Raw genomic sequence first — 67689 nt, forward strand, 5'->3', positions numbered from 1 at the left:
TCACGGCATGTGAGGCGCTCACGTACTACGGCGGAGACTTTAGAGGAGCGTGAAGGCGGCGATAATGCAAAGAGTGAATCCGTTTATACTTCAACTTAAACACTGAAAACTGAATTATGACAGGATTAACACAAGTTTATCGGCTGTTGTAGTTATCATACAAGGTATTGGATCACTCAAAATCGGCTTACTGCGCTCACAGTTCAAGCTAAAGTGAATTTAATGTTGCGTGGTGCGATTTTAGGAGCGTCTGTGCTTTTATTTTGAAAAAAGCGCACAGGAATTCGTGCGCCAGTCATTCACTTGACTCTATTCCACGTTCACAGGAAGTAAAGAAATGTCTAAAGGCGAGCGAGGAAACTTCGCTACATGAACTGACAGATAAACCTTCATACAGTCCCTACACACACTTTCTCTGCTTTTCCTGACCTGGTTCATCAAGAGACTCGGCCGCGAGCGACTGTTCACACGGTTATCGGGAGATTTAGTAAGTCTTTTCACTGACACCCTCAATCATTCAATACGACGTGGTCTTATTTTGACAGTTTGTCAAAGAAGTTGCTCACAGGGTCAGGCTTTGGTTTTGTCTTGATTAGAAACTGGCAAAGATGCAGTGAGTACACGATGAAAATCCTATTTAAAAACTGGAGTTTCTGATCAAGACCCTTATTAATTAGTTTGTCTTTGCTGTATAGTGTTGTGTCAAAAGCCAAGAATACAAGATACACATACATAAAAAAGTGTAAAAGGGGAAATTAGAGGAGTATTAAGGATGTAGCCTGAATGAGTGTATGCTTTAGCAAACTATATTCCCATACAGCATTCAATAGTGACATGCACTGGTTCAGGGTAATAATTTTGAATGGAAATGAGTCATAAAACTTTTATAATGCAATGTACTGGTAGGTCTCAGCTTGTTTAGAATCTTTAAAGACTCAAGTACACACCCTCAAGATATATTGATAGCTCACAACAATGGACAGTAGTTACAGACCTTTAGTCTTGCATACACTATAATTGTTCCCTGTGGTTAGACAGGTTAAGGCTTGTGCCTGCAGACGTGGGACAAAAATGGGCAGGTCTCATATCTGTCAAGTGGGCCGACGAGTTCAGGTGTGCTCATAGGTGGTCAGACAAAAGGATCCTGTTTCTCAAGGATGTGTTCTCAGGTTATAATGAAGAATAACAGTATGCCAACTGAGATAATATAAGAAAGGTGGGTTGATTGTATGTACTACACTGTGTGTTGTGTTTGACAGGTCCAAGAATGGCAGAGAAGGTGCTGGTCACAGGTGGAGGGGGCTACATTGGGAGTCACTGTGTGGTGGAGCTCATTGAAGCAGGTTACCAGCCCGTTGTGGTCGATAACTTCAGTAATGCTGTAAGAGGTAAGTTCCCTGACTGGAAACGCAGGCTAATGAATAACTTGATACGTCATCATAAACTTGGCTGTTCCAAGTGTTTGTTTAGTGTTGATCCTCAGATTTTGTGTGTGTGTCTGTGTGTGTGTGTGCTACTTCCTGTGGTGAATGGAGGAGAAGGGGACGTGCCGGAGAGCATACGCAGGATAGAGAAGCTGCTGGACACCAGCATTGAGTTTCACGAACTCGATCTTATGGACAAACCTGGCTTGGAAAAACTCTTCAAAAAGGTCAGAGAGTTAGAACAGTTGATTTACTAAAATTAATGGTATTGAAATAAATGCAAGTAGACTTTGTCTTTGGTAGATGAAACAATCAGTCTGATTGAAACAACATTTTTGGCAATAACATAATTCCACACTTAGATTTTAGAGACTGTGTTTGTTTGTTTCTTTTTAAACAAAGAGTGTCCCTGCTGGCTACCATACATTCTCAGATTGCATTGAAAATAGGTAATGCTGTCAGACTGTATCGAAAGTCTTTCCACATGGGTCATACCCATCACACATGACTTACCTATCTGTGTTTCAGCATTCTTTCTGTGCAGTGATGCACTTTGCTGGCCTAAAGGCTGTTGGGGAGTCAGTGGAGCAGCCGTTACGCTACTACAGAGTCAACCTCACTGCCTCCTTGAACCTGCTTGAGGTCAGTTTATCATCTGCCAATTAAATCTGCACTTTTCTAGTCATCCCTCTGAACTGATCGTTGTTTGCACTTTGCACTAATTTGGTGAGTGTGTGACCCTGTGTGTTCATTTAATTCTAACACTGCACACCTTGTAACTTTTATTGTGTGGAGCTCACCGTGTCTGCAGCATTTATGCTAACTCCTCAGACTTGTGTGTGTGCGCGCGCTTTAGACCGCTATCTCACCGGCTGCTGACCGTATGCGTGTGCCGTGTATGTTTGCATCTGCATGTGTCCCAGGTGATGCAGGCTCACAGGGTGCACAATCTGGTCTTCAGCAGTTCAGCCACGGTGTACGGAGACCCTCAGCGCCTTCCTATCGACGAGCAGCACCCCGTGGGCGGCTGCACCAACCCCTATGGCAAAACCAAGTTTTTTATTGAGGAGATGATTAAGGACCACTGTAAAGCAGAGAAGGTATTGATGAAAAGGTGGAAAGGCATTCACAGATGCAAACAAACATATACAGTTTATATATATATGTGATGTTTCATTATTGTCTCTGTGTGAGCAGGACTGGAATGCAGTGCTGCTGCGTTATTTCAACCCAATCGGAGCTCATTGCTCTGGCCTGATAGGAGAGGACCCTCAGGGTATCCCCAACAACCTTCTGCCATATGTCGCCCAGGTACATGAACTGTCTGCCAAAAACATGGTTTGACAAGAGCATGCGATGCATATTCCACTATCTGTTACTTGCTTTGGTTAATTAATCTCCGTCATAGGTTGCCGTTGGGAGAAGAAAGTGCCTCAGTGTCTTTGGGAATGACTATGACACACTTGACGGGACAGGTAATGGATAAGACCTTGCAATGCTGTGCACAAATTGAATTATTTTGGGGAACAGTGCTCTTAACAACAAGTAAACCATCATATAACGTCTTTATTAATGTTCAGAATCTTGTAAACAGGGCTTTCTTTGTCTTGCTAGGTGTGCGAGATTATATCCATGTTGTAGATCTGGCAAAAGGACACATAGCAGCTCTGAAGAAGCTGAAGGATGACTGCGGCTGCAAGGTACGGTTGAGCAATCAAAAGCACATTTTTAGTCATTTTCTATTTCACTCAATGTTCACATGATTGAGGTATTTATGGGAGTTCTGGCATGTGCATTACTGTGTCTGTTGTCATAGGTTTACAACCTTGGAACAGGGACTGGCTACTCTGTGCTCCAGATGGTGAAAGCCATGGAGAAGGCATCAGGGAGAGAGGTGAGTGACAGAGGTGGTCTTTCCTCTCCAAAGTAAATTGTCATTGTATTGTGTCCACCTAAGTGACTTCAGGTAAACATATTACATTATGTTATTTTGTGAGTTTAAGGATGCCCAAGCTGACAACGACTATGAAGGTGGCCGGCATCTGAGCCACTGAAGCTCTCACTTAATTAAGGCTAATCCACCTTCCATTTTGTTTATTCATCGTATGAATAATTTGTCCTCTCCACAGATTGCATACAAAGTCGCCCCACGCAGGGAAGGAGACATAGCATCATGTTACGCTGACCCCCGTCTAGCAGCGGCTGAACTGGCCTGGAAGGCCGAATTTGACCTGGAAAGAATGTGTAAGGACAGCCAAGCTGCAAAGATTCAAGATTAAAAAACATTATTGTCCATTTTTGCTGACAATCATGGAAATGTGTCTTTCGTTGGTGCGTGGCTCATATAAAAAAAAAATGTACAGTACATATAAGACATCAGATGCACATAAACAGACAACGCAATACATATAGTAAAATCAACATCATTTGATTGTCCTCCACAAAATGAATATATAATAATTAAATAAATCGTGTGTGTGTGTGTGTGTGTGTGTGTGTGTGCGCGCATGTGCATGTGCACAATATCCCTGATATTTATTTTATTCCTGTACAGGTGCGGATCTGTGGCGCTGGCAGTCCATGAACCCCACCGGATTTTCCAATGGCACAGCCTCTTGATGCCGCCTCACGTTGTTCCTCTTCTAAATCACTGGGCCAAAGCAAACCATCAACTTCCTCATTTTTGCATATCACATAAACAAATGAATGAGACCTTCAGGGGAGCTGAATGTTTTATGTTTTGTCAATTTAATTTTCTATGTTGTTCTATACTAACGGTTCTATTTTTTCTCAGATTACCGTTTACATTAGAAGAAAAATGTAAAAATGTCTTTTGGGGTTTCTGTGTGTGTTGTTATTTCAACAATGGATATTTTCTCTATTAATGTATTGATCTGTGAGCCATAACAATGGAAGAATAAATAACTTTTCTTACTGAGAAAACTGAAACCTTCATTTCCTCTCCATTATGAAACTGTCTTGTTTCAAATAATTGTGCAATTTGTTTTAATGATTGTTACGATGTTTGCCATATTATGAGATTAAATGCTTTATTGAAACGAACCAATAAGAATATTGAAGTCAAAGATACTATAAATGTGATGAGCTTGCAGTAAAGGAGCATTACAAATGCCTTCAGGAATAACAAAGTAATGCCATGGCATACATGCTAGTATGATACAGTCAAGCTTAAAATCCCTACAGAATTATTATACAAATATTGCTGTGTTATTAGGGTTGTGGTTCAATATTAACATTCTGTCCATACAGCCCATTTAAACGGGACACTAGGGCTTTAAATGGCTCCTTGAACCCTCGGGCACCCAGTTAATAAACACCCACGTCAGCACAGTGCTCCAGTCGCTTTAACCGGGTTTCGGTCTTTAGGGCTGAGCAGGAAGTGCCTGACTGTGGACCCTGGACGAGAAAAAATAAACAGAGCAAAGAAAAAAAGGCAAAATAAATTAAAAATGGATATGGTGGCGGACTTGGGGGCGAATAGACTCTATCGGGCGCCGGGTGAATCGAGTCACCAGTGAGTATCGATGGATTTTGTCAGTGGTATCACGGCGTGGGGCGTAAGCGGGTCCTGCCGACACCTCACGCCTGGGAAAGAGTCGCTGGGTTTGGGCAGCAGGCAAATCCTCCCCGCTGCTCGCTCGCGCTCCGGACCTCCGGCGAGAAGTGGGGGTGGTCTTGAAGATGAAAACGGGCGTGTTAGCGCGTCTTCTCCCCAGCGTGATACACTGTGTGAATATGTCTATTTATCAGCTCGCGGCGTGCTCAGTTGCTGGAGGTTTGTGTCTATTTTTCCATTGTGTGCTGGCTGGAGCCTGAAGTGGGCGTCGCTCCAGGACAGACTGGGCTGCTCTGGTGCGCCGCTGCCCGCTTTCCTCTCGCAGGACTGCAGCACTCTCGTGTCGTTTTTGTAGGTCGTGTGATGTCTGAATTAACGCAGAATAGCTCGGGCAAGATATTACACTTGGTTTCTCGTGACATGAGGAGCACTGAAGAGTCTTGCGGGCGGGGGTTATCGGGCGCTGTGGAGCCGGTCAGCAAGCATCACGTAATTAAAAATGACTGCGTGTAATTCAGTCTACATGAGGATGGTAAATAGGGTACTATAGAAGGAGGAGAACTATTCTGCAAAGGAGGTTGCGGCAATTTCTTTTCCTCTTTGGATGACATGTCCGGGTACAGTGTTTTATTTCCTCTTCCCATCATTCTGGTGTGTTTATAACATCAGGCATTTCATGCGTGCTTAAGCTTCCCTCAGGGATGATTACAGGGTTTTGTCACCCGATGCTCTCTGACTGGAGTCGGGTGTAGCCCATTAGAAGCAGATTTTGATTGAAGGCTCGTTCAGCCAATCACAGTGCAGAATGAAGTCCGGAGGGGGTGGGCCGTCTGCGGAGCTGGAGATGGTCCAGTGCAGAAACAAAGACGGGGGGGATAGCTGACAGCTACATCGATGGGGTGTCACTGCTGTGTTTGTTGTGTGACCTGCAGTTAGTATTTGGGATCTGAAGCATAATCATCTATTAAGATAATCATGATAATCATGAGGTCAGGTGTCCTATTAATCACACTGGAAAGATGCACGTTTCTTTCTTGAATATGTAGAATTCACATAACACATAATTTATACATACAGGCTTGTATATTGTTAATGGAGGATCATGATGATAGTAGTGTCTCAATGTCAGTACTGCATGTAGACAATGTCTTTAAAGCATCTATGATAGTCATGATCTTTCATGTTGTCTCCTGCAGGCAGCCTCAGAGGTGGTTCAACGCTGCTGACATCACAGTGGCTCACCAAAGCAACCTCCTGAAGCAGCTCAACCAGCAGCGCCGCCAGGAGCTCTTCTGTGACTGCAGCGTGTTGGTGGAGGGCCAGCTCTTCAGGGCCCATCGCAACGTTTTGTTTGCCAGCAGCGGCTACTTCCGCATGCTGCTGTCCCAGGGGCCAGACGGGCTGTCCGACTCTGTCAGTGCCACCTTCGACGTCTTCAGCCCCGAGACCTTCACCGTCATTCTGGATTTCATCTACTCCGGCCAGCTGGACCTCTCCAGTCACAATGTGATCGAGGTGATGTCTGCAGCCAGCTACTTGCAGATGAACAATGTCATCAACTACTGCAAGAACTTCATCAAATCCTCCTTGGACATCAGCGTGAAAGATGAAGACAGCGAGCGCTGCATCAGCTTGTCTGAGACTTGCAGTTTCACCAGTGTAGCAGGAGATGAGACCTCAGAGCAGCAGCAGCAAGGCCCCAGCTCTGTGAGCCCACCACCAGCGCTTTGGACCCGGGACAACTCCAGATCCCAGTCTGGATTTATAGGGAAGGACTCTGAGCAGGAGGCATCTGCCTCAGCCCTGAAGACTAACCCAAGTAGCCCTAGTGATCTCAACGCAGAGGCGGAGGACCTGCAGGACCCTCATGACCCACTGTATACCCTCCCTGGATCGGAGCGCCGGAGAAGTAAAGGGGGGACCAAGAGGAAAGCACCCAACAGCGCTCGCTCCAACCAGCATGAAGACCTGGACATCCAGGAGGCGAGGACACAGAAGGCTGAAAAGGCAGAGGAGCTGTATGCTACTCTCCCACCTATTGTGGGTGTTATTGGACACTTTAATAAAGGTGAGTTGGATTGCATGCGAGAAAATGGGAAATCAATAGTTCTTTTACCTTTAGAGAAGTGAGAAAATAAATAACGTACTAAATCACGAGCAGACTGGCATGAGTCTAGCCCTCAGAAGTAGCCAGAAATAGTGACGTCTAGGGAATAAACAGAAAAAACTCTGAATGGTTTCTCTTCCTCTTTGCAGATTCCAACCCTATTATGCGCTTCAAATGCCCCTTTTGTACACACACAGTGAAGAGGAAGGCGGACCTGAAGCGTCACTTGCGCTGTCACACTGGGGAGAGGCCGTACCCCTGTCAGGCCTGCAATAAACGCTTCACTCGCCTGGAGCATCTTCGTAGCCATTTTGAGACGGTGGGTTTGTTAACAACCAGCAGGTGAAACCTAAACTAATAAACTGTCATTTATGATTGGTTTAACAGCCTCAGAAACTTAGAAAAAGTAACATAACAAGTTCTAAACATACTCTTCCATAGATACATCAAGCCAGGAAGCTGGTGTGCAGGAGGTGCAAGTGTCAGGTGACAGAGGATACCGGACATGTGGTGTGTGAGGGCACACGACGCTACCGCATGTGCACTGCGTGCATCCAGGAAGTGGGTTGTGATGACATCCCCATGGACAGCCTAGAGGGAACCAATGATGAGCCGGCCCTGTTGTTGGGGGTGGATGGGGAGGAGGAGGGGGACACCAAGAGGAGCTGGATGGTAACTGACGACGACGACCTGGCTGAAGACTCGGGGGCCGACCTCATCATCCAACAAGTGGACGACAGCGAGGAAGAGCTGCAGTGAAATTGAACCAAAGTGTGTGTATGCGTGTGTGTGCGTGTGTGTGTGTGTGTGTGTGTGTGTGTGTGTGTGTGTGTGTGTGTGTGTGTGTGCTAAAGCCATGCAAGAGAATTTATGCATTCAATATGTGAATATGTGACCCACTCATGTAAATACACACATTTATGATATATTAGTTGTCTATTAGTTCAATGCAACTGTTTAATCTTTACTTTCCATGAGATTGTTGACCCTTGTGACAAAGTGGAATGCTTTTTGTCAAGCTTCTTAAAGATATGCAGTATCCAAAGCATGCATATTCAGTGTTTCCTTTGCTCTAATTATAATAATTATATGGAAGCTCTTTCAAAGATATTTTTTACATATGCATGGAAGACAAGCTTTGCTATTCTTTTGGACTCTCTGCTTTGATAAAAGCTGGCATTTGAGCAAAACAAAATGACAAGGACAAAATAATGACTCTGCTATTTCCCCACTCCCTGTAGGGAAAGTCAAGAGCAGACGCTTTTTGTTCCAAAGTCCCACAGTTGCAGTGCTTTTCATGATTATGTTTCATAATGATATGCACTATGATATAAAGCCAATTATAATTTATTTGTTTGTTTGTTTTTTACTTTTTGACACATTAAAGATATTTTTATATATTTCTGTGTCCATCCCTTTCAGTTTACATGGAAAGTAGGGTGAACTCACGTAATGTGGGGCATTTGCATTTCAGACTTCTGAAATAAATTGCAATATAAAGCCAATACATTAAATCCACACCCAGAATCATTCTAAAATGCTCAGGATGTGTCCTAATCAACCAAGAAAAATTGAATCAACAAATATAAAGTATATTTACACCTTATTATGATATTTTTTGTTGAACATTAAAATACAGCTTTAAATTGCAGAACCAGACAATGTTTAGCAAAGCGTCAAAGAACATGTTATGTAGGATTTTTAACAGTATTTCATGAGCTTTGTTGTGTATTTATAATTGATATGGTAGTGGACATTTAATTCGAATTAATATTTTAAATTTCAAAAAGATTTTTCAATGCAAATTTCAATGAAATCCCCGGCGCATAGATGGCGCTCTTGAGGTGCTTTTGAAACCTGTCAGGGCTCCTCTCCTCCTCTCTCGATGAAGGGGTGACGTCAGACTGGAGGCTGAACCAACATGGCGGCCGTCATGAGGCTTGTAAACAGAAGCACTTTAAGTTCAGCAATGGGTCAGCAGTATCTGGCGTTTAGCTCCGCACCAAAGGTCCAAGCAGTGAGTTTACTTTTAGTATTGTTAGTATATAGTAATTTTATCCTTCAACAGGTTGTACTGTGCATGTTTAGCTAGCAGCCCTGGATAGCACTTCTTGTTAGCTAGCCAGCTGTTCGCGTCCTCTACGGTGAAGCTACATAGGTTTAGTCACCCAGCTAGTTGTTAGTTGGCTATTTATCAGGCTCAACAGGCCAGCTATGTACAATTTAACATTCACAAGTAAACCTCATTGGCTTTATTTAATGTGTTTGTGTGTGTGTAGGTGGGTGTCAGAGCAGGTCAAGCTCTTCCGGAAAAGGTGAAAATAGTGGAGGTGGGACCCAGAGATGGCCTCCAAAACGAAAAGGTAACGTTGTTTGAAAAGATAATTGTTTAATTTAACCACACAGCAGCTTTTACTGCCAGTAAACCCCTCAGTCTAACGTTAACACTGCTCACCATTGTCTACTCTTAACCATCATTGTTGTACTGAGGCAGAGCAGGTGCATAGCTGATGTGTTGTGTAACCAGATGAAACTATCTCAGTCATGCATTGTGTCGGGTTTTTTTTTTTTCTCAAGTGTTCCTCATCGTGTTTCTTTTTCTGCTTCCTCTCTCAGACTATCGTGCCGGCAGAGACAAAAATTCAGCTGATTGACATGTTGTCAGCCTCAGGGCTGCCAGTCATTGAGGCCACCAGCTTTGTATCTCCAAAATGGGTTCCCCAGGTGAGTTTGTTCTCCCTGAGCTATTCATATGGAAAGTGCTGCTGACACACCCCACTGAGGGCAGTACAGAAAGTGCAGCGGATAGGAATGAAGGTGACTTGATTAGTTTCTGATGTTTTTGTCCAAATATTAGATGGCAGACCAGGTGGAGGTGATGAAGGGAATCTGTAGGAAACCAGGAGTATCTTACCCAGTCCTCACCCCCAACCTCAAAGGTTTCCAGGCTGCTGTGAGTGCCAAGCATCATAATACAACACACTTTCCAAACAGCTACATAAACATCCAGCTTTTTATACCGAAGGTAATGCGCCTTTTCCTTGCACTTACTTACTACAGGTGAAAGCAGGAGCCTCAGAGGTAGCCATATTTGGTGCTGCATCTGAGCTGTTCAGTAAGAAGAACATAAACTGCTCAGTGGATGAGAGTTTACAGCGCTTCGACGACGTTATGAAAGCAGCCAAAGAGGCTGGTGTGCCAGTTAGAGGGTAGGCTTACTGGCTTCCTCCTGAACATAAACAACTATATAAATCATTGGAGTTGTAGGGTTTGATTCTTTTCATGAGTTTCATCTTTGTTTCTTTCCACCATAGTTATGTGTCATGTGTTGTTGGATGTCCGTATGAAGGCAAGGTGGCACCTGAAAAAGTTGCATATGTGAGTTCGTACTTGATATACTTGATTACGCTACCTAAGCTGGCATAAATCTATTTATCTTCCTTTGACAAAAACACAGAAAACATAAAGACTTGTACAAGCAGCTCAAGCTTTGTCTCTATCCTGTAGGTAGCTAAACGTTTGTACTCCATGGGCTGCTATGAAATCTCCCTCGGCGACACTATAGGAGTGGGGACTCCAGGTAGCATGATTGAAATGCTGGAGGCAGTGAGCAAAGAGGTGCCAGTCAGTGCCTTGGCAGTGCACTGCCACGATACCTACGGCCAGGCCCTGGCTAACATCCTCGTAGCCTTGCAGGTCAGACTTGGTTGTGGTTATTTTAAAGTTGAAGTGCACATGTGGTGTGATAGTGTCCATTTAGGTGGTCTATTGTTAGTGCAGTGTTTACTGTATTAAAGATTCCCTTTGTGTTGCAGATGGGAATCGGTGTCGTCGACTCGTCAGTAGCTGGACTGGGCGGTTGTCCATATGCCCAGGGGGCTTCTGGGAATGTTGCTACTGAAGATGTAGTCTATATGCTGCATGGACTTGGGATTCAAACAGTAAGAGTTTCTTCTCAGTTTCTTTTATAATAGAAATTAAAGATGCTGCTTTTGTTTTTGTGCTTACACTACTTCTGCTGTTCAAAAGTTTGGAATTGCCTGTCACAAATGCTTGCTACATTACAGTCAGATGGCAGAGAGGACTACTCAATATATTTGAATGGTGTTTTTTGTGCTTTTATGTTGTAGAAAGTCTTCAAGTTTGGCAAAAAAAAGCATTGTTTTGAACACGGAGAACCAAACGCTATACAGTGGTTCAACCAGATAATTGAAAGGGCAGAAAGAGACAAAGATACCTCTAAGAACAGGGAACTGAGAACATAAGACATCAGTAGTCATTGGTAATAGTAGTTGGAAACTTGGCATTAAAATCAGTGCAGATTTAAATAGAAGCAGGTTTCTGTTTCAGTGTCAAGTGCACATTAATGCTGGAATTAACAGGCTTGTTGCTTCAGTAAAGCTATTCTTAAAGCTTCAAAATAGAAATACAAGGTTAGTCTTGGGTTAGCTCGTTCAATAATGCTCTAGGTTCATTTTACTTTCTGGCCTCGGAAAAATATCATTTTTATTTTATTTTATATATTTAGTGTCTGTACATTGTCTATGTTAAAATAGCCATTATTGAAGAAAGAAAGAAAAACATCAACACAACATGTGATTCCAAATGTTTGAATAGTAGTGCAGGTAAAAAAGGAAGAAGAAACAAGACATTGTTCATTCTTTTTTTTTAAATTTATTCATTTATTTACTGTATCTAGTGTATACTTTATCAGGAAAAGCAGCTCTTTCCTTAATTAAATGCACCAAGCTTTGCAGGATGTTCCACCCAATCATTTACTTCTAATTATTGCGTACATTGTGAGCTCCTTCAAGTTTGACCCTTTGACTTTCCATCTTCATCTCAGGGAGTGGACCTCTCAAAGCTGATGGATGCTGGAGCTTTCATCTGTCGAACACTCAACAGAAAGTCCAACTCCAAAGTGGCACAGGCAGCCTGCAAACTGTAGACACAAATCAACGTGTTGGCTCTTTCCCATACTGTACACTGCAGCGTAATCATGTAACCTTGAGCCATCATCTGCTGTTTGTTCAGTGCTTAGTTTGATTTACCTTCTACCACTATGAGAATATTACTTTTAATATTTTGATGGTAGTTACCCCATCGTTTTGTTTCTGAATAAAATACCTGATTAGATATTCACTAAATGAAAGCATAGCTGGAACAGTGCCTTATGTAAAGTCGGTCTAATCATACACATCCTACCTGTCAGAAGCAATGCTTTCACCCGTTTCTTTAATTTTGTGCTTACATTTCTTCCTGGGCAGTGGATAAGCAGAAGTGAAGCATATACTTTGTTTCTTATAATAAATGAACCCGTTAAATTCTCCTAGGGAGCATCTATGGAAACGATCAGTCTTTGAACTTGGGCATTTTAATTAGCTGTGAAAAAATGATGATGTGCTGTATTCCACTGATCTTCACAATGTATTTTTATTTTAAATTGTAGGATTTCTAGTTTACTGTAATATTTATTTTAAAATGTACATATCCAACACATTTGTGAAAATAAAAAGAAATGCTTATTTCATAAATTAAATGTGTTTCTGATCTAAAATTCATGTGTGTAGACTCATACAAAAATAATCCACCTAAAACATCACTTATGACCCACTATATTGTGTAGCAGGACCCTGCCCTCTGCATTTTCTTCTTATCTAATCGCTGTGTTTGAAATGTTTCTGGGCATCAGCATGAGGAAAACCCAGAACATGTTGGACTGATTCTTTTTTTTGCTCACACCCCGATGTTGCTTACAATAGCAACCTACAAATCCTGCATAGTATGACTTTAAATTAAGAGGATTGATCCTTGGATGTGTAATCAACATCAGTTCTACACACTTTGAAGCCATCATTGTTGATATAAGGCACTAAGGTACAAGCTAATCTTTTTCAATCTCCATAGAGAGTTTTCAGTTTGTTTTGCGGAAATGTTTCAGAATAAACAAAAACTCTTTCCTTTGCCGCACCTTATAAAAACCAACCTGACAAGTCTGGCAGGCAGGCAGAGATTCTTACTGCAGGCCTCTGCGACACTTAGAAACATGTCATCATATGTATGACACACAGAGAGAATAACATGTCATGGTGAGTCTTAATTATGAGTCAGCAGCAATGGAAAAATTCCACTCTGTAAATGATAAGAATGGTATCGAAGGAGAAAAAAATAGTTTGTATTATCTTTAGGAGTCATCTTTTTAGTGTATGCTTAGAAAGCTAGTGTTCGTCCCACGCATTTTAAATTTCCCACTCAATTGTATATATATCTTAAAGCTTTTTCCGAATGGAAAACTTATTTCAGAAATATAATTAACACAAGGCATTAATAAGCAGCCCTGACTGTTAAAAGTGTTACCTTCATGCCCATTATGGGAGAACCCATTAGTCAATGCAAGAGGGAAGACTCTTCTAAGAGTGGAAAAGTCATAATGTTAGGAATATGGACCAAAATGTAAACCAGGAGAGAATAATGAGAATTAACAAGCTTAAAGCTAATTTGGCCAGAATGATCTGTGTTCTCTGCACATCTACAGCTGAAATCTATACAGCAGAAACTCATATCTAAAGGTACTGGCACTGGATACAAATGCAGACTGTAAATGAAAACATATTTCAACAAATAAAGGCACAGCACACAAACTTTACAGACTTATATCTCTCTCCCTCTGTACTGGCATGGATCAAGTTAAATTAAAGTGGGAACATGATCTGGGAAAACATCCAACACTAGAACAGTAGGACACTATAAAGCAACATATGAAGTGTTGTAAAAACTACCCGTCATACTTGAGTAAAAGTCTTACAGTACTTGATAATAAATGCACTTTAGTAAGAGTAATTTTCTGGCAATAAATGTACTTAAGTATCAAAAGTACAAGTAAAGGTAAATTATACATATATTTACACATATTGTATGTATATACTGTATGCTATGGCCTGACCGAATTTTTTTTTTTTTTTTATCAATTGTTGATCAAATTATGTATAAATGCTTTGGCACATGCAATCTGCAAAGTAATTAGTAACTAAAGTTATCAAACAAATGTAGTGACTAAAAAAGTACAATATCTGCTGCCAAAATGTAGTTGAGTCAAAGTATAAAGTAGCAGAAAAGGGAAATAACTCTACTACTGAAGTGCAAATACCTCAAAATTGTACTTGAATAAATATACTTAGTTACATTGCATCACTGCATATACATTACTTATCAAAATGTATTAGATATAAACTAACACAGATGAAGATTTCATACTGAATATACATGTATAACTCCACAGAAGCAGAATAAAATGAATCCTAATATGTCAGGCCTATTGGCATGGCTTTGGAGAGAGTGGATCATTAATACATATGTTATGGCATTTCCAAAATAACATTTTTGGGGATAGAGTCTAATACATGTTTAATATTAAATGTGGATGTGTTACTATGAGCAGAATGGAGAAATCCTGTAAACAATGACTGATGATGATCCTAAGCAACTATATTATATTTACATCTTTTTGTCTGTAACCTCTGGTGTACTGTCCTTGTGTTGTGTATTTGTATTTTTTGTAATCAAAATCTAAACAAGAAAAAAACCCAAACAGAAACACACATTTAATAAATTTAATATATTTTAATTTATATATTTTTTTAAAAACTATTTACAAGTGCAGAAAATACATTTCCAGCTGACATCCGCAGTGGACGATTATGGATTAATTGTTCAACGGGCCACTTATTTGTCCAGCCTTCCTCCCACCTCCTCCACTGCGCTCCAGCTCTAACAGCACAGGGTTAAGCAGCAGCATTCCGCTCGCTTTATTTAAATCAACAGTGGTCTTGGATGAGGCCAGTTTGTGTACAAGCACGTCTAAACACAGGCAGTCTAGGTACAACGTGTGGCTGTGCAGCATAAACCTGAGACCAAGTGTATACCTGCCAAGGCTTTAGATAGAGAAATATACCAGTGATACAGTATATGTTACAATCTTATCTGAGAAAATTAATGCAGTAAAAAATATAAGCTCATTTTTTGGCCAGTTTTCATCCCTTCAAGTATTACTCAGCCATAACTTTATGACTTTGGAGTGTCCACACTCCAATTCAGAATTGTTTACCAGTCTCCAATGACGTGGGGTCATCAGGTCATAATTAGTGAAGATGTAGCTATATTTTAAGCGGAATCACCAAAATGTACGGCTAACATTCAACGACAACAGAACGCCCTGACACACCACTGTAGACGCTGGCAGTGAGGGTGAATACCTCCGCCAGGTGTGTCCTGCCTTCCTGTGTGCGTTTCCTTCCCCTCCCGCGTTACGACTCCAATCACAAGAAAGACAAAGACACCTCACTGGAATGTTCCTATACGGGTGAAGGGGTGAAGCTAAAAAGGCACACAGTCCTGTATTGTATTTGAAAAAGAAACCCACGTATCATTAACAAATCAATTTGGCTCTAGCTGACTTGTAAATATTGTGGATGTTGACTTGGCAACCAAAGTTCAGGCACTCAAAATGAGTCTTAGATGTAGACACAGGGGCCCACAGGAAGAATCCAGAACTGATGACTCAACTTCCAGGGCCTGACACACACTGTCGTTTGGCTCATAGTTCTGAGTCTGTTTTCTGAGGTTTGTTTGTTGGGTTCCAGCCCAAGCGCTGTCGATCTCCTGCTCTTCAGCCTGATTCCAAATTTCAATCATGAAGTGGACAGATTCGGAGCAGAGGCCCGTATCTTCTCCTCAAGTTTAAGTCCTGATGGCCCGAAGGAAGGCTTTAACGCACTCCTGAAGGACGGAGGCTGTTCTTTCAGCTCCCTGGGCTCCAGCTCCGGCTCCGGCTTCGTCACAGCCACACTGCAGTTGTTAAAGTGGTCGTCGTCATTGTACTTGTCGTGATGCCTGCCCATGTTGCGATTGCGCCTCTTCAACTTGTTTGCACACCGCACGAAGCGCTTGGAGATGAGATAAATGATCTCGCAGATGTTCAGAACGATGCAGAGGGCCGAAGCTCCAACCATGAAGTAGGTGAAGACCTTCTTCTCAGTGGGATGGCCAATGTAGCAGTCCACCTGGTTGGGGCAAGGCGACACCTCACACTTAACAAGCCTGGGTAGGTAGAAGCTGTCGTAGATGTGGTGGAGGATGTAGAGGAAGGAGACCTCGATGCCCGTCTTTACGAAGAGGCTGATCAGATAGGTCCACCACAGGCCGCCGTGCTTCTTGCCCGTGTTGTTGTACAGCTTTTTTTCGTCACCATGCTTGGCCTTGTACTTGCGCTCGCGGTCGTCACGGTACGCTACATGCATGACCACCATGAAGGACGGGCAGGTGACGAAGATGAGCTGCAGGGCCCACAGGCGGATGTGGGAGATGGGGAAGAAGTGGTCGTAGCAGACGTTGGCGCAGCCAGGCTGCTTGGTGTTGCAGTCAAAGTCTTTCTGCTCATCGCCCCACACTCGCTCCGCTGCCACCACGTACACCATCACCCTGAACACAAACACCACAGACAACCATACCCGGCCGAACGCTGTGGAGTATTTGTTCACCCCACTGAGGAGGGCTTGGAAGGTCTTCCAGTCCATGTCCTTGGCTGGCAGTCAAATATGTCTTCTCTGGGATTCTTCTCTTGCTGGTAGTCGTTTATCTTCAGACCTGGAGGTGGCAGAATGAAGAATGGGGTGAACATGCTATCATTGTCACTCTGTGAACATCCGTGTTAGTGCTATCCCACTCAACACCAGGTTGCTTTTATAACAAGGAACCTTTTAATCTGACTGTGTCATTTATCTTCCAAAGCTGATTTAATGTGAGAACATCTCCAACATGTCTCATTTATCAACCCGACCACTAACAGTAACACAGTTGGGTAGGCCTTGAGCCAAACTGCTACTGAGAAAAACAAGTTGGACCAACGTTAGTAACACACCTAGAGTTTGTATGTACGTCTCAGGCAGCAAACTTTCCCCATTTCACAACTTTTTATACAAATATTTATTTAAGAAAGAGATAAAAAGCTATCAGCCATCTGTTCTGTATCCTAAAAAGCAGTATTTAGTCATCTGAATGTGTGAGAAGAAACAGCTTTTTACGCACAGGCTGAATGCGTAATTTGAACATAGTTTCGTGATATCTTTGGCTCCTCATACACATATGACCCTTCTTCAACCACCAGAGAGAAATGATCGTGTCATAGGCTGCCGTGTAAAAACCAACGAAGCAACACATTTAAAAACTCTCATTTCCAGTTGGCTGACACGCGAACTCGAAGGCTTAACTCATCTCAGACACATCAAAAGTTCATTGCGGTGAGTTATCACTTACCAAGAGAAGTGTTAGTCCATTCTTCGTTGAAAAGCACGCGACTGCGTTTATTTCCGGTGAATTTCTCGTTGCTCTAATGTCGTTTTAGTGCTTTAACGCACAAATTTGGCTCCCGTCGACAGGTAGAGAAGCGCAGTGTGGAGAAATGCGCCTGTGGGTGTGGTTAAAGAAGAAAGACTGGAGCTACCCCAGATGTTCCTCTCTCTCTCTCTCTCTCTCTCTCTCTCTCTCTCTCTCTCTCCCTCCCTCCCTCCCTCGCTCTGCCTCTCTCTCCCACTCACATGCCAGTGTTAGGTGGCAAATCAAATGTTTGTTTTTTTGCGTAACTGTCATCACACATCACTGAAACCATCTCCAAGTACTTTGGGTGTGATTTCGATGAAGACAAACACAAAAACAATCAAGTCTGGAGTCAGATAACCAATCACAGACAACACATGGTTAAGGTCTGTGATTCCAACACCAGGGGGTCCTTGTATAAAGCTGGAGTGTTTAGCTTAATTTCACAATGAATGGGAGGATGCAAAAAGATGAATGTTTAACATGTCCCTGAACACACCACAGACAGGAGCAGAACTCAAGACAGTGTTAAATGGGCAAAATCCTCTTATAATGGGTGTTTTTGCTCATTACAAGGTTTGACTATGTTTGTCATTGTTTTTAATATTCAGTGTTTCCAGGGAGGATTGTCTTTCTCCCTGTCCCAACTTGTTTCTGAGTGCTTCACACAGCATATGTAAGTGGCAGAGACAGACACACCCTGAGGTGAATGCATTTTTTTGTTGTTGTGCGTGTCTCTATTTGTTTCCTGATGTACTACGAGTGCTCGGCAGATCTTTTGTGCGATTTAACTGGTGGAGAGGAGGTCAGAGTGGAGAGAGCAGTTCAAATATTACAGAGTGAATTCCTTGTCAAAGATATGCAAGTCCCTCTCCAGTCAAACATGTTTCTTTGCGTTCCTACGGTTGAATGTTTGGGCTTCACTGTGTAGTACACAAGTGTAACTGAAAGGGACACTGGGGTTTTGGTGAAGGAATTCAAACTCAAAACTTAAATATTTGCAATATTAATGAGGTAGTAACTCAGAAATATACATTTGTTCTCCATAACTGAGTAAACAAGCTGTTCTTTGAGGTCCCCAGAATGCTGTTCTTCCCCAAAATTACATAGTGTACCTTTAAAGCCACTGAGAAAGGACTTTTCAGTAAAGTAGGGGACATCTCCTGTGGAGTAGTTAAACTATTGAAATCACACCTATTTGCATAATCATAGATTCAGTATTTTTTCTTAAATAAGAGAGAAAAATAGATGTAATTTTAAGGACTCTAACAATTTTTGCTTTGTTTTTTTAACTACATCGTAAAACACGTCTGGAGGGAAGCTTGACATTTCCTTGTTCCTACTCATTCTTTTGTATTTTTGTTATCTAGCATCCTTAAAGGGGTATTGTGTTTCCTTCTTCCTTTCAAAAACCAAGTTCTTCTCAGATGACACTGTCACAATTCATGAACTTTCAGCGGTCCTAAACACATCCTCATTGTTAGATCGTGAGCCTTTGTCTCCACTGAACCATCCACCAAACTTTTCACATTTTTTCTAACGCTTTGCAGACAGGATTTACCAATCAAACAGCATTACTGTGTCTTTGTGCCCAGTATTAGCACTTTTTTAAGGAGTATCAAATATGAGCTGGAACACAATGCCACATGTGTACAAGAGCTTGCCAGTTCTTGCGATACCCACAATAAGAGTTATTGAAATCCTGTGTTTAAGTTACATAACAGGGGACTTGTTCAGACATCACTAGTCTCAAGTCAAATCAGGTTTATTTCTATTGCTTGGTACAATCGCATACAATGTTTAAACAGGCTCATAACAAAAAAGAGCTCCCAGCCAAGCCCCAAAATTTCTAAGAGGCAAACGAAGTGTTCTCCAAAACCCTTTCCTGAGAACAACATACTGTAAGTTGCACCTTTAATTTACAATCAATCAATCAATCAATCAACCAATCAATCAATCAATCAATCAATCAATCAATCAATCAATCAATCAATCAATCAATCAATCAATCAAAGCTTTATTGTCATTTAGCTGCACCTACAAAAGTAGTGCAGCAAAAATGAGATTGCATTTCTCCGGGATCCATAACACGAACACAATAAATACACACAATATATTACTATAATAATTTCAAACTAAAACTATGACTAAGGCTCATGAAGTGCAGTAGTGCACATGTTCCAGATCAGCAGTTCAGCAATCTAACAGCTTGTGGAAGGGGTCCCTGACGATGTTCAGTGCACTGCTCCTGCAGTGGCTTATGAAGAGTTCTTGGACAGAGGGGAGGGAAACTCCGATGACCCTCTCAGCTCCATATGGGATATGGGAATTGTTGAGATGCAACATGGATAGAGTACAAACTTCAAGCTGAATTGCTGTTTTATTTTCATTTTGTCAACATTTATTGAACTGAGATGAGTATAAGTTCAGTTAATTAACATTAATATTATGCTACTTGTGCTAACATATGATGTTACATTAAAAGTTGAGATATTAGTCAACATTTGTTCATATGCCCAGTGCACACAATACCACTAAATTTAAACCATCATATTGAGTCAGATAAGTTTACGTTAGCTAGCTAACAGTTAACCCTCTAAGGATACCTAACAGGCTAATATTAGCCAAAGTTTGGAGGCTATTTTGACCGACTATGACTCTTACATGACAGAATATCATAGTGACACCAGTGTTCTTTTTCAACACATTTTTAGGTGTACTTAAAGGTGCAATATGTAAGAATTGGCCACCTGTCAAAGTCATACTTAAAACAAATATGTGGTAGCATATCACCAGAGTAACTGCTAATTCTGCTAACTGTAGATGCTGTAGACTTCAGTAGATATCTCTGGAACACAATACATAGACATCATAATATCAAAACAGATTTTTTTCCACATTCTGTTGATAATCCTTACATATTGCATATTTAACTAGCAAACACTAGCAATAGCAATGGTCACGTCTACCTCAAAGGCAGCAATCTGGTGGCAGGCTCAAACATAGGTTCCCACAAGCAATTGAGTCAGCCTCATATTTTCAACCTTTGTACAACTAAAAAACATTTTTTATGTTATAAAAGGCTAACTCCAACAGTGAAAAGTAACACTATGAGGAGATGTCACAGTGCAGGCCTCTCTAAGTCAAACACTTCAAAGTCTTGCAGCTATGAGCTAAAACTCTCAGGATTTTGTTACGTCTCAACTGTAGCTGTGATATTCAGGAAAATCGTCTATGACATAAAGCTTGAGCACGTGATCACAACATCTGTACGTGCAACATTTAAGAGCAGTTCAGTAGACAAGGATTACATTTGAGGGAGGGGGGGAGAAAAGTTGCTTCTTTGCTCTAGATGAAGAACTGGTCCAGGCAGTCGGTCTGCTGGGGCACACCTGGAGGAATGCACCTTGTGAGTCAACCACTGCCAGCTGCACGTCTCAACAAGGCCGACAAGCACGACAGGATAAACACTTTGTATTGCTGGTACTGAAGTACTAGAGAGCAGAGAAAGCGAGGACAAAGAGAAGAGAAAAAAAACCCCAAAAGAGATGGGAGGGTCCTTGTAATCGGAGTATATGTTGGCTTCTTTACAGTACCACCCAGTCAGGCTGGACCAACAGAGAGAAAACTCAGATGACATACTGAAGCTAGTAGAAGTGCTAGTAGAAATGACTTTTTATAATATTGAGAGCATAGATCCTGTTTGGACACTATTTCCTTCAGCAAAGTGATGATTAGTTGAGACTTCACCCAGTCCATTGCTGCACCAATGAAAGAAGATGTTATCCCTACTGTGTACTTATATGCGGATGAGATCCTCTTGAGAAATCACACAAAAAAACATGTTTTCAACTTCCTCCTTCCACATATTTTTGGTCTGATGAGGATTAAGATTTCAATCTGTTGCCAACTCACTACAGCGGAGGGGAAAAATGTCTTTCCAGGAGTGACTTATATTTCCTGAAACAGTGCCCTAGTTACTCTGATGATCCACAGACCTTGCTTGTTAATAGGAACAACTGTCTACTGAAATAGACATTAATAGTTCCAATGAAATGTGTTAACAGAAGTGCCTGTAGATGTTCCAGAAAGGTACTTTGTTTGACTTCTTAAAATGTCATTCTTTAATGCTCTGAGTAGCACAAACTATATCTTATCCTCCTCCGTGGTTTTGGGTTGGCATCAAAAGTTCAAGAGGCTAGAGATATTTCACAGCCTCAGCAGCAGAAATCTCTCTGAAAATACCTGCACGGATCAATCCCACAAGACGTGAGTGCGAAAATGTGTCTTTTTCTACTCTCACTATATCTCTCCTATCGCACGTTGCGAAGTGTAAATACTGGAAACATCCATTCACCGGCTGCATGGACCAACATTCCTGCGCTGGGTGGATCCATGCGCGTCAGCACAGATGAACTGAACCGAGGAGTGGGAGACTCCTCCTCCGCCCTTCATAAAGTACCAATCAAGCTAAACAATGAGGGTGCTGCTCCTAGCAACAGTGTGCCAACGGGGAGGGAGGGCTGCATGAAACACATGGAAAAAAGTTGGAGGAGAAAGAGAGTTTGAGGTCGTAGTCAGACCACAGAGCTCGAGCAGAATCAACAAATCCTTCGGCTGGGTTTACATTGTTCATTAGTGTATTTCCTAACACTCTTTTACATATTGTGTAACTGTTAAAGGGCAGAACTACTGTGTATGGATCTCTCTAAATTATGAAAGAGAACTCATTTTCAAAAACAAATCTTTAATGAAAAATAATATAAACAATCGCGCAGCCACGCTGCATCTCAACGCTGTGGAATATGCACATCCTGATACTATTAACATCTGTGTTTACAACACTCAGTTTCAGCTCCATTGCTCTCTTCAGCTTGTAAGAAGACAGCAGTGTAAAACAGTAACACGCACAACAGTACAATCTTTTAAACCTTTTGATAAATAATGTAGAGTATTGACAGAGTCGGATATAGCATTTGAGTGAACTGAAGGGAGAAGAACAGTTTGAAGTAAACATATGGAGGTCTGGCTCTGAGCAGAAGGAAAATCTTACACAGAAAACCACATGTGTTTGTAAAAACCATACTCTCCAAACCATGGTGACTCATGTAATTGGTATCAAGGCTAGATCTGACACTGCGCCTCGCAGACTTTTCCCCTCTTTTCTTTCCTGTGCAAGGGTTATAGAACTTCATCTGTAAAAAGTAACTCTGTAAAAACTCGGACCCGAACACAAAACAGTGATCACATTCCACATTAATGACACATGAGTCTTGTGGCACAGAAACAGTGAGGAACTACTTTAGTTGTAGTTCAGAGCCTGAGCAGAGAAATGTCTGCTGCCAAGTCTTTCAGTGGAAGTGCTTGCAAAGTGAGGACAAGCACATTTCCTTCCCCATGTCCTTGTTTTTCCATAAAGTCTTTCAGTATCTCAAGATATGGCCACGCTGTATGAAGGAGCAGGTGTCTCAGGGGTGCCTTTGCCTGTCAGCTTTATTGAGTTTGACTCCATCAAGGTGCTTCCACTGGACAGCGTGTTGGTCATGACGTGACGAGAGTTATGGAGCGAGGTGAAGCATTCGCGGCAGCGTTTGCCAACCAGGTAGAGGATTTCAAAAATAGAGAGCAGAATGCAGACCAGGCTGGTGACAACCATGAAGAGGGTGAAGATTCTTTTCTCAGTGGGCCGAGCGATGAAGCAGTCCACCTTGTTGGGACAGGGCTTTTGCTCGCACTTGATGAGCGAGGGGAAGTCGTAACCCTCGTAGATGTGGTAGAGGAGGTAGACAAAGGTGATGTCCACCCCTATTTTGAAGACAAGGGTGAGGACGTATGTCCACCACAGGCCTCCACGTTTCTTGCCGGTGTTCTGGTAGAGACGGCGGCAGTTTTCGCCATACTTGGCCGTGTTTTTACGTTCCCTGTCCTCCCTGTAGGCAACGTGCATCACCACCAGGAGAGAGGGGCAGGTGACAAAGATGAGCTGCAGGGCCCACAGCCGGACGTGGGAGACGGGGAAGAAGTGGTCATAGCAGACGTTGTGGCACCCGGGCTGAGCCGTGTTGCATTTGAAGTCTTTCTGTTCGTCGCCCCAGACCTTCTCTGCCGCCACCACAAACACCATGACCCTGAAGACGAAAACGATAGAGAGCCACACTCGGCCGAAGGCTGTGGAGTACTTGTTCACCCCACTGAGGAGGCCCTGGAGGAATGCCCAGTTCATGATGAGGTTTGCTCACAGTCTATCTTCTCTTCCTGCTGAAGGAAGACAGGCGAGCCTCTTTTCAGCTGGAACGGCACAGACAAAATTCAGGTATCTACCAGCCTAAGAAAAAAAACAATAATGTCACGAATGTAGGAGGCAGCTGGGACAACAAGTCAACAAACGGCGGTGGGACCGTCATTAACATATACATACACATTTACATATCTTTAAGGCAAAATCTAAAAGGGATAAGAGCAAAATGAACATATAAAACTGCCTTCAAACGTTCACTCAACAAGAAACTTTCATGTCATATAAGTAAAAACTTTTTAATTCGTCCCTCTACTGACAAACAGTCCGACAACTCTTACTCAATTCAGCCATTCGCCCCGCAACGACTGCGTTTAACGCGTTCAAGTTTGTACATTCCGTGCGTAATTACTCGTTACACAAAATATCCACGTCTAACACCTACAAAATCGGGTGAATCCGAAAGTCCGATCCATAACCATACATATGAAATGTGTATACTTACAGTTTAAAACGCAGTTGTGACGGTTCAGTGTCGGAGCGGAGAAACGGGCTCTGGATGCGCCTCACCGATGAGTATCTCAGGACATGTCTTCACACAGGACGGGAGTGGAGGGGGTGGAGTTGTTTGCCTGCCATTTCTTCTTCTCACAACCCGACCTGCTCAGGTGTGGCAACCCCATTCCGCTGCACACAAAACGTGTTTGTCTAATTAAGTGAGGAGAGCGGGCGACGGTGGATGTTCTTTCTTTCTATTTTTTTAAAGTGTGGCGTGGTCAAACAGGCTCCCAGCACGTGATCATTTCACAATTTACATGAATATTCATAATATACAGATGACATATTTCAGCATGCATGATTTGTGCAAATTTGAAACCAAAATACATGTGTTTATAATTATTATGGCAATACAGACCGCAAGTTAGTTTTTCTTTTTTAAATAGTTCAGCTTGAAAATAAGGAAGACAATGTGCTCTAAATAGGTAATTATGCAACTATAAAAAGGGGTAAGCCAACAGTCAGCAGATTAATGTGACATTTATTTTGTAAGTAATGATAAGTTTATTTAAATAGGACCTTTCAAGAACAGACATCACAAAGTGCTTCACAAAAGAATGACAGACATCAAGCTGTGGTTTCTTTATAAAAAAAAAAATTGTTTATTGAAATATTTACATGGCAGATGTGGGTTCAAAGTACAAAAGACCATGCACACACTTGTGCTCGCCGACATACACTGCCTCCATAGACACATACAAAACAAGCACACACTCCTTTTTCATTCACACATATTCTCCACAGTCAGAGATGATGACTTTCTGCTTCGGCTTGCCGTCTTTTGCTCCCTGAGCCTGCAGGGGGGGAAAAAAACAGTTTTTCAAGATACAGCAATTATTTGCCAAATTGCAGCATGATTGTCTTTAAAAAAGTTACAAACTGTTATTACAAAATGGCCAATATAACACAACGCCCAGAGTTATTTCAGAAATATATTCTGGAGTGTACTGTAGCACACAGATTGAGGCAACACACTTTATTAAATGACAAACATTTCAAAGCCGTGGGCGTCTTCATCAGAATGATGATGAAGAGACTGTGAGCTTGTCCAGTGTCAACCCCACGTGCAGTGGTTGAAGCGTGTTACACTTCTTCCTTCAACAAAGCCCAGAGAGTTGTTTGTGCTTTTACAAACTCAAATAATAATAATAATCTAGTATAATAGTAATAATCATCTAGATTACACTTGTGGACGGTATGATCACAAATATATTTTATTTTTGGAACTTAAATATAGGTAGACAAGTAGACAATAGACAACTTATCATTCTGAAGTAAATACTGATTGCACAGTGTAATGGCTGTAGGAAAATGACACCATATATGTGGATAGATTGGTTGAGACTTCTAGGTCAAATTGGGAATAGAAACTTGCAGTTGTGTTAAAAAAATAAATAAATAAAAATAATTAATGTCTCTCTACCTCCATTGCACGGAGCACATCCATTCCCTCCACCAGGTCTCCAAACACCACATGTTTATTATCCAGCCAGTCTGTTTTGTCTGTTGTGATGAAGAACTGAGAGCCGTTAGTGTTTGCCCCAGAGTTGGCCATGGAGAGCTGTCCTGTGAGCACAAAAGACAACATTTGGGCGGTTATCTGCAGGATCTGCTCATGAACATAAACCATAAACTCATTCAAAGAGAGATCAGAGATTTTTACAAATTCCTAACCTGGAGCGGTGTGTTTGAGGACAAAGTTCTCATCATCAAACTTCCGGCCGTAGATGGACTTGCCACCGGTGCCGTTGTGATTGGTGAAGTCGCCTCCTTGGCACATAAACTGAGGGATGATGCGATGAAAGCTGCTGCCTTTGAAGCCGAAGCCCTTCTCATGTGTGCACAAGCAGCGAAAGTTTTCTAAAAGAGATGAAAAACAAAAATATCACTATTTACTATTATAGAAGGGCAGATGGTATCATTACACACTTGCTTTACACCTGAATTCATTTTAGTATCTTTATCAATTCTTTATGCAATCAAACTTAACAATGTACTGCCTACTGTGCTACAGTATATATTTATGACAAAGATGTGATAATGACAGCGCACATACACACCTGCTGTCATGGGAACGATGTCAGCCCGAAGGAGGAAGCGTAGTCTCCCTGCTGGCTTGTTTCCAATCTTGATGTCCATGTAAACCTGAGGATTGACTCTGCCCTTTTTAGCCGGGGGCTCACCCTGCAAAAAGAAATCGTAACCATGTCACTATCTGAACATAGTTAAGAGTCAAAGGTACCAAAGCACTCGAAAAAAGCCATCTCACCTCCTGTGTCGCAGTATTGGTTGTTTCTCCACCTGCTGCTTCAGCCTCACCCTCCTCTGTTGTCTTCCCTGAGAACTTCTTCAACCAGTCATCATCCGACCACACTGAAAGGAAAAGCAGAGTTAAAAATCCAAACCAAAGATTAAAATGTCTAGATAATTATCTATAAAGAGGGTTTTTATCAATCACCTGGTCGAGAAGAACCTTCTTTGATTCTCATGGGTTTGGCGGTGTTGACCCTGATAGTCCGTCCAAACAGCTCAGACTCATTCTAGAAGATAGAACAAAGAAAAACATCTAAATTAAAGCACTGGACTTTTTAAGTAATCTGACAACGCCTAGGTCTCAGAAACAAAAAAAAATAATTCAGCAATGTGTTCCACTTACCATGTTATCGATAGCTGCAGCAGCATCCTACAGAAGAATGAACAGGTTATGAGCACAGAAATATTGACCATGACAGTCCCACTATGTGTCAATTAACAAACCTCACGGACACTGAATTCACTAGTGAGAGTACCCTTAATCTTTCACTTCAAAATACAGTATTCCAGTTAGGCTGTGTACATAGGATGATGATAAATGTATTAATTTTATGTTCCTGTTTACAGAGTGTATAAATGTCTTGTCTGTCTGTAACTGTTTAACTGTTCTGTTGTTTTGACAAGGTCTCTCCTGAAAATGAGACGCCCGTATGAATTAAGAAATGTGAAAAAAGTATGAGAAAAGCCATATTAATAACTGGGAACCGCCCCTCTTGAACCTTAAACAGTCTTTCTCTTATGTTGCTACTATAGTTTGGAGTGCATTTATTCATGCTTCAAGACTGTATATATATTGCAATGTTATTTAATGAAAATTCCCATGTGGAGTTATGTCTCAATTTGGTAAATTAGGGATGCGCAATATATATAGGCCTGATAAATTATCATCCCAATATTGGGAAATGTATATTACTGGCTATGTTTCAGTTTTGGTGAAACTATAGCAAATAAATAGATCCGATAATACCAGGCAAAATGTATTTCGTTGACTTAACAAAGGAAACATATACACGCTCTGATGCAGTAGGAAAGAAGACACTGTTACAGTGCCCATGGTGTCAAAAACTGCTGCACCTGGCTAGAGCCACACAGTGTAGACTAGGGAACTAAACATGTTGTCTCTGGTGTGGAGTTTTTTTTGTTACCGTTTCAGAGGAAGACAACATCATTGCAATTTATAATACAAGTTCCACAAGCGCTCAAAGAGCAGGGTAAAAGTCGATGAGAATTAACACAATAAATCTCATTAGGGATTCGAATAAATCATCCATCTTTGCTCACTACGCCTTAGCCTTTCTTACCCTCAGGTTCGGATAAACTTAGGTTATGAATCTCTTTTTAAAAACACAAAAATCTTAAATTAACTTGTTGGTATAAGCCATAAGAAGCAGGTAATTATTGGATAAAAAATTCATATAATGCATACCTAGGGTTTATTTCAGATTATTGCAGTACACAGTGTGTGCTTCATTACTGTAAGCAGTACATACCTCTCCCAATTCAAACTCAATGAACGCAAATCCTCTGTGCTTTTCTGAAAATAGAACATAAGACACATTAATATAGCTTAATATTTATCTCACCCACAGTTTGTAATGTTACACAGTGACAGTGCAGTTACTATTACACACTTAAACTCCTGATCTTACCTGTTTCATAGTCTAATGGGATCTGGATGTCTGTGATGTCTCCAAACGGAATAAAAGCTGCATGTAAAACCTTCTCGTCCACCTCCTCTGCCAGGCCACCTGACAGAAACGAAGCGTAATGACACTTAGATGTCCCTTATAGCTAATAACTTACACTGAACATGTGTAAGTATGTGTCTATTTATACAGAGCGGATAACAATGCAGGTTTACATCATGGACGTGCGTTCAGGGTACAAGAAGAACCAATGAAGTTCTGAGGCTAAAGCTGTTTTTGTTGTTTTATTTCGTTTACTTACACAACTCATTACACAACGTGACACCATATACCGTATTCCTGGTGTAGTGGAACCTGACTGAGGTTTTAAATCGGCGAAGTTGGCATGTTTTCAGGTGGCGCTCTCATGTTTTACCAGCTAAATCGTTACATATCAGCGTTGTTTCATTATACGTGCACTCTATACACATTCATTTGTGTCACAGTTTTGTACTTATAAAGTAACAACCTTATTACGTTTGCAATATATGATGAAACAATATAACTTTAACATGTTTTATGAAAAGTAACAGTAACTTACCAACATACAGCACTCGTTTGTTAGCCGCCATATTGGATTTAGCTAACCCTTCAACTTTGACCCCAGCAGCTCGTGATTGGCGCAGAGAGATTGAAGCCCGCCTCACTATGACCACACTCCCTCAAGCGCCGTCTGTCGGAGGAGTCTCTCTGCAACTTTCATCACTCATATTTCACTTTTTATACCATCAAATGAATCATTTTACATTTAGCAGAGTGCTTTCTTCCACTTACATATTTTTTTCCGCAATTATTATCTTTACCAAAAGTGTAGAGGCAGCATTTCTGTTTTATGACCACTGAAGAAAACGAAATTTTACAGATTTTAAAGGAAGCAGGGTTGGTATTTTGACAGAATGGAAGTAAAGTGTGGCAGGTAGGCATTTCTGTATTCTCTTTAGGTCAAATTGTTTCAATTTCCACCTCAGACATTTTGCCTTGTCATAGTTTAAAAGCACTGGCGTTACTAATAACATAAATGTTGCTCTATTCAAATGTCCCAGTATCTGTGTGCAAAATACCAGAGCCTGAAATTGAAGCAGCTATATGACATTCAGCCATCATTCATTGTATCATCTACACCTGTGGTTTTCCTGCTGTGACGTGTTAAAATGTGGCCAGTTGAGCATGCTGGTTCACTGCCACACTCACATGACTTATCAGTCAGTCAATCAATCAAAATTTATTTATAAAGCACATTTAAAAAAACAACAGCAGCTGACCAAAGTGCTGTACAATAAAACTGAAATGGCTAACATAGTAAAAAACACAAAGACCAGGTAAGACAGACACAAGGACAGACAGGGGCCACTCTCATAGTAAAAGCCAAAGAATAAAAATAAGATTTGAGGCGAGATTTAAAAACAAGCAGTGTGGGGGCCAGCCTAACATCTAGAGGCAGCTCGTTCCAGAGTTTGGGGGCCACAGATGCAAAAGCACGATCTCCCCTGTGCTTCAGCTTTGACCTTGGGACGACCAAGATCAGCTGGTCGGCGGACCTGAGTGACCTTGATGGGACATAAGGTTTTAAAAGGTCAGTAAGGTAGGCTGGAGCTAGCCTGTTTAGTGCTTTGTAGGCAAACAATAAAATCTTAAAATCAATCCTAAAACGTACAGGGAGCCAGTGAAGGGAGGCCAGTATGGGTGGGCCGCTTGCATGTTCCAGTTAAAAGACGAGCTGCAGCATTTTGCACCAACTGCAAGCGAGAGAGGGAAGCCTGGCTAACACCAACATAAAGGGCATTACAATAGTCAAGCCAGGAAGAGATAAGAGCATGTATAACCCTTTCCAAGTCTTGAAAAGAAATGGCTTGACCTTAAATAAAAGCCTCAGCTGGAAAAAGCTAGATTTTACCACTGCGTTAACTGTTTGTCCAACTTAAAATCACTGTCCATTATCACACCCAGATTTTTCACAGCAGGTCTAACACATGGTTCCAGGGAACACAGGTGCATGTGAGGGGCATCACGGGCACTACTAGGTCCTAAAATCAGGACTTCAGTTTTACTTTCATTGAAGTTCAGACATTTGACTAGAACCGAGCTATCATTAATGTTATTATTAACACCTGTGTTTTTCTGTGATGACAAGTTAAAATGGCAGCTGTGAAATTAAATGACACTATTCTAGGCTATGCAATTTGTTTTAATTTTCTTCACTTTTTCAAAATATCATTTTGTGTGCAGCAAAAATAATTTTGGCACAAACTTCAAATAGGCTGAGGCATTTTATAAAGGGTTTAAATGTTGTAACTTACTTAATGGTTCATTAATTGTTAATGAGTTACCAATGCTTATGCATCAATTATAAGCCATTAAAAAAATACAACTTATGGGTTGCCAGGTTGTGAGAAATCTTCTTGCGATACCCTAAATAGTTTGACTTAGACAAAGACAAAATCACTTTAATTTCCAGTACAGTTGTTGTATATATGACGCCTATTATTAACAGGGAACACCCTCCTCACATGAGATATAATGATATCACCAAGTTGTACATCATCCTCCTTGTTAAAGGTGGCCCTCTGCTGTCTGTGTTCTGTCCTTTTTACTGTCCGTTAACTCGATGCGGCACACTGGACACTGCAGGAACTTGCCAACAAATTCATACCTCAAGTCCACTTGTTCCTTACAAGTTCTTCGTTTTCTAAGGATTTCCTCTCCTACATGCTCTCTGACTGCATTATTTTTTCTTTTTTTTTTGACCTGGTCCGACAAAGTGTCACTTAAATCAAGAATATTTCCATTTTTGTTATCAGGATCACATTTTTAGATTGGGTTTCATACTTACGATTCCAAAATAAACTCTTTTTGAGAATAACGTAAAAATGACATGAACATGAAGTTGATGCCTATAAAATAGCATTTTTATTTCAGCATTACATTGTTCTTATTTACAAAATTAGACGCATTTAATGATTTACCATTTTCAGAGCTCAATATCAGACCATGCAAAAGTGACAGTCCTTTGTTTGTTGTGATTTAATGAATATAAATATGATCATGAGGTTTCAATGCATGGGCTCAGTAACCATATTTCTAACTAATAATTTGGTACAGTGAAACCTCTCTGTCCTTCTGTCTTAAGTGCAAAAATGCCTTTTAACAGGCAGATTAAATGTTTTTCTCTCCCCTTTCTGGTTTTTATATCAATCATCTATCAAAACAGAACAACCTTAATTATAACTATCTAGCCCAGACAAAACGTATAATTGTCACACTTACACACTTGAAACTGAATAAAATAGGTTACACGTAAGCATTAAAGTAACACAAGAATGGTAACCTTGATAATTCATCCCTTTATTGAGAATTTCACACACCCATGATAACACGATAGAATGGGGGAGTCCATAATTTCAAATCAAACAAAACTTTCAAGCAAAGAAAAAGAACAAGGCTCATTTTCCTTTAAAAAAATTATTTCCTTTGCCACAGACTGAGGGGCCTTGGTATGCAGTTTAAAAGTATTACAGAGCTAGAAAATTGTGAACTGTAACATTTTTCAAAATGTTCAAGTACATTTTTTAAATTACATTTTCTTTACTTCTGCCTAATTGCTCAGAAGAGTCTTGTGTTTTGAGTCAGTGTAGTGAGTCTCTTCGCATCTCTGCTTGTTTTTCTGTGCCCTGAAACAACACAATGACTTTTAATAACTAACACAAAACTTCAACAATGCATGATCAAATCAACAAGCATGAATAACTTCACTGTTTATGTATTATCATACCAATTTAATGTAGCACATGTCTTCAGGATGTGCCAGCAGCAGCAGTTGTAGCCATGCCACCAACTTTCTGAGTGGCATCTTTCTTTGCCTGGTGGGCTTGAAGCACAGCCACAGCTTCTTCCACCTGCACATCAAACATCAAACGTGAATAATGACACAGTGTAGTATATGGATAACGGACATTTCAGTGTGACATAATGGCAAAAATACAATGAGGGGAAGTACCTTTGAACGCAGAGATTCGTGAGACTCCAGCATATGTAGCAGTTCAGAGTTGTCGATCTCCAGCAGCATGCCAGTGATCTTTCCTGCCAGGTTGGCATGCATGGATTGAATCAGTGGGAAAAGACGCTCACCTATTTAAAAAAAACAGAGAACAAATCAGTCTAATACACACTGAAGAGCACTACAGTTGATTCATTACAATATGGAATTCTTACCTAGCATCTGTTTCTGCTCCTGAGGGGGTGCAGCAGCCAGCATGGAGGCTGTGAGAGGCTCCTGGCCCTGAACATGCACAGCTGGCTGAGCCTGGAAGGGACAAATATAGAACATAGGAGAGAAGATTAAAAATTATAGGTTTGGGGGCTTGATGTGACTGGAACAATGTGATTGGTCTTCTGCCCATACCTGCTGTAAGGCAATAGGTTGCACCACCTGGGGGTTCGGATTACGGACACCGGTGGCATATTTGTAAGGAGGCATGGCACGGGGCCCGGGGACTCCCATTGAGGGGCGAGGAGCCATGGCCTGGCCAGAAGCTAGCAGAGAGGAGGAGAAATGCAGCAGAATTCACACAGTGTCTTGACAACCGCTAATGTACATGTAGTATCAATCAATGACATAACACATAACAGAATCAGTGAGTTGATAGTGATCATTTTGTACAGTTGTAAAGGTCAACACACCTCGTGGGCCCTGTCCGCCGCTATTAGGAGTCATGTGTCTCAAATTGGCACGGGGTCCTGGCTGACGCAGCGAGTTGGGGATCCCTTGGAAACCACCTGAGAGTGACAGATGCCAAGACAAAAACAATGAGATTAGATAAAAAACTTGCATTAAAAATGTTGTAGTTTTTTATTGGTCTATTACAGTACATATTAAAAAGGTAACTGAAAGTATATCAAAGATAGATGCACATCATATGCTCACTTTGACCTCTGCCACCTTGTTGCTGCCATCGGGGGTTGGGTCGCATTTGGGCCAGCTGATTGGGTGCATAGTATGTGGTCCTATTCTGGGCCTGGTGGGTAGAAGTCAGTGAAATATGTCAATTTATGGCATTAAAAGCATACCCTACTTCACAGGTACTCTAATAACAAGTTCTAAAATGACTGCTGTAATAATGTAAAGTGTGCTGAGCGCCTGGACAATAGACCAAGACAGCACATATGTTTATATAGGATCATAACGCCATTTAGTACCAAGATGGAGGCAATATTATTTGACCTTATTTGACCTATTGTTTGTTTTTTTACTTTTTTGTTTTGTTTTATGCTGTGCCAAAAAGCTGAAACAAAAAAATTCATTCATGCATTTGGAGTAGTGTTTGTGTCCACCTGGTGAATATATGTCCAATATTCAATCTACTTTTAGCTCTGTTTTTGGTCTCAACTAACCTCTGAGGAAATATCAGGTTCTTAAGGTGTTAAATGCTCCACCATGTTCACCAGCTATTTGCTAACTTTGCTCATCTGTAGTTCAATGTTAGGCTGGTAGAATACAGAAAGATTTTACAGCTTTTCACTAAAATCATCAGCAGTGAGACTGAATCAATACAGAAAAGTGTAAAGCCTAAAAACAAAAATAAGCTAACATGCTAAAAAGCTTTGGAGAGCTAAGGGGAACTGTAGAGATAATTATCTGTGTGTTCACCATAAGGAGCGAACCCTTCAATATTACATCAATATATATATAGATTATATAAAATATAGCCACTTTAACAGACACTATCATATCAGATTTGACTCTCACACCTGTGGCACAGCTGGCATGAAGTAGCCACTGGTGGGCTGGAACTGGTTAATGATGGCGTTCGCCGGCATGGCTCTCATGCCAGCAATACGCTGCATGTACTGGTTGGTGAGGTGGGCTTTGCGCTCTTCTTTGCGCTGAGCGAGAGCTACGTAGAGTGGTTTGGAGCCAACGATTCGTCCGTTCATCTCAGTCACAGCCTTGGTGGCCTCTTCGGGGGAGGAGAAGCAGACAAAGCCAAAGCCCTTGGAGCGACCCTCCTCTAGCATCACCTAAAATATAGACAGATTGTGATGCAGACAATATTATCACACTGTTGCTATATTTATATTGCAGTGATGCAGTCTTGTATCTAGTAGTAATGCATCGCAGAATCTGTTTGATCATTCTCACCTTAGCACTTGTGATAGAACCAAATGGAGAGAACTCCTTACGCAGTTTCTCATCATCTATGGTGTCATCCAGGTTCTTAATGTAAAGATTTACACCCTGAAACCGAGCACAGTCATTAGACATATGTAGCAGCTTCTTTGACATGGTCCAGATTAATTTGATTAATTAAAAAGGTTGGTTTCTACAGACCTGATAACGACTGATCCTTTCTTGTTTCAGTAGCTCAAACTTCCTCTTCAGCTCAGCCTGTCGCTCCATCTTCTTCTGAGCCCGGCCCACAAACACAGTCTTGCCGTTGAGTTCGGTGCCATTCATGTCCTCTACAGCCTTTGGATGAAATCATATTATCAGAGGAATGACCTATAAAGGCTCACTAAAATTCCTCATTTCCATGAGGCTAGTGTACCTTGTTAGCGTCCTCATGCTTCTCGTAACTAACAAATCCAAAGCCTCTGGATTTGCCGGTGGGGTCTGTCATCACCTTCACACTGAGTGTTTTACCTGCAGAGGTTAAAGGTCAGGTAAGTTTGTTGTTTGTTGACTTTAGAGTTCAGAGTAACACCCATGGATCTAGTAATTTTACCATATTTGTCAAAAAGCTCCTTCAGGCGTTCATCATCCATATCATCCCCAAAGTTCTTGATGTACACATTGGTGAACTCCTTGGCTTTGGCACCAAGTTCAGCCTCCCGTTCCTTGCGAGATTTGAAACGACCAACAAACCTGAAGATAGAGGAAGAGCAGCGATACACACTCTTTTAAAACAGTCCCGACTGAGATGAGAAAACAAACCAGGATCCGTCTCTTTTGACCTGCTTTGTCCGATCTAAAACACTCTTGATCCGGGTTTCCGGGTACAGAAAGTTCCGCAATGACAGAGGAAGACCTGACCACGCAAGCAACGGTAAATAAGACAACATCCACAAATCAAATTCACAGCTACATTTCATCATGTGACTCATTCCTAGGGTAAACAATGAAAAAACAACCAACTGCGGTTAATATCACCAGAGGCAGGCAGATATGTCAGCATGCTAGACAACACAGTGACAACCATTGTAATTCTTGGTCCAAATACTTGATGAGGAGGTGGATGGAGAGGGATGGAGGAACAGAGTCTCACAGTACAGTACAGGAAAGCTGAGGAGGACCAAATGATCTTATATACCTTGCTATGACGACCTCTCTCTCCTTCCGCCATCCAGTATTGCATTCCTGCATTCGATCCATCACTAAAACACACAAGCGTTGTCATACACACACATACAAACACTCCGAGACGGGTGACCAGCGAGTGGACAAATGAGGCAACAGAAAATGCGTCTGGTAGGAAGGATGAGAGTAAGTAAAGAGTTTTTTTAGTTTGTTATCTTTCAATTTAGAGTTTATCTTCATACTGGCAGTAGTGAGAGATGAGCTTATTAGTCAGATTATTCACGCACAAACTCACCAACTGAAAAAAGACATGAAAAGTCAGTTCACGCAACACAACAGACAAGTCAGGTTTATACATTACATATCACCATTAGATCACCAAGTGCTGCACCTTCTACATGAGGACCTTCAATGTCATGCTAACTTTCAAATACTATCAAAATCATTTTAAAATCCAAGCTAAATTATTTTCAAAACACTATCAACAATGAACACCCCTTTGTCCCCAGTTCCTAGATGATCAGACACTCACACCTTGCGGTCATTCAGAAGCATGCCGTTCATCTTCTCAATGGCACGATCAGCAGCATCCTGGGTCTCAAAGTGGACAAAAGCGTAGCCTTTGGAGCCATTTTCATCACACACCACCTGGAGCAGAGGAAGACGTGGGTAAATATGCATCCAAAGAGAGGCATCATGACACATGCAGGCAGTTCCTAAACTTTAGATGCACAGTATGTGCCCCCCCTAGGGGGCTCATTATCAAAACAAAAGATGTAAGAAGCGTGGGATCATGGGAGTTGTTCTGTTAATTGTTAAACAACCACCAATAATGATGAAAATCTATCTACGTGACTCAGGCAGAAATGTTCACAGATGAGGTAATGTATTAAAGTTAAAAGTCAAATTTAAGTCAACAAAATATATAAAAAAAGTGAAGTTGTTAGACATTTTAATGCAGAAATGTTACATATTATAAATTGAAACAATAAAAGCAACATTTTGAGGTTTTAGAGGGGGTTATTTGTCATTTAACTGACTTAATTCCCAGTTTTATACTTTGTTAATTTTGGTTGTTAATTAGCAAGCATCAGCTGTTAAGTGTATTTTGTTATCTGTTGACAGAGCTAGGCTAGCTGATGCCTGTTTTCATTCTTTATGCTAAGCTAAGCGGCTACTCTCTTGCAGAAAGTAAGATGAGAAGATACAACTCTCATGTCTGAGATATGAAGCTACAGCTGGAAGCAAGTAGCAAGTAGTGGAAGTGTTGGAACAATGTGACCAGTTCTTAGTTGGAATTGGGAGGAGAAATGGTTTGTTAGTTTGTGTGAGAAAGTTATATGTGCATAGGTTTATAGGTCAAATTTTTAGTCTAACTTAGGCACAATTTGTATAAAACTCTAAGCAGGAACAGTGAGAACATATAAAGCATTTAAAAAAACAATATTACTGTTTGAAAGCCTCTTAGTTACATCTATGACAATTGTACCTTGCAGGAGAGGATGTTGCCAAAGGCGGAGAAGGTGTCGTACAGGGCTTTGTTGTCAATGGACTTGTCAAGGTTCTTGATGAACACGTTGCCCACTCCAGACTTCCTGAGGGAGGGGTCTCTTTGGGACCACATGATTCTGATTGGCTTCCCTTTGACCACGTCAAAGTTCATGGTGTCCAGAGCTCTTTCAGCTGGGAGGGAGGAGGGGGCAGAGAGGTGGAGGGAAAGGTCATGCGTGGTTGTTTACGCTGAGCCAGGAGTCTGACAACATATCAGTCACTAGTATGTATGCTATATATCATGCTTCATCTATAATGGTCAATGCTCATTGTTTTCTAGACCAGTAACGGTTGTGATAATGCAGCCATCGCTTTAGACTACAAACACAGCATTGCCTGAATAACTTTCCTGGAGAAATATCATGAAGCTACAGTGGAGTGAATTAAAACAGTTTGCCCTCCCGTGCAATTTATGTTACAATGGAGAATCCCTGCTGCTACGAGCACATATACAAGGCCTGAGTAACATGGTTAAGATACTGCAGTAGACCATGTGGCCGATGAGCAGCTGGGACAGGTGTGAAGGGGCAGCCGCAGTGGCAGGCTAGGAGCACATGGCCCCCTTCTCTAACTCACCACATGCTGCTGGGCCACGTCCCACCTAGGCCAGTTGCAGTACCAGCACAGAAAACACAAATGAGCTTAAGTAGTAACATGTTTCATTCTTCATTTCCTCATATCATGCCATCTTTGAGCCCGGTTTGATCGCTAGGGTTCAATTTCTACCATTTCTCTCTCAGACTATGGCTTTAACTCTCATATAGGCTCCCATGTCCATGTGGGCACACATGCCAAACATCCTTTTGTTCAGTCACTCCACAGTAACAGACACACACACACACACACACACACAGGCCAGGCTTTCCAGCTAAAAGTGTCTGGTAAACAAAACGGAGCTGCCTTGCGTCTGCTGGCATCAGCAGTTTGGCTTGCAATTGTACTTCACACAGGCCGTGTGCTCAGAAAAGGTGTGTGATCGCTGTCAAACATGTGGACTTCTGGAAGGTTCCGTGTAGAAAACTTAGTTATTAAAAAAAAAAGGCCAAAAGAGATCTACTGTATGTGCATGGTCATTATTCATGTAGTACATGCTATCATTCAGAATGAAAGTGAAGTTGTGTAAAATGCTAACAGCGTTGGATTAGTTGTCATTGTTAACCATTCCTGCCATGTTAAGAACTTAAATTTATTGTGGGCAGGCAGATTTTGAGCTGCTCAGAAAGACCTTCTATATTTAGAGAGGGGTCCTGAGAGGTATGTGCTGGCATGGAGTGTGAGTAGAGCATTCTCTACCATTGATGGGGAAGAGACACATTCAACTAGAATGCTCAGATGAGCGACACCAGTGAGTGTTAACATACAGCTGTGACATGACAAACAACATTTACTGCTGATGTAAAAACTAGTTATAACTCTGTTCAGGAACGTTTTTCGTAGCATTACACAGGCAGCACAAAACTATTGCCCCACCGACACGTGCTAGTTAGGACTCCATGTAAATACCCAACAGCTACCATCCCCCATATCTACACCTCCAATAACAAATGGTGTCTTCTCACTTGTGGCTCTTATTACATTTACTCAAGTGAGTGATACTATCTTCCTGGAAGCGAGCCAGTAGTAGCCTCTAATTACTGCGGGTTTTGGTTGCCGTCTCAGATAAATGTGTGACAGGTGTTTAACGTTGATACAAGTAGCAACAGAGTCCACACAATGTAAATAGCATCACCGGGCCTTTAAAGACAACCACTACACGTGCTACTATTGCTCAATGCTTTGGTACCATTGACTAGGAAACAGAAAAGCATTATGATAAAAGACACTTAACACTTCTGCTATACCTGAGGATGCGTGGACTTTCAAAATAAAACTGTGATTAAATCCAAATAAAAGCAGGATCAAGTCTGATATGTTTGAATGTACCAGACAATACACATAAACATGTCAAGCAGGTGTTCAGCTTATCGTCACTGTTCAGCTGTTCTTGTCACTTTTCATGCTTTCAGTGAATATACTGTTGCAGCAGAGGGCAGTGGGAATTGACTTCACTCAGTGGCCCTTTAAATAGGAGCAGAAATGGGTCGTTTTGGGCTCAATGACTGAGATCTGCAAAAGGAGCTTACAATATATTCCCAGTTGCAGTGCTATTATTGATGGGACATAAACTGACTCTCTGTTGACTTTTAAGCATTAGTCAAACTCATAATGTGAGAGAGGGCTTTAACCATGGTGGTGACATACATTAGCAGGAATATAGTAGAACTGGGACATGCTTATGTGGGTCAAATTAGTGCTCCAAACAGTCTGAAGAACTGTCTTGCAAAAACATATCACTTCATCCACCAGAATTTAAAGTTCAATAATGTTTATGCATTGCCAGTATGTCCCTTATTGTGATTATGTGGATAGTTCCAGGTCTGACATTGAGAGCATATGGTGACATTGTCAGTGTCTGAAGGATGCATGCTTTCAGCCTCTTAAAGCCACATGCAGGTAACATGCTTAAAAAGCACTTTGCAGGTTTCATTTCTTACCATCAGCTGGCTGGGAGAAGTTGACATAAGCGTATCCCAGGGATCGCCGGGTGATCATGTCTCTGCATACCCGAATGGAGAGCACCGGTCCGGCTGGGCTGAATTTCTCATACAGCATAGCCTCCGTGATATCGGGGTGCAGGTCGCCGACGTAGAGAGAAGCCATCGGATAACTCCCCGTCGCTGTGTTCATATCTCGGAGTTCACAAAATAAGTGAATGCGGAGCCTCCCTCAAACACGCCAGGAAGAATAATGCCGGTATGAAGTGTGTCCTGGGTCCAAACTGCGCCTCAGTTCTCGCCTAATAAAGACACCGACAGCTGGCTCTGAGGTCCAGCTTTGTTGAAAAAATGTCAAACCTGAAAAATCACGACATAAGTCGATGTCTTCTGAAGTCTTCCGTCAAAGATGCCAACTTCGGGTTAAGCCCGAGGCCTCTTGTTTCTATTTTTTATTATTAATTTTTTGCTATTTTTTTTTAATGTTTGTATTTTTTTTTTTAAATAGTGAGGTTCTTATTTTTATGGAGATTTTGTTGCTTTTATATTTTTTTATATTATTTTTAAGTTTTTCAAGAACAGTGAGTTAGACACTCACGGTTGTTTTGTGGCTGGGGAAAGAGGCTGCGTGAGGAAAAGCATGGGCACTTTATAGAGAGTGACGGTGCGGAGGAAATAGTGGCCAGGGTCAAACTTGGGAGAGAAAAAACACTGAGCGTGCAGCGTAAAAGGGAGAGCGCACACAGAGCTGCTCCAACTACAGCGCCCAGCTCCCCACAGCGACATCTGGGTGGGAATACAAAAGGATCGCACACAAAACACACCGTGGACAGGGCTTTTTAAGCTTAGGAAGGTGATTACTGATGATTATTGCAGCATGAAACAAATGATTTTTTTTTTAAAGGGGGACTGGTGTCTTCAATAGGTAGGGAAATGCAAAGGGAAAATAATCCAGTGTGTGATTATTTATGTATACATTTAAATGAAAGTACATTGATAAAAAAAAAGGTAAACAGAGGCAAGTTACAGGAATAAATGTCATATTTTATAAATGTAATGGTTACATTTATTTTTAAAGCAACATAATGTCAGTTTTTACAGCTTCTAAATCACTTTGATGTTAGTGTCTTGTCATAGGGTGAATGGTGTCTCCATCACTTGTTTCTGCACTATGCAACTTCAGTTAGAGGGTAGGATCACAGCGTTACATGCACATTTACCTCAAGATACCAAGTTATCAACACATAACATTGTTATGATGTATTGAGTTTTGTTTGTAATCAGCACCTACATTTCATCTGACAGATTGTTACAGACCTGGGATTTGTGTTTACGACAGTGGTGTTGCACTCAAACTGTGGGGGGTGCTAAATTGCACAAAATGCCAATTTCTACATAATGTTGCTTAATGGCAAATTTATTTATGGAGCCAGTCATTTCTTTTTGGGTTTGATTTTGGCAGTTTCAGTCTGGTTGAAGTGAAAACCTGCTTTGCTTCTTAAAACATTTGTATATGCATTTAATTAAAGACAAAAACAGATTATTGCTCAATATATTTATTCAATGCAATTATAAAATATTCTTAAATTGTAATTATTCTGCTTTGTCCATCCTCCTGAGGATAAAAGATTAAGAAATAAATTAGTCATTCACATGCATGAAACATACTGAAGTCGCAGATTAAGATTACCTTAACAAATCCAGGAAAGTTGACCGCAGCCCCGTCTGCCTGGGTTCTCTTTTAATTCCATCCATCCCAAATCTTCTGACCACACCTTCGTCCTCCTCTTGCTTCACCTCTTCTTCCTCATAGCTCAACGTTTGCAAGCCACCTTTTCCTTTTGAGAACTGAAGTTTTGAGCGAATTATAGGACGTGCATTATTTGGTTCTTCTCTGAGCATCACAGCTGCATCTGCCTGCCTTTGAGCCAGCTCGTCTCTCATTTTGCTAAAATGAACCTTTTCAGGTGTCGTATCTGGCAGAGGGACGTCAGCTTCTTCTGGAGCCTCTGTGTCAAACAATTGAACTCTTCCTAACCACATTTTTATTTGAGAGTCCTCTGCAGTTGATGCCTCTTCCAGTTGTGGAGGAATTATCAAGTCAACCAGTGTAAGAAGATTTAAATTATGATCCCTGATCTCATTTTGAGACTCTTGGTCTGCGGTCGAGACTTGCAGCTCAGGAAGGTAATTTGCCTGTAACTCAACTGTCAATTTGTCTTCAGACTCAGAACCAATATTCTCTCCGTTTTCAGTATCTTCCACCTGTCCAGGCAGCCAAAGGGTCAGTCTGCCAGCTGGGTCCTGGCTCACAACCACAACACCCTGAGGTGGAGAGGAGAGCTTGCTTCTTGATATAGAAGTACCAGAAACAATCACATCCTCAGTCGCTGCTCCATCAGAGGTCTCAAACTGTATGGGGTCACTAACAAGAGCGCTGGGGGTTTCTTGCGGTTCAGAGAATGAAGGCTCAGGACTCGTCTCTACATCTTTGTCCACGATGACTAACGGGCCAGTGCTAACAACAGCCTTGACATCTGAAATGACACGCTAAGTGAGTCACTGAGTTAGAGACCAGAAATAGCACAAATCCATTTGCTGCTGCACTTTGACGTTAACCACAAAGCACTGACCTTCAGGAAGGCGATTGACTGACAGGCCTTTACACTTTGAGCTGCAGCACTTGCACACCTCTGCCGTTCCACTCAGGTCCTCCCACCTGGAACAGAAAAATCTCATCAAGTAATGAAAAAGGTCACTAAATACAGTTTTATGTGTATACAAGTACCTTGACTGGATCATATTATAGTTGCAGGATTTAGAACCAAAGGTGACACCCTTGTCTGAGAGGAGGACACTGCAATGGATGTACATCTTCGGAGGAAGAGAGTTCACAAGGTCATACAGCTGACCAGGAGATGCATGATAGTAAAACCAATTTTTTTTTTTAATTTTTTTTTTAAAAAAACAAAAACAAAAAAACAAAAAACACACACCTCAGAAATGAGATAAGACGTGTTCAGAACCAAATTAACCACATCTGCTCTGTTAGAAGCCACGAATCGTACGACAGCATGAGGAGAACCCAACGGGGCCGTGCACCTGCAGAGAGACGCATCATCACAGCTGATCGTATCATCATAGTGCAAGCATTACTATCAGCTCCTGACTGGCTGCTTACCCTTTATTCAATATGACTGCGTGCCTGGGTGCAGTCTCAGGTTCGGGAGATGCAGAGACAAAACAGGACTGGATGAAGAGCTGCTGCTTGGGTCTGGTTTGGGCAGAAACCTGGAGGTTGACAGCCTGGCCTCTTTTATAGATATTAGACTCTGCAGTGCTGCTCCAGGAGGCTACAGGAAAAACAAAACTTTGTGTCTGTCAAACAGCCTAGCTTAATGGCATCTTTCTGACTTATGAGATTACTCACAATTCATGGCTTTGATGTTAAAGGGCTTGCCATTTTCAGAAAATGCAGCTGAGACAAAGAAGTTTGGATCAGCATATGACCTGAAAGGACAAGCAGTCCCCTTTAGTATGGTTACTTGTGACCACTTAGAAAAGTTTTAGTAACTCTATAGATGCACCTCTTTGGGGTGCAGGAGATGTGCACTGTGGAAGGAGTTTGCCACCAGGTGGGAGGAGGTTTTTTGAGATTCAAGTAGAGTGTGTTTGTGAACATCGCCAGGCCATTCTGCATCTGTAAGAAAAAGTCTAATCTCAGAAAGTCCTCATGAAGCCTTGGGGAGGAAGTAACAAAGAGTTTGGTCAACTCACCACACGTGTAGTTCCACACTCATCCAAACTGTACGTGAAGACAAATTGGTGTGGTAGCGCTCTGTTGCTGTAGCAGCCATCACCCAACTGTATCTCCTCTTCAGTCAGCATGATACCGTATGATCTTTTATCCACCCGCAGAATCAGCTCAGATTCATCGCAAAACACCTCTATTTTGGGAACATGCATGATGGGAGGGAAATCAGCAAGCATGTGAAAGTCAGGGGTCCGAGTTTGCCACGAGCTGAAGATAGTGTCATACGGAGTGAAATCAAAGTTGCGTTTAAATGGAAAAGGCGGTAAAAATCCTGGAAACTCTTGGGGAAAGGTGTCATCCTGCCTGATCATTCGCGACTGAACTGTGATAAAATGTCCAAGAAAAAAGCAGAGGAATATCTCTGTTGTCCCCATTGTAGACCTCGAAGTGGACAAACCACTCTGCTGCTCTCCTACCACAGGTGTGTCATTAAGAAGGAGCAGTGGCTGGAGGGACAGGTGAAGGAAATCAAGCTAACGAGGCTCACAGGCAATTATGCAGCCAGTAATGCTCAGTTGTGCTTTCTCTGGGTTTTATTGTGAAACAAAATGTATTTAGCAACTATAACTTTTTTTTAAATGAAGGAAATTGTGTATTTTTTTCAAAGTCATTTCAGATTTTAGGGGTCTTTGTTAAACCCTGACACCTGAGGCAAATTGTATCTAGAATAAATAGTCCAGTCTTCCCCATCTAGAATAATAGAATCATTATTCACTTGATGATATCTATCTATATAAGTCATGGATGATTTAAAAAAAATCTGAATATTATATCCTCATCCATAAACACCCAAATCTGCAACCTTTATGATTTTATACTGATATTATAATCTTTAAAAGTAGAATTGTGTGTATAATACAGTTTTAATAACTTCCTTTATGTAGGAATCAGGTCACATTTACATATTGAAAGGACTGAAGAATTAGGACGCTAACTCTATGGGCATGTAGCAAAAGAACTACTTGTATATTGGTTTATACATTTGAAAAGCAAATAACATGATCAGTAAAGCTAAAGATAAAAAAATAAAAATGTTACTAAACAACAATCTGTCAGATATAATGTAGGTGTAAACTACAAACAAAATTCATTACATCATAACAATGTGTTGAAAACTTCTATCTTGAAGTAAACATGTATGTAACGCTGTGATCCTACCCTCTCACTGAAGTTACATAGTGCAGAGACAAGTGATGGGGGGCAGAGTTGCTGAGACAGACACCATTCACCCTATTATAAGACACTGTACCATCAGAATGATTCTGAAGCTGTTATTTTAAGGTAGAGGGAAAAAAAGTCACATAATGTTGCTTTAAATGTGAATATTTTCTAGTTTCTTTACTCCTCTATGACAGATTTGACAACGTTGGGATTTGGAAATACTGATCAACATTTTCACCATTTTCTGACATTTTATTGACCAAACAACTAATCTAGTAATAAAAAAAAAAAGTTATATGAATAGACCACAGAAACCGGGTATTAGTTGCATTATAAACTCACTATAGCAGGCTATATCTTATGCAATATGGTGTGGTATTTAGATAGTGAAATTTTTTATCTGCTTTCTATTTCTTGGTATAATTTTGAAATATCCCTTTAAGTATCAATAGTCAGTGGTTATAGAGTTGCATGTGTAACAGGTAAATAACTTTTCCCTCCCAAACACCACTCTTGTACAGTGAACGTGCACCGGGCGGGGCGGCGCCTCCGCACAGGTAGGCGGAAGTTGGTCCCTGTTTGTCCGCAGGTGAGCGGCACTGAAAGAAGACAACGACCCATCGAAGGCGGAGTGTCGGAAAAAGCTGTCAGAAATGACTTTAATACCACTTTAACACTAATGTGATCTAAGGGGACATAGAATACACCATGGTGAATCTAGGTACGTTGAATTTCATGTGAGCTTCCTGAAGTGACAGGTATGTAGTCGGTCATGTTGCGTGCTGAAGTTTTTAGGCGTGGTCTGCTGTTGTTAACGGATAGCCAAGGAGAAGAGACGTAGCTTTTCCGGGGTTTTCCTTACAGAACTCATTGTAATCTCTTATTTTTTGTGTTAATATTTATGAATGATATTTAATTGTTAAGCCCTACACAGGTGTAGCCTAGCTTGTTTGGAGTTTCACTGAAATACAAGTAAAACTTTTTGGGTAGCTCTTGGCTCACCTTGGATTCAAGACTATGACCTGTCGATAGGTCAGATGTAGACACAGTCTAGTAGGCTATGGGTCCCACACTGTACATTATATCATTATTATTGAACCTAAACAAGTATCTGACATCACCAAGCAGAATCAAAGAGACATGCTGTCCCTGTCAGATAAAAGAAGTTAGATAAATAATAAAGTTTGGTCTGAACATTACAGCAACAATGTGTGATTATGTCTTCTTGAATGTCAGCTAACATCAGACCAACACTATTATGACCAAAAACATGAAGTCAGACGGGTCATAGGTATCTGTTACTACCTGACCCCTTAGGCCTCCTAGGTCCTCAACACTCCACCCAAAGCTTTGTCTTGTTTGGTTCAGGAGGGGCTTACATGGTCTTTGCGTGGGTGCTTCGCCTTTTACGCAGAAGAAAGAACAACATAGTGTAACATAATCCCCATCCTTTCTCTGAGGTGTCACCATAGCTGCAGCATTTTTTGCAGCATGCGGTGGATGAGATCTTCTTCTCTGCAGGGGTCGGAGATAATTGTGGTAACTGCCTTATTCTCAAGCATGAACCACTTGCCCGCTTCCTTTCTGAAACCACAGCAGTGCAGTGAAGTCAATTCTCACACGGGTTCACACTCATCACATTTAATACATCTGCATAAAGGAATTTCTTGGTGAATACAAAATTGGTTCCTGTGGGATTAGAGGCACATGCTTTAGTCTGACCATATGGACTGTTGTACACACAATGCCCTAAATGAGTTAATTATCTTTTATTTTATTTTGGCAGTGGTCCTGATGCCTTAAGTGAAGTTATGAGGTCAAAATAACATCTTTCTTCTTCCTCTAGGAGTATGCTGTGCCAACCTCAAGGACAACAAAGCCCTGATGAAGATGGGGCTGGGGCTTGTGCTCGTGGGCCATGTCAATTTCCTTCTTGCAGCACTGGTGCATGGCGCTGTACTCAGGCACATCAACGTGCACGCTCAGGCCCGGACCATGGTGTACGCCATCTCTAATGTCATTGCCATCGTGGCAGGCTTGGTGGTAAGTGTTGGGACGTGCAGATCTCCAGGCAAACTTTATATACTGGCTGCGCTGGTGTGCCTTCATTTAGGGGCATTAGCACATTTAATTTCTTAACAAATTATGTAAGTGACTACAAGTCTACACACCTTGATGATATTTGTTAAAAAATATTTTGATTGGCTACATTTTTTTTCATCTGACCTGCTGAAAGTCATGTGCACCGTGTGATCAATGAAAATGGAGAAGTCGCACTTGACAGATCTTTGGGTGCATGTACGACCAAAATAGTTGCTCCTGGAGCCCTGATGTGAAGAACTTTTACATCAAACTTCAACCCTGATTCCAAATATGTTGGGATGTTGTGCAAAACATAAATAAAACAAGCAGAATGTAATAATTTGCTGATCCCTTTTTTCTTCATATACTCAATAGAAATCATTTATCTGCATTCATATTTATCCATATATTTTTATTTTTATTCTGAATTTGAAGCCAGCATAAGTTGGGACAGGGCAACAAAAGACTGTAAAAGTTGTGGAATGTTTCAAGAACACCTGTTTGGAAAATTCCACAGGTAAATTGGTTACAGGTAACAGTATCATGATTGGATATGAAGGGCGTCGTTCACAAACAAGCATTTTCTTTTAAATAGTTTTACAGTTCCAAACTTTTTTGGAATTGGGGTTACAGGTTTTACCTAGAAGAGCAGCATTTTGGCTGGTGATATTGTATTATATATCTGTGAATGAAACATCTGTCCTTTGTTTTTTCTTTTTTTGTGTTTGTGTTTGCCCTTTAGGGAATAATCAGCGGAATAACGGCCATTGTTCTGTCGAAAAACAAGAAAAACAGGATCCTGGTAAATACTACTCCCGTCTGTCTGACACGGCTTCTCCCTCCTCCATTCTCCTGTCAGAACTTGCACTTTGTTTTTTTTGAGTGAGTGAGTGAGTGCGTGTGTGGAGATACAGACGTGGATAATTATTTAATAAGTAACATACTAGTACAACCAGAATTCTTTCAAATACTGGAGCAACCTGTGATTTCCATGTTCCCACACTACTTCCCTCTTACATCTACTTAACATTAAAAAGCAGGTACTCTTTTCACATACAACAGTAAGGGTTGTCAGTTTTCATTTAATAACATTCTCATGTCATGTTGTCTTTGCAGCAGTGGGTCTTGCTGGTCATGAGCTTCCTGTCAGGTCTCCTGGCAGTTGCCTCCACCGTGGGCTTGTCAGTTTCTGTGATCAAAGCTATCATGAACAAAGGATGGAGCCTGTTAACACACTGCACGCATCATGTCGGCTCCTCTTCCAGCATCACATATGAATGTCCCTTTGACCCCACCCGGATCTATGTAAGTTGGATATAATTAATTATCCACTTGCAGTTTGGATATTGACTTGAATTGATGCAAAAAGGTTGATCAGAGTTTTCTCACCCTCTGTTTTGTCGACAGGGGACCACGATCATCCTGTGGGTGCCTCTCATCTTTATGTCCGTGGTGGAAATGGTGTTCTCCTTCCGCTGCTTTGCTGTCTGTACTTTGTTCCTCTACCTCTGTCCGTGCCGGAGGAGGCCGTCCAGGGTTAGAAGGGTAAGATCACTGACTCTACTGCATCTGGATCATTGGTCAAAAGATGTGTTTGTGTCTGTAGTGTGGTGGATCACTGATTGCTTTGTCATCTCACTGTGTCATAAATAGCATGTAATTTTGACTTGAACGACTTGGATCTAATTAATTGAACATGTCTGTTAGTGATGTATATGGCTTCAAAGGAGAAAAAACAAAAAGAACAAAAGTGAATTTCTCAAACCTCACATAACAGAACTGAAAAATCCATACAGTGAAATGGACAAACACTGTATTGTAACCTTGATTTGCTAAAGAAGAAGTGTATTTTTTACAAGAGAAATCAGCACCTTTTTTGCCGGACTGTCATTCTGAATGACAGACTGTACTGTACTGTTTGAGGTTACACGTCTTTAAAACCTATAATTTAAGTTTAAAATTATAAAACTATTCTCATACAAAACATCATTTTAATACAAGGCTAAGAAGTAGCATAGAAGAATTAAAAAACGTTTTAATCAAGCCAGTGTCGTAACGTTAAACTGACATGGCTTCATATATCCACAAATAGCAATGTGACATTGAATTTAATACTGGCAAAGAGAAACCAGTGGTGAAGACCTGCTGACAAGGAAAACTTGAACAGAGCTGTGTGGTAATTGTGTCTCCTCTTATGCTATCTGTGCACCATCACATGGCTTGATCTTGAAACTGAAAAAGCATGTTTCATTAACAGTGGCTCAGTTTATTTCCTATCATTGGATTTGTCAACACTTCACAAAGGCATATAAAAATTAAATGTGTGATAAATGTATTAATTGTTATGTGTTGCAAGCATTGCAGTAAGATTAAAACTATTATTTAAAACACAGTCGATATACTTTTGACATGTATTACCAGTAGTTTTTGTGCAGCCAGCTCTATAAACAGGCAGCAATGTGGTCAAATGATTAACCTTCACCATGTTCAAATATGGTGTATAAAATATGCAAACGGAAATCCACAGTATTGTTAAAACTTTGTATGCGTTGTTTGATAGGAAGTCTTTTCATTCTTGTCGTAGTTGTCATACAAATGTAGTAAAACAGCTGTCACAAGTTTGGACAGGCTTTCACATGCTTAAGCAACACTGCTACTGTATACCTGGGAGATAATATATATCAATATTATGTATGTATGTATATATTATATATATATATATATATATATAATGTCAATAAATTATAGCATGAACCTTGCTGGAGCATTCAGGATCTGAATGCAAGTTAGCATCTCGTTACTGAAAATCTAATTCATGTCATGTTTCAGGTGCGCATCCAGAGACCTGTTGAAATTCGATCATCGCCTCCAGCACGAGATCCAGAGAGTGATGCTCCAGCTGAGCCCGCAGAGCAGGATGAACTGCTGGACTCTGTCACTGCAGTGGAGCAGAGTGAATGGCTCTGATGCAGCTAAACCTAATGAGACAGGTTGCAAACGGCTGGGCTTAACGAGATAAAACTTCATATGTGAGGCTGTTTTCAGTGCGTCTGTTACATTAAACGTCTGAAGAACACATCCATGGGACTTGAGCCAGCAAAGACAATGGCATTTTATTTCCTTCTATATCAAAAGGAGGATTTTTTTCTTCTAAAATATTGCTGTTGGTTTGGTAATCAGATGTTGTTTGCGTATGTTAGTATTGTCATAAAATACAAAGAGCTGTTACCTGTATCTTGAGATTAAAATGATTTCTTTTTAAAATGTTGTCTAATCATTTAATCAGACGTAACGTTTTGTAATTTTATCTTAAACTCAACTTTGCAGAATAAATCTACATTAACTTTACTGGGTGTAGGAAGTGGGGTCAACACGCACCAGGGTCTGTCAAATTTAAATGACATTTGCAAGTTCTCATGTGGAACACTTTTACTTAAGTTTCAGAATACAAATATATATACACAACATATGAATTCTGGTATTTTTCTGCTTCACACCGAAGACAACTGGACATTTATGTCCAATTTCGGCAGAATGAAAAAGCCTGACACCCCAAGTGTGACAAATGTGACTAAATTTTCAATATAGTGAGGCAGGAGTGTAGAAAATTTACCAAAGATGTCTACGCATCAGTAAAGGGCACATACTAAATAACATTCTAAAATATAAGACTGTAATATACTTACACTTTGACATGTAAATGGTATTCAGGTCTATACACAACCCTCTTAACCACTTTTGAAGACCTTATGGAAGCAAGACCAGTGACACAAATGTATTACAGAAAAGTTTCTATTGTATAAACATGCTTCAACTACATATTCAAAGACAGGAGAAACATGGGACTGAAAGACAAAACAGAGTAGCCAAAATATCTGATTTAAATAAATTAAATCCATCAGATATATAAAAGCATACGTGTACTAAGCCATTTTACAGAGTTGTCCACAAGGGAAAAGCAAATGTGGTAGCATAAAAAGATGAAGGATAAAAAAAATGAGAAAGCATACAAAAACAATACTCAAAAACACTGACTGACTTCAGTCCATAAACGGCAAGGTTGAAAAGGTGTCCTAGAAAATTATGTTTAAGATCCCTGTCCCATTGTGAGGGAGTGGGGTCTGATTAAAAAGGTACAGTCCTTCATGGAGGTCCACGGCAGCAGCCTGGACAGATGGTTCATCCACAAAAATCTTGCACAAAGATCCGCCCTGATCAGTTGCATGGCTGCTGAGGACCTCAAGGTGTCTTGGACTCCTCCTTAGGCCTAAAGGACCCAGAGAGGAAAAGATTAACCCTCACAATAAGCCACTTCCTGGACAACATGGTAATTAAGTTGTGCCGTGTTTTCTCACTTTGAGGTGTCCATTTTCTCCTCCTCTGGCACCTTCTCTTCTTCTTTTACTTCTAGAAAAGACAAAAAATCATGGCAATCATAACAACAAAGCCTTGTATTAAATAGGACGATCTGACTGAAAATAAGATCTCTTTATGTTATGAAATGACATGAGCAGTGAGATGAAAATGAGAAAAAAAAAAATGAATAGATACCTTTTGTTTCCTCCTCACCTTTCTTCTCCTTTTCTTCTCCCTCTTTCTCTCCTTCGGTTTTGGCTCTCTTGACTTTCTTGAAGCTGGCTGCATTTCTGCGGCCTCCTTCGCCTTCATCCTCCGAGTCAGAGAACTCCTCCTCACATGCTATCCTCTTGTCATGAGCACGGACTGAACATTAACAGAGGACAGGGTTAAATCAAAACATCAAACTCTACTGTTCCAAGAAAGCTGTGACTGTGTGAAAGGTTCTTACTGGAGATGCGTTTGTTAGGGTCATCCTCCTCCTCATCTCCACTGTCCTCCTGTACAGCATCCTCAGGAATGGCCTGCATCTGAACTCCCGGGGCATGGGGCAGCATACGCAGGTTCTCAAACAGGCGCTGCCTAGAAAGCAAAACACAGGGTGAACATACTGATCACTTACAAGTTGAAACCACAAACAACCTGAGATATGAACCTGTACCTACAATATGGCCTATCTCTCTACCTATCAATCACAACACCAGTAACAAGTCAAAGCTGCTGAAACTACTGAATAATGGCTCAGGTGAAGCTGAGCAATACACATTATGCAACTCTCATAAAACATTCAGGACATGAATAAATACATTGAATGGCACAGTTTCATGCACTCACTTGATCTTCTCCAGGTAGTCGTTGGTGTTCTGATTGGTCATGTTGGAGGGGCTGATGTGCAGCTTGAAGTCTGGTCCAAAGTACTCAAAGTAGTCGTTGTATGGGAGCTCTGTTGAATTGAGTGAAAATTTACAGAACGATGTCATCATATAATTGAATACTTCTCAACTATGTAAAAACAACATATTTGAGGATGTAATTTTGGGCTTTGGGAAACACTGATCTACATTTAAAAAAAACAACTGACATTTTAAAGACTAAACAGCTAATCAATTAATTGAGAAAATAATCAACACATTAATTAACAATAAAAATAATAGTTGCAGCTCTATATGCAATTACTTGTTTCTAAAAAGGTAAGAAAAGATTTGAAACATATGAAAAGAGAAGTTGTCACAGCCCAGAGAGATATCTTCGCATTGCTATTCATATTCAGCACAACATGGGCATAACGTCTCACCGTTGGGGATGGAGGTATCAAGGGCTACAGCAGTCTCGTACGTCCAGCAGCGTGCCACATTACGGATGGTGTAGCCGCCTCCGCCCAGCATCAGCAGTGGCAGGTTGAAGCTCTTCATGTACTCCACACACTTGGCATGGCCTGAGCACACAGCAAGTAAAAATATTAAGTTGGGAGAAAATTCTTTGTTTTCATAGTTAAACTTTACTGAAGATAGTTGCAGTTGTGCCATCAGGAGAGAGATGTTTCGTTATCTCACCTTTAATGGTGAGGTTAAAGCAACCGAGCCTGTCTCCTGACAGAGAGTCAGCTCCACACTGCAGAACCACTGCGCTGGGTTGGTACATCTCCATCACTTTGGCCATGATCTACACAAACAACAACATTCACTCTCTCAAATGCTTCTGTCCATGAAGGGAGCTCTCAGCTACCAAAACATCACAGTCAACAAGGTCCTTCTTCATTTACTCACAGGTTTGAATATGGCTTCATATGACTCATCGTCAATCCCATCCCTCAGTGGGTAATTCACAGCGTAGTATTTACCCTTCCCAGCACCAATGTCCTGCAGAGAACAAAGCAAATGTCAACGCACTGTTCGACTATGATGTATGATTCTTAGCTGTCAAATAACTTCAAGGCTTACTCTCAGGTCGCCTGTGCCAGGGAAGTACTCCCCATACTTGTGGAAGGAAACGGTCATAACACGGTCTGTGGTGTAGAAAGCCTCTTCCACACCGTCCCCATGATGGATGTCAATATCTATGTACAGAACTCTCTGGTGGTATCTGGAAAGAGGGGGAAGTGCCTTTAAGTCCTAAAACTTTTGGATCTTGCTTATGATGTTTATGGAAATATTATAAAATGATATATTTGTTGGACCCTAAAGAAAATAAGTATCATCCACTCGTGCAAAGCAAACTATGATGTGGCTTTTGTACTCACTTCAGTAACTCCAGAATAGCCAGTACGATGTCGTTGACGTAGCAAAACCCTGAGGCCTCAGACTTCTTGGCGTGATGCAGGCCTCCAGCCCAGTTGATAGCAATGTCTGTCTGCTGTTTGTTCAACTTCACGGCGCCAGCTGAAGCACAATGAAGGAAGGAAAAATTAGCAGCCTTCATATAATGAATCTAACAGATTATTTGTGTGACTACAGCATAAATTTACCAACAGAGCCCCCTCCTGAGAGCTGGCAGAACTCGAATAAACCATCAAACACTGGACAGTCCTCTCCCACATTAACTGCAAGGCAAGGGCAGAAAGATAATCAGAACATGAACACAAAACTTTTCTTACACAGACCACCTCTCCGACCAAACTTACATCTCTGCATCTGTTTGCTGTACTCTGACATGTTGTCTGGTCGGATTGAACGCAGGAATTTGATGTAATCATCGCTGTGATACTTGGTCATCTCCTCTCCGCTGGCTTTGTGTGGACGCTAAAACAAAGGACAAATTAGTACCTGAGACACACAAGAAAAGCTAGGGAGGACCAGAAATGTGACTGAGAAACACTGTTACTGTAACTCATCATACATATATCTCCATCTTTCTGTAGAGGCCATAATTGAGCAACAGGTTGTGAGTCATACGGATTCGGTGGGGCTTCATGGGGTGCCCCTGACCATAGTAGTAATTTCCAACATCACCTGAAACATAAGCAAATAAAACACACCATGTTGGATCGTTAATTTATTATATTTGCAAAATGATTAAATGTAAATATGGAGTAAACAGCAAACACTCTGACATCACATGTTTCTGTGCGGAAGAGGTTCATGCATCGAAAAGGTGGCGAAGGAATTCAACAGCAGCCTCATGCATAACTTATGTATCATGATCCCGAAACCGGACTTCTCCTCCAAAATGTTTAAAATCAAATCGCCTCCATGGAGCTATAAAAGTACCAAGCTGTAACTAAAGGCTGGCGCTTTGTTACAAGCTGCGATTAAAGTAGAACAAAACACTAGTTCAAGCCTAATTACTCGAGGGGAGCAAGACGAGCCATTTTAATGTTAGCTTAGTGTTGACGTTAATTGCGGTGACAATGAAGTAGCTTCTCATATCCCCTTTGTTAGCTCTCAAGCTAGTAACGTTAACTAATCAAATTAAAGTGCTAGCATCTGGTAGATAAACGCCTGAAATTGTATTTTAAGATGAGCCGGCGCATTTAGGTAAACTGAGCAAATACTATCAGGGCATTAATACTCTGTGTGGACTCTTGTGTTTTGAAGAGAGCCGCCTGCTACTCAAGCTAGCTAGGTTAGCTAACGTGCCAGGTTAGCAAGAGGTGAAATAAGCTGCAACCTTTGTGAGCCCAAAGTGCCGCTTTTCATTCAATAGTGCGTCCGCCGTCTAAAGTACAATACTACTCACCGTCATAGTAGTAGCAAACTTTTTTCTTTGTTCCTTGGGAAGTAAGCGCCATTTTAGTGCTCTTTGGCTGCCTTTCACCGCACACCGCAAGAGACAACAGCGACCAGAGGCGGATAGTTTGTATCACGTCCAATCAATGAGGTGTAATGTTAGCTGCGTTCAACAGGGGGCGGCAGAGCTGCGGTCTGTCCCACACTGTGGACTGTGGCGTTGTGTTGTAGTTGTTTTTACACAAAGGAAATCCATTACTTAAAAATTAAATAAAGCAGCAATACCACAATGTTTAAACTCAAACTTAATACAGAAGTATTATCAAAAATACACTGAAAATGGTAAACATTCACGTTAAGCAGCCAAATGGGTCCGTGCATGGTGCACCCCTTGAACAGTAATGTGGTCACAGCAATTAACTGCTTTTCCCAGATGCTTCAAATATGATTTTATTTCTCCCAGGTCATCGAGCACAGAGCCATTGACAAAGAGTTTGCAGGTGGAGATCACCTTTCCTATGACAAGTGTAAAAGAAGTCAATATCATCACTTTTTTTTTTTTTTTAAATAAAGTTTGAATTTCATACCGACTGCCTGTTTGTTCAATTTGTTCAATGAAATCAGAAGAAATTCAGTTAAGTGTGAAAATGTTGCAGTCTCACAGCAGGTCTTTACTTGACTCTGTCTACTCTGATACTGGCGGTGATGGAATGTGATCATCTAAGTATATTTACCCAAGTACTGCGCTTAAGCATACATTTTAGGTATTTAATTGAGTATTTTTATTTCATGCAACTTTTCTGATGATTCAAACACTTTGTGTTGTAAGGGATAAATGTTATGCTCAGGCAAAAGTAGTACTTATAATCATCAAGAGCAGTTAAAGAAGGTGTGGAATTTGTCCTCCCTTACTGTAATATTCCCTTCCCCATTTAGAAAACACAAACTCATATTATGGGATTAAAACCAAAAGTTAATACAAAATGGACTAGGCTACAGAACATCGGGCTATGTATTGTGTTGAACTTAAATCTAAACTCTCATCATGACTCATAAAACATGCCAAAACCAGGGTCGACTTGTGTACCTCTGATCCTGAGGCTCGACAGATGGAGCCTGGAAGTCAGTCGAGGTTGAGGACCCTTCCTGTGGCCGACCCTCTGCTGAGCTCAACAGGAGATACCCTCTCTGAGGACACCATATTCAGGTATGAATGTTCAGTGGTTGTTGCATCCTCAAATATGCTTATAAGGTGCAAGAATCCATTCTTGCCTTAATGAGAATCTACCACAATAAATATGAAAATATGAAGTCAGAAGTGATTTGAGGACTTTGTGGTGAGATTGTTTATTTCTTGCTTTAACAATTTTCTGGCAACACTTTGGTGTGGAGATACTGTGTCCAAAAAGAAGATGTTTTCTATTTTCCTAATTGTTTTTTTAATTTTAATAATGCCTTCACAAATTAAAACATACACAGAGAAACAAACAAAACATTCAATGGGTGGTGAGCCTCATGTCTAATGGAGCTGGGGTTAAAAAACTAAAAACATTCTGTACTGCATACAACACCCTCTGTCCTTAGACCCTCGACTCGGATGAGGAAAAACTCCACGAAGAAAAAAGGGAGAACCCTCAGGAAGAGCAACAGAGGAGGGATCCCTCTCCCAGGATGGACAGGCATGACTACGGAAGAGTATTAGGGCCAGGGATGAGGGAAAAAATGAGAGGAGAAAGTTTGTTTTTTTCATTATGCACAAAATGTTGCATAATGAAAATAAAAAAACTTCCTCCTGACTTTGTCCATCAGGGGGGAAAGTAGACATGGTTTTGATTGTTGGCAGGTTTTGATTGTCTTTCTAATTCTCCTCTCCTTCCTCGGAGACGTCACGGGCGGCTGGGGGTGAAGTTGTCCTTCTCTGTTCATCTTCTTATCTTGAAGAAATTACCACACTTTACTGAGAATCTTGCTTCGATATAGCTGGGATAAAACCTGGCTTCGTATATTCCTGAACTGACTGCAACATTTGTAACACCTACTACTGTGATGTGTGTCTTACAGCAGTGATCAGAGGAATGGAAGGAATGGTCACATGCAGTCAAAGAGCTTGCCAGCTTTAGAATTACATTCTCTCCCATTGGTTTATAGCCATGTGTAGTGGCAAATGAGAAACTGGGTCATGATCATGTATGTGATTAGATTTTGGAATATCCCTTGCAGTCCCAACTGTGCTCTAATTGAGCTTGAGGCTGATAAAAGACCAATGTTTGATGCACCATTTAAAATGAGCAACAGGTGCTGCCACAGTTTACCCAAGGCCACAGAAGAGGCCTGAGCAAGACATTTGTAGGTTCTTTAGAGCACACCCAAGAATGAGAATAATAAGTGATAAACCCAGGATGATCAAAAAGGTAAAAGGATGGTCCATAGGGGCGTGGGGACCCTGGACCACGGGTATAAAAAGGGGAGAATCAGCGAGAGATCTCAGTTGCCCCGGGGCAGCTCACGGATGTATATTTTCTGTTTTTGGAAATAAACACCTTTTGGACTGAGGACCTGCTGCTTTGCCTTTGATTTTTTGGACTTCAACCTTGAGCGGATTTTCAGAGTCAGATAGTGCATTAATTGGAAAGATAAGAAAAGTAGTCTCCCACTACATTTTGGCGACGCTAGCCGCGGAGGAGTGACCGGCACACAGCCTGCGGCAAAGGGACTGGGCGGGAAAGGACGGCGGAGCTCAGGCGCGCCCCACATCCACCATTAAGGTGAGACAAATTTATTATTATTATTTTACATGAGTAATGCTGTCCGCTCCTTCCCAGCCCACAAGTCTCAGGTATTTTGCTAAAACCTCTCCAAAAGAACCTAAAACTGATAAAAATTAAAATTAAAATAAATAAAAAATATATATAAAATTAAATTAAATTAAATTTTAAATTGTAAAAATAATAACCTGAATTGAGGTATTTAAGAGGCTTGACAGCGGTCTTCAGGTCAAAATCGTGAGTATGTGTGATTAATGATTATATATGTATGTTTAAGTCATATTATGTAAATGTATGATTTAGTCATGTCAATTCATGTGTGCATGTGAATTATGTCTGAATATTAATGTTCATGCATAGCCTGTCCTAATCAAATTTTAATGGTAAAACAAAAATATGCATGAAGAAAGATGGATAAATGTGAAAGGATGCTTTTTAACATGTTAATTTGCATGTGGATTTGTATGTGTTTGAGTCTAGGAAGTGGAATAATATGGTATTTTGTAAAATATACGGCAGTACCAAGAATGATGATACAAGAAAATAGTACTAATCCATTATCTGTTGAAACAAATAATTCTAGCTGTGAAGAGTAGGGACAGATCAGCTGAGGATAAAATGCATGTTAATGTCTGAACAAGTTGTTATCGTTGTCTAAGCGTCTTATCAGTTGTTATCATTGTTCAAAGAAAAAATCTGAAGAAGTCGTTAATAAGTTTTATTGATGTTTGAGATTTGAGCAAGCGCTCGTAGCGACCCGATGGGAGGGTCGAAAGAACTATATGTCTAATCAGTTGTTATTGTTGTTTAAAAAGTCTGAATAAGTCGTTAAATAAGTTGTTGTTGTGGTTTGAGATTCAAACAAGAGCTCGTTGCGACCCGGGTGAAGGGTCAAGAGAACTGGCGGTCTTACGTATAATCACCGTGCCCTCTCCGGGGTGATTTAGACGCGGGAAGTTCTGTATGGCAGGGAAGCCAGGTCATCGTGCCCTCTCTGGGATGACTAAAATAAGATAAAAGGATCCAAAGACAGCGCCTAAGTAAGAGGGCTGTGACATAGTAGTAAAACAGCTGTAGAGTAGAAAAAAATAAGAAAATAGCATAAGGCCTTTGTAAATATATGTACAAAAAAGCATGAAAGTTGAAATATGCATGAATATATGTCATAAAATAAAAGAGGAGTATGAGTACTGTGTAAATAATAAAGAGAATAATTGAGGCAGAACAAGTTATAAGAAATAAAATTATATTAAGAAATAAATTATTAACTATTAAAAAATACATTATTAAGAAATAATAATAAGAAAATAAAAGCAGTAAAACGCAGTGAAGAAGAAATTAAGAAAACTTGTTTGACAAAAATACGTAAATAATAAATAATATATAATATACAATAATAATATAATAATATTGAAATTGATTAAGAGAAAAAGAGATTAATAATTGGAGGGCCAGAAGAGGAGCAGTCTAATCTAAAAAGATAACGGCGGCAAGAAAAGAAAAATAGAAGATAAAAGCAGCGCGGGGCCTGCTGTACCAGTTAGCGTCTAACAGAATGGGCATAACGCACAGTAAGCGGCCGACGGGATTGACACCAGTCGAACTAGTAATGTTGAAACATCCAACACAAAAGAGAAAAATCCAGGAGTGCATGAAAAAGTGGCACAGAGTATCCTCCGGAGCCACTAAGTGGCCAATAACAGGGACTTTTGACCTAAATTATTGTGACCGAATAGAGGCTGAATTACGGAGAAAAGACCTAAAAAATGATAAAAAGCATCAAAATAAAAAGATGAATCACGCTGAACAGAGAGATGTGCTGCAGTACTTCAAAATAGAAGGAACACAGAGGCTAATGGCAGTACAACAAAAAAGGGAGCAGAATAAAACAAAGCCCACTGCTCCGGTCTTAGAAGCACAAACACCGCCACCGCCATACGTGTCTGGGGAGGAAATAAGACAGTTTCCACTGAGAGAAGTGGATGGGAGAATAGTGGGAAAACTTACAGTAGACTTGAGAGAGAAAACGGAACATCAGAAGCAAATAACACACACAAAAGCCAAAAGATTAGTGAAGACCTTGAATACTAGCCAACGCTCAGCACAGCACAAAAGAACACACAGTCAGGGTAGTATTTCAGAGGATTTAGACCACAGCCAAACCTCTGAGCATTTAGCAGAAAATTTAGACAGAGAAGGAAGCGACCATGACAGTGATGTGACTGATCTCGACCGTGACGTATCACCAGCACCGTCCGAAACACAGACGGTGAAAAGCAGAGAGCAACAACAACATGGTACAGCACGGCACTCCACTCCAACACAACATGCACTAGACCCTAAAGTGTTCAAGGAGTTCAGCAGGCTGATGGAGAAGCTGGAAGAAAGTCAAAAACCACATGCACACACACTCCCCTGTGAAGACAGAAGGGGAGTGAGAGAATGGCTCAAGTACTCCCACCCAGGCGACAGACAGCTGCACAGAGGCCAAATTGAACCATGGGAAATGGAGTTTGGAATACAAAGATGCAGAGAAATAGAAGAAAAAATAGAAACTGGAAAGGCCACACGGGAGGAAAAGCAGTGGTACCACGAATGTAAAGCACAGCTCGTGAAAGACGCAGGAAAACACTCAGGCTACACACCTGATTGGAATGGCTTAATGAAAAGCTTTCGTCAACAATACGAAGCTGACATGATAAAAGAGGAACAGGAGATATTAAAGGAACAGGCACAGGAGAGGAACAGAGCCAAATCACGACAACCTCTGACATATGAGGTAAACTTGGCAGTTGCCGGAAATATGGACACAGGGTTAAATCACCTGCAACTACGAAGGCGACGCATCCCTGATTATCATACAAAGGTCAACCCACTCACTGGAGAGAGAGAGGAGGAAGAGGAACTCTCTGAAGAAGAGGAAAGAAAAGGTGAAGGGTCAAAGGAAACAATACTGCCCCTCCTGGCCAAAGGACCAGGCGAGGCTGAAAGATATGTGCCCTGGAGTTTCATGGACATGACAGGGTTAATAAACCGTCTACCTGCACTAACAGAAGGAGCTGATAAATGGATCAGAGCCTTTGAGGAAAACACAGGAGGAGTAAAGCTGGCGCTGGGAGATATTAAGGCCATACTAATGAAGATAGTAGGCCAGCAGATGGCGGCCGAAATCTTTGAAGATGGAAGTGCAAGAGCATTAAATCATAATCACTATCATGATGCTAAACCCTTTGGACACTATCGAACAAAAATATGGGAGGCATTACGAAACAAGTATCCATCTAAAATGGATCCATCCAAGCTGGAAAGGCAGACTTTGAAAGAAGGAGAAAATCCAACACAGTTTTTACATGAGTTTCAAAGAAAGTGGAAAGAAGAAACTGGAAGTGACTGGAACGCAAATGAAGCATCTAAAGCTCTGTTCAAGCTGTATGTGAAAAATGCCATGCCAAAAGAAGTACAAAATAAACTAAACCAAGTGGTTGGCCTGATGAAAATGGACTGGCCTGTGTTTTCAGAACACATTGTACATTATGTGGATACATACAGAGCTGAAAAGTCAAGCCAAGAAGAACAGAGCAGAATGTTAGCTGGAAAGCTAACACAACTCCAGATTGGAGAATTGACCAAGAACATCAAGAAAGACAAAGATAAGGCTAAATACCAAGCATCAGTGACAACTACAGCATCAGAAATCAAGCCTAATCCTGCACCTGAGGTAAAAGCTGAGCCAGCAATCACTCAGGCACCAATGTTTGCAGCAGCAGCGGCACCACCACAAACTCTGCAACAGCCCTCAGCTGTCCAGCAACCAAACTATGCAACAGCTCCAACAACAATGCAACAAGCTCCTCCAATACACGTGCATTTTGACCAAGGAGGAAACACCGGCTACCCGCCACAGGGTAGAGGAAGAGCAAATCAAAATGGAGGACCGCCACAAAGAGGAAGATGGAGAAGAGGACCTCCACAAATGCAATACCAACGTCAACAGCCTTCATATGGCCAACCAGCACAAAACACACAACGACAAAACAGCCAATGCTGGGGATGTGGACAATCTGGACACTTGCAGAGAAACTGCCCAACCAATCCCTGGATGGGACCCGCAGCACAATGGCAATAGGGATGCCCAGAGAAACCTGAAGGGGAAGTTATAACACCTGTTCTAACCATGCAACCACAAACTGAGCCCACCATAGAGGTAACAATACAGAATCGTCAGCATAATTTTATGGTGGACACAGGAGCAACACACTCCTGTATTGGAAAAGAAGGAGCTGGGCTTCCCCTTTCATCAGCAAAAATTCGGACAGTTGGTTTCTCTGGGAAGACTCAAATAATACCAATGACAGAACCAGTTCCTATGAAAATTGCAGGAAGAACTGTTTATGCGCCACTACTCTACTCAGTTGACACACCCATCAATCTATTAGGAAGAGACATTTTGTGTACACTACAAGCAAGAATAATGTGCACACCGGATGGCTTACATTTCGATCTGCCAGAAGAAAATCTGCAGACATTAATGGCACCAGTGATGGAACAACATATGGTGACCAAAGAAGCACATGTATATTGGATGAAAATAACCTCACCAAACTCTTTTCTGCATCAAGAATGGGAAACATGGAAGCTATTTGTTACACACTATTATGAAGCAGCCCAAGAACCCACTCTTCCACTTCACTGTACCATGATGTATGATGCTGATGGTGAACAAGAGGACTATGATGCATGTTGGAACGAACTGATTAATCACACCACGACAGTCATACAATGTGAGGACATCATAATGGGACCTCAAGGAACAGCAGCAGCAGTCAGGCTCTCAGAAGATGTGAAAGAATGGTTTCAAGATTCTAACTCATCACCCCATGTGACATTACTGGTGGCAGCTGGACATGAATCACATGAATTAGGACCAATGATAAAAGAAGCTCAACAAATCCAAGAATGGATTTCCACAGACAATCAATATATCCATACATCACCAGATGGACGTTTTCTGAGAATTTCATACAAAAAAGCCGACGAAGTGATTGCAGAAAAAGTGTTGTTGCCCACAGAAGAAAAGACACAAATGTTCTTGACCAAAGATCATGAAGACCTGTTGTCACAAGTCCCATCACAAGTATGGTCAGCACATAAAACTGATGTAGGTTTAGTGAAATCAGCAACCCCACAGCGATTTCAAATAAAAACAGATGTACGTTTACCATACCAAAAACAATATCCTCTCAGACAGGAAGCAATCAATGGCATAAAACCAACTATAGAAGGATTATTAGAGGCAGGAGTTCTAATAAAGACTAAAAGCCTGTGCAATACACCAATTTTTCCAATAAGGAAACTAAATTCCAACGACTACAGGTTGGTGCATGATCTAAGAGCAATAAACGCCATAGTAACGGAAGAAACACCAATCGTACCAGATCCACATACATTACTGTCCAACATTCCTCCAGAGACAAAATGGTACACGGTGATAGACTTGTGCTCTGCATTTTTCAGTGTGCCAGTTCATCCAGAGTCACAATATCTGTTTGCATTTACTTATCAAGGACAGCAGTACACTTACAGCAGACTGCCACAAGGGTTTGTGCACTCTCCATCAATATTTAACAAAGTTCTAGCAGAAGACCTGCAACATTTAAATGTTCAGTCCACCACTTTAATGTATGTCGATGACATTCTTATATGCTCAGACAGCCAAGAGCAGTGCAAAAAGGACTCAATTACAGTTCTGAAAGCACTAGCAGCAGGTGGACATAAGGTCAGTAAAAGCAAACTGTAGTTTTGTCAACAAACGGTAGAATACTTAGGCCGGCAACTGAGTGGGAATAAAAGACAAATTGCACCCTCTCAAGTTGAAGCTGTAACAAAGGCTCCAAAACCGCAAACGGTGGGGCAAATGTTGTCTTTTCTGGGCATGACTGGTTACAGCAGACCATGGATATGTGACTATGCAATCAAAACAGCTCCATTGAGAGCTCTGATACGTGCTGCAGGGCAGACAAACAGGTCAGCCCAGTTAAATTGGACAGAGGAAGCCGAAAAAGCATTCTTCCTCCTTAAAACAGATATGCAGACTGCCCCCGCTCTGGCCACCCCAGATTATAGTAAACCCTTTCATCTTTATGCAGCTGAACGACAAGGTTATGCATGTGCTGTGTTAATGCAGGATTCCCCCACAGGAAAACAACCATTGGCTTATTATAGCACAAGACTGGATAACATAGAAGAAGGCCTGCCTCCCTGTTATCAGGGATTAGCTGCAGCTGCCTTTGCTTATAAAAAGGCATCAGTCTTGACAATGGGACATCCTGTTACATTATATACATCACACCAGTTACATGCCATGCTAACCAGCCCACGGTTTGTATTAACTCAAGCCAGAAGAACTGGTTATGAAGTTTTGTTATCAGGAACAGAACTTACAATACAGCGATGCAACACTATAAACCCAGCAACAAGAATGGTGTTGCCCACTGATGGCATTCCTCATGATTGCCTTAAAGAAACAGATAGTTTCATGAAAATACGCGAGAATTTGTACAACCAACCAATCCCATCAGAGCTAACATTATTTGTAGATGGATCTTGCGTACGAGGTGACATAGGTAATTGTGCAGGATATGGAGTTGTGCAGTTGAACCCAGATAATACATTCACCAAACTCCTATCAGTGCGTTTAGATCAACCATGTTCAGCTCAATTAGCAGAAATAAAAGCCCTAACTGCAGCTTGTCAGTTAGCTGCAGGAAAAAGGGCAACTATCTATACCGATAGTGCTTATGGTTACGGTGTTTGTCACATTAATGCCAGTATTTGGAAACAGCGAGGTTTTGTTCGTGCAGATGGCACTCCTGTAGTGCATGGACATGGAGTGTCAGAGCTAATCCAGGCAATACAATTGCCTACAGAATTAGCTATAGTTAAGTGCGCAGCACATCAGACCAACGACTCACTGGTAGCTAGAGGAAATAATTTAGCTGATGAGGCAGCAAAAGAAGCTACAGGGCAAGCAACTCAAGCCCCAATTTTGTTTGAGCAAGACTGTGCCCCTATAACCAGTTTAACCTCACTAATAGAGGCACAAAACCAAGTCCCAGAAGCAGAAAAACGCTTATGGGTTCAAAGGGGGGCAATCAGAACAGTGACCCCCCATGAAGGACTGTGGAGAAGCAGTCATGGACAATTTGTCCTACCTCTGTCATTGCTAAAGATAGCAATAAAGAAAATGCATGAGCCAGATCATTGTTCACGAGCTCAGGTTTTGAGAAAACTACAAGCAGTATGGTGGTCTCCATACATGATGGCAATGGTAGATAGAGAATTGGCCATATGTATATATTGTCCAAAATATAATGTTCGCAAATCATTCACTCATCCATTGGCTCATATCCCAGTACCAGAAGGCCCATTTAGGCATCTGATGATGGATTATGTAGACATGCTGGATAGAGTTCAAGGCAAAAGATATATGTTTGTGGTAATTTGCAGATTCAGTAGATGGGTAGAGGCATGCCCAACTTCTAGAAATGATCACAGAGCAGCTGCTAAATTTTTGTGTACAGAGGTGTTCCCCAGATTTGGCATGCCAGACACCATCTCATCAGACAGCGGACCACACTTTGTGTCCTCTGTCATAAAAGAAATGTTTAAAACACTTGGAATACAACAGAAATATGGATGTGTGTATCACCCACAGTCACAAGGTTCTGTAGAACGTGCAAATGGTGTATTAAAAACTAAAATAGCCAAAATCATGGCTGGCAGTAATGGTAAACTCACCTGGGTGGATGCTTTGCCATTAGCACTAATGTCTATGCGCTCGCAAACTAACAGACTAACCCATCTAACCCCGCATGAAATGCTTACTGGACGCCCAATGCCTCTGCCACAGTGCAGAGGCCCTATAGAGGGACCGCCGCTTCAGCAGCTGGAGCGAGAATTGGGGGACTATTTACGGGGTTTAACTCAAATCCACAGACTTGTCTTCCAACAGGTGAAAGAAGCCAATAAAGGAGACGATAAGGGAATTCCAGTGGATGCTCGTGAGACTCAAGTGGGAGACCAGGTGTTCGTACGAGTATTTAGACGCCAGTGGCACGAGCCCCGTAGGGAAGGGCCATTTAAGGTGGTACTTACTACACCCTCAGCCTTGAAAGTAGAAGGTAAGAACTTTTGGTACCATCGTAACCACTGCACCCGTCACCGACCGCCAGACCCGCCTGGGCATTTGCCTGAGCATGCTGAAGGGGCTGCGGAAGACACCCCCCGCACTGTCACACCTAGTGAAGGGGAGGCGGAAAGCACACCCCGCAGCGTCACACCTGGTCCCACTGCATCGCCTCAAGGGGAACGACGTTCAGCCCGATTACGGGCCCGACGTGACAGTACTCCCCTATCACGTACTGATCATAGTGTTGGAGCGGCTGCAAAGAATGATGCCGCCAGCACTGCCACAGGCGGTGACACTCCAGAAAGTGCAAGTGCAGGACCGTCTGGCCTGCAAGATACAGACTGCCCACTCACGCCTGGGGGGGCGTTCTCTGACTCAGATTAGTTTGTTTGTTTTCTTTTTCTTTGTGCTAACCCTTTCAGGTTTCGCAAGGGGGGAGGGAGAAGGAGAAGTCCTAATGACACGATCCTTTTCCGCCACTATTAACACACCACATGTTAATTGTGTACTTGCCATGATTATGTTAGCCACTGATAAAGGCATGATACAAATAGGAGAACCACATCACTTTCTGTATGTAAAAGCTGACACATATGAGTATGTACTAACCACCGACATCACAACAGCCAACGCTCCAGGTAAACATTGGGTGGGATTACCCCGCACCGCTGACTGCCGAGAAGAAGGGATGGTGACATTGCAGGTAATATGCACCAACACATCATGTCAGGAGGTAGAAACAAACCAGGAAATGACAATAGTAGAAGCTAGCAAGTGGATTCAGCTGATGAACAAGCGAGAAAAACGAGATTTGGCCAAACTAAAAACTGCACAGTGGGACTCAAACATGTTTCAACAGTGGATAACCTACTCAGCTGAAGCAGTGTACAAAGCACAGAATAAAGACCGACAAGAGTGTATTGCATGTTACAACGCCAAAAGAATACCACAGCTCATGCCACTGCCAGGAAGTCACATAGGTGACTGTCCAGACCTAACTGAATGTTTTGCTTTTTGTGCAATGCACATGGCAGGGAAATTGGATGGATGGAGTAAAGACTCACAGATATGCCCATATAGATTTAAAAAGCATGACAGCTATGACATAGCAACAGCAATGCCACCTGTGGTACGTAAACCTGATAAACTACTCTTCCCTTTCTGTGTAGTGCGAGGAGAAGAGTTGGAATATGTAACCCAAAGATCCACACCCAACATGACGGATGCAGCAGGACTGGTGAGATGCAGCAAGGAAACCTGGTATCCAACCACTGACACCGGAAACACCACAGCCACCATCAAAATGTGTGAAACCAGCCCAAAGGCCCGTATCAGGTGTGGTCAGGTTGTGCCAAATGGAGGACAGGTAATCTATGAGAAAAACTCATCTCATATAGCTCAGTACCGATTGCTAAATTGGGCACATGGTACTGCCCCATTGGGCGACATCTACTGGATGTGTGAGCACAATGCCACCCTATTAACCCAATTACCAAAGGATTGGACAGGCATATGTGCCCCGTTAATGTTGACAGGACAATTGACCTTAATCACACCAAAAGATAACCAAATTCACAATCGAGCTAAAAGAAATAGTGAAAGTGAGAACGGTAATACAGATTGGAATTGGAAATGGAAACACTCAGATGAGGTATATATCAGCTGGGATCAAGTCCCTTATGGAGTCCCAGCAGAGTATGAGGCCATAGGAGACTTATGGATAAAATCAGGACGAGGTTTGGGAATTGCTCCATTTGTAGGACAAATAGCAAATGCCCAATATATAGCACGAAATAGTAGATGGGCAAATTATTTGTGGTATAACCAACAGAGATTTATAAATTATACCATTTTGGCCCTGGGACTAGTGAAAGAACAATTACATGCCACCTCAGTAATGACCATGCAAAATAGGTTTGTGATTGAAACTATCATGGCAGGTGATCAAGGAGTGTGTGATGAAATTGGAGATGAGTGCTGTACTGTAATACCAATGCACACTGGTGAAGAAG

The 67689-nt window shown here is 41.4% G+C and overlaps 10 protein-coding genes across 13 annotated transcripts; 4 read left to right on the plus strand and 6 right to left on the minus strand.

Annotated features, from left to right (window-relative positions):
- Positions 1–361: 361 nt before the first annotated feature.
- Positions 362–4357, plus strand: gale (UDP-galactose-4-epimerase). 2 transcript variants are annotated; one of them, XM_073483599.1, is made up of 11 exons: positions 362–487; positions 1260–1388; positions 1536–1651; positions 1953–2066; positions 2348–2524; positions 2622–2735; positions 2833–2899; positions 3039–3124; positions 3241–3318; positions 3554–3668; positions 3979–4357. In XM_073483599.1, the coding sequence occupies exons 2-11, from the start codon at positions 1268–1270 to the stop codon at positions 4041–4043; spliced, it is 1053 nt and encodes a 350-aa protein (XP_073339700.1). In that variant the 5' UTR covers positions 362–487; positions 1260–1267; the 3' UTR covers positions 4044–4357. The 2 variants fall into 2 exon arrangements, with proteins under 2 accessions (XP_073339700.1, XP_073339701.1); XM_073483600.1 differs by having other exon boundaries at positions 1539–1651.
- Positions 4358–4835: 478 nt separating this feature from the next.
- Positions 4836–8508, plus strand: zbtb8a (zinc finger and BTB domain containing 8A). 2 transcript variants are annotated; one of them, XM_073483596.1, is made up of 4 exons: positions 4836–4959; positions 6198–7069; positions 7258–7427; positions 7550–8508. In XM_073483596.1, the coding sequence occupies exons 1-4, from the start codon at positions 4895–4897 to the stop codon at positions 7865–7867; spliced, it is 1425 nt and encodes a 474-aa protein (XP_073339697.1). In that variant the 5' UTR covers positions 4836–4894; the 3' UTR covers positions 7868–8508. The 2 variants fall into 2 exon arrangements, with proteins under 2 accessions (XP_073339697.1, XP_073339698.1); XM_073483597.1 differs by lacking the exon at positions 4836–4959 and adding an exon at positions 5475–5618.
- Positions 8509–9012: 504 nt separating this feature from the next.
- On the plus strand, positions 9013–12647 carry hmgcl (3-hydroxy-3-methylglutaryl-CoA lyase). The gene is made up of 9 exons (XM_073483601.1): positions 9013–9125; positions 9388–9471; positions 9725–9832; positions 9966–10061; positions 10169–10317; positions 10423–10486; positions 10616–10804; positions 10924–11049; positions 11955–12647. Exons 1-9 carry the CDS (start codon positions 9030–9032, stop codon positions 12054–12056), a joined length of 1014 nt encoding a protein of 337 aa, XP_073339702.1. The 5' UTR covers positions 9013–9029; the 3' UTR covers positions 12057–12647.
- Positions 12648–15732: 3085 nt separating this feature from the next.
- Positions 15733–17448, minus strand: gjb3 (gap junction protein beta 3). Its single transcript, XM_073483958.1, has 2 exons — positions 17420–17448; positions 15733–16750 (listed from the first exon to the last, which is right to left on the minus strand). The coding sequence occupies exon 2, from the start codon at positions 16678–16680 to the stop codon at positions 15796–15798; it is 885 nt and encodes a 294-aa protein (XP_073340059.1). The 5' UTR covers positions 16681–16750; positions 17420–17448; the 3' UTR covers positions 15733–15795.
- Positions 17449–22910: 5462 nt separating this feature from the next.
- On the minus strand, positions 22911–23702 carry gjb10 (gap junction protein beta 10). The gene has a single exon (XM_073484019.1). The coding sequence runs from the start codon at positions 23700–23702 to the stop codon at positions 22911–22913; it is 792 nt and encodes a 263-aa protein (XP_073340120.1).
- A 1143-nt stretch (positions 23703–24845) lies between these two features.
- ppie (peptidylprolyl isomerase E (cyclophilin E)) lies at positions 24846–28866 on the minus strand. Its single transcript, XM_073484383.1, has 10 exons — positions 28812–28866; positions 28235–28333; positions 28076–28119; positions 26929–26955; positions 26731–26812; positions 26542–26645; positions 26333–26456; positions 25947–26132; positions 25696–25838; positions 24846–25066 (listed from the first exon to the last, which is right to left on the minus strand). The coding sequence occupies exons 1-10, from the start codon at positions 28840–28842 to the stop codon at positions 24998–25000; spliced, it is 909 nt and encodes a 302-aa protein (XP_073340484.1). The 5' UTR covers positions 28843–28866; the 3' UTR covers positions 24846–24997.
- A 2725-nt stretch (positions 28867–31591) lies between these two features.
- On the minus strand, positions 31592–40269 carry pabpc4 (poly(A) binding protein, cytoplasmic 4 (inducible form)). The gene is made up of 15 exons (XM_073483888.1): positions 39647–40269; positions 37051–37244; positions 36094–36209; positions 34990–35129; positions 34813–34907; positions 34596–34733; positions 34407–34502; positions 34016–34285; positions 33192–33282; positions 32948–33043; positions 32670–32800; positions 32480–32570; positions 32265–32395; positions 32040–32163; positions 31592–31938 (listed from the first exon to the last, which is right to left on the minus strand). The coding sequence occupies exons 1-14, from the start codon at positions 39837–39839 to the stop codon at positions 32062–32064; spliced, it is 1884 nt and encodes a 627-aa protein (XP_073339989.1). The 5' UTR covers positions 39840–40269; the 3' UTR covers positions 31592–31938; positions 32040–32061.
- Positions 40270–41186: 917 nt separating this feature from the next.
- zpcx (zona pellucida protein C) lies at positions 41187–43873 on the minus strand. Its single transcript, XM_073484054.1, has 9 exons — positions 43424–43873; positions 43234–43346; positions 43077–43156; positions 42828–42999; positions 42643–42748; positions 42435–42520; positions 42280–42365; positions 41337–42183; positions 41187–41261 (listed from the first exon to the last, which is right to left on the minus strand). The coding sequence occupies exons 1-9, from the start codon at positions 43832–43834 to the stop codon at positions 41240–41242; spliced, it is 1923 nt and encodes a 640-aa protein (XP_073340155.1). The 5' UTR covers positions 43835–43873; the 3' UTR covers positions 41187–41239.
- A 1338-nt stretch (positions 43874–45211) lies between these two features.
- On the plus strand, positions 45212–49967 carry tmem54a (transmembrane protein 54a). Its single transcript, XM_073484159.1, has 6 exons — positions 45212–45342; positions 46468–46664; positions 47446–47505; positions 47820–48008; positions 48111–48248; positions 49533–49967. Exons 1-6 carry the CDS (start codon positions 45330–45332, stop codon positions 49668–49670), a joined length of 735 nt encoding a protein of 244 aa, XP_073340260.1. The 5' UTR covers positions 45212–45329; the 3' UTR covers positions 49671–49967.
- A 512-nt stretch (positions 49968–50479) lies between these two features.
- On the minus strand, positions 50480–54850 carry LOC141010884 (probable histone deacetylase 1-B). 2 transcript variants are annotated; one of them, XM_073484025.1, is made up of 14 exons: positions 54735–54850; positions 53895–54007; positions 53680–53797; positions 53524–53598; positions 53299–53437; positions 53000–53141; positions 52826–52918; positions 52613–52721; positions 52354–52494; positions 51894–52002; positions 51511–51641; positions 51273–51425; positions 51059–51110; positions 50480–50970 (listed from the first exon to the last, which is right to left on the minus strand). In XM_073484025.1, the coding sequence occupies exons 1-14, from the start codon at positions 54784–54786 to the stop codon at positions 50943–50945; spliced, it is 1455 nt and encodes a 484-aa protein (XP_073340126.1). In that variant the 5' UTR covers positions 54787–54850; the 3' UTR covers positions 50480–50942. The 2 variants fall into 2 exon arrangements, with proteins under 2 accessions (XP_073340126.1, XP_073340125.1); XM_073484024.1 differs by having other exon boundaries at positions 51255–51425; positions 54735–54849.
- Between the last annotated feature and the right edge of the window lie 12839 nt (positions 54851–67689).

The sequence above is a fragment of the Pagrus major genome, chromosome 16 (genome assembly GCF_040436345.1).
Source record: "Pagrus major chromosome 16, Pma_NU_1.0".
NCBI classification, from domain to species: Eukaryota; Metazoa; Chordata; class Actinopteri; order Spariformes; family Sparidae; genus Pagrus; species Pagrus major.

Excerpts from the sequence above, each read along its gene's own strand:
- gale (XM_073483599.1), top strand. The coding sequence starts at position 1,268 with ATGGCAGAGAAGGTGCTGGTCACAGGTGGAGGGGGCTACATTGGGAGT. Across the intron at positions 2,067-2,347 it reads CCTCCTTGAACCTGCTTGAG|GTGATGCAGGCTCACAGGGT; the intron begins GTCAGTTTATCA and ends CATGTGTCCCAG. Across the intron at positions 2,525-2,621 it reads ACCACTGTAAAGCAGAGAAG|GACTGGAATGCAGTGCTGCT; the intron begins GTATTGATGAAA and ends CTGTGTGAGCAG.
- zbtb8a (XM_073483596.1), top strand. The coding sequence starts at position 4,895 with ATGGATATGGTGGCGGACTTGGGGGCGAATAGACTCTATCGGGCGCCG. Across the intron at positions 4,960-6,197 it reads CCGGGTGAATCGAGTCACCA|GCAGCCTCAGAGGTGGTTCA; the intron begins GTGAGTATCGAT and ends TGTCTCCTGCAG. Across the intron at positions 7,428-7,549 it reads TTCGTAGCCATTTTGAGACG|ATACATCAAGCCAGGAAGCT; the intron begins GTGGGTTTGTTA and ends ACTCTTCCATAG.
- hmgcl (XM_073483601.1), top strand. The coding sequence starts at position 9,030 with ATGGCGGCCGTCATGAGGCTTGTAAACAGAAGCACTTTAAGTTCAGCA. Across the intron at positions 10,062-10,168 it reads TCAAAGGTTTCCAGGCTGCT|GTGAAAGCAGGAGCCTCAGA; the intron begins GTGAGTGCCAAG and ends TACTTACTACAG. Across the intron at positions 10,805-10,923 it reads ACATCCTCGTAGCCTTGCAG|ATGGGAATCGGTGTCGTCGA; the intron begins GTCAGACTTGGT and ends TTTGTGTTGCAG.
- gjb3 (XM_073483958.1), bottom strand. The coding sequence starts at position 16,680 with ATGGACTGGAAGACCTTCCAAGCCCTCCTCAGTGGGGTGAACAAATAC.
- gjb10 (XM_073484019.1), bottom strand. The coding sequence starts at position 23,702 with ATGAACTGGGCATTCCTCCAGGGCCTCCTCAGTGGGGTGAACAAGTAC.
- ppie (XM_073484383.1), bottom strand. The coding sequence starts at position 28,842 with ATGGCGGCTAACAAACGAGTGCTGTATGTTG. Across the intron at positions 28,334-28,811 it reads CAAACGAGTGCTGTATGTTG|GTGGCCTGGCAGAGGAGGTG; the intron begins GTAAGTTACTGT and ends CGTTTCTGTCAG. Across the intron at positions 26,457-26,541 it reads CCAATACTGCGACACAGGAG|GGTGAGCCCCCGGCTAAAAA; the intron begins GTGAGATGGCTT and ends TTCTTTTTGCAG.
- pabpc4 (XM_073483888.1), bottom strand. The coding sequence starts at position 39,839 with ATGAACACAGCGACGGGGAGTTATCCGATGGCTTCTCTCTACGTCGGC. Across the intron at positions 34,908-34,989 it reads GGAGCTTTTTGACAAATATG|GTAAAACACTCAGTGTGAAG; the intron begins GTAAAATTACTA and ends TAACCTCTGCAG. Across the intron at positions 32,164-32,264 it reads ACGAATCTCTGCGTTCAAAG|GTGGAAGAAGCTGTGGCTGT; the intron begins GTACTTCCCCTC and ends TTTGATGTGCAG.
- zpcx (XM_073484054.1), bottom strand. The coding sequence starts at position 43,834 with ATGGGGACAACAGAGATATTCCTCTGCTTTTTTCTTGGACATTTTATC. Across the intron at positions 43,000-43,076 it reads TAACATCAAAGCCATGAATT|CCTCCTGGAGCAGCACTGCA; the intron begins GTGAGTAATCTC and ends TTTTTCCTGTAG. Across the intron at positions 42,521-42,642 it reads CGTCTTATCTCATTTCTGAG|ATGTACATCCATTGCAGTGT; the intron begins GTGTGTGTTTTT and ends CTTCCTCCGAAG.
- tmem54a (XM_073484159.1), top strand. Across the intron at positions 46,665-47,445 it reads CCATCGTGGCAGGCTTGGTG|GGAATAATCAGCGGAATAAC; the intron begins GTAAGTGTTGGG and ends TTTGCCCTTTAG. Across the intron at positions 47,506-47,819 it reads ACAAGAAAAACAGGATCCTG|CAGTGGGTCTTGCTGGTCAT; the intron begins GTAAATACTACT and ends TTGTCTTTGCAG.
- LOC141010884 (XM_073484024.1), bottom strand. The coding sequence starts at position 54,786 with ATGGCGCTTACTTCCCAAGGAACAAAGAAAAAAGTTTGCTACTACTAT. Across the intron at positions 53,438-53,523 it reads CTCAGGAGGGGGCTCTGTTG|CTGGCGCCGTGAAGTTGAAC; the intron begins GTAAATTTATGC and ends ATTGTGCTTCAG. Across the intron at positions 50,971-51,058 it reads GAGAAAATGGACACCTCAAA|GCCTAAGGAGGAGTCCAAGA; the intron begins GTGAGAAAACAC and ends TGGGTCCTTTAG.